This window comes from Mauremys mutica, chromosome 13 (genome assembly GCF_020497125.1).
Source record: "Mauremys mutica isolate MM-2020 ecotype Southern chromosome 13, ASM2049712v1, whole genome shotgun sequence".
Lineage (NCBI taxonomy): Eukaryota > Metazoa > Chordata > Testudines > Geoemydidae > Mauremys > Mauremys mutica.
The window spans coordinates 56,469,649-56,539,231 of record NC_059084.1 but is presented as its reverse complement, the minus strand read 5'-3'; the positions used below and the strand labels follow the sequence as shown (position 1 = coordinate 56,539,231).

The following is a 69,583-nucleotide window of genomic DNA, read 5'->3' as shown; positions in this document are numbered from 1 at the left end:
CCTGCAGTCAGGCCAAGAAGTAATGAGCTTAATGTGCAGCAAGGGAGATTTAGGTTGGATATTAGGAAAGTCTTTCTAACTCTCAGGGTAGTTAAGCTCTGGAACAGGCTCCCAAGGGAGGTTGCAGAATCCCCATCATTGGAGGTTTTTAAGAACAAATTGGACAAAGACCTGTCTGGGATGATGTAGGTTTGCTTTGTCCTGCCTCAGTGCAGGGGTGGACTTCATGACTTCTCGAGGTCCCTTCCAGCCCTGTTTCTATGCCCCACTGAACATGCTGGGGAGAAAGCCACTCCTGGGGCAAAGCATGGCCCACAGCTGGTGCTACGGTATGCACAGCTGGGGGCCATGCACACCTGCCGCCAGGCCTGTCTAGAGCCGAGCTCAGGAGCTCTGCAGCCCATGGGAGTCTCCCTCCCCCGCGCTGGCTTGCTGCTGAATGTGCCTAAAACCTCCAGCTCACGTGAGTCATCAGCCCCTTGGCTCACTGACAAGAGGGGAAGGGGGTGGGGGCTGGAGATGCAGACGGGGGTTTACGGAGAGCGACTGAGCACAGGTTGTGGGCACATGGATTCCAGGTAGGGTGACCAGACAGCAAATATGAAAAATCGGGACGGGGTGGGAGGTAATAGGAACCTATATAAGAAGAAGACTCCAAAATCAGGACTGTCCCTATAAAATTGGTACATCTGGTCACCCTAATTCCAGGCCTCAGCTGAGATGCTGCAGCATAAACTGAGCTTTTGTTCCCATGGTCTGATCTCTCTGAGCCAGCAGCCCCCTGCCCTGGGGCGGATTGGAGCTGATGCTTCCTAGAGGGGAAAGCCCTGTACCCCATCCCCAGACCCCTGAGCCAGCCAGCCGCCCAGTCTGGGGCCAGATCAGGGCCTGCACCCACCAAAGGGGAAAGGCCCTGTGCCCCATTCCCCAACCCCGCTGCCGGCAAAGGCAGGTGAATATGGAGCAGCTGGGTCCCTGTGACTTATTTTCCCCCCTGCCTGAGCCAGGGGCAGCTGGGATGGCAATGTTTAGCCTCTGAGCGGCTGGGGCTCCCCTGTCTGGGTGACAAGGCCCAGGAGAGAATTAAAGACGTCTGGGGATGATATTTCATGGAGTTGGTCTTGATCCCACAGGACACCAGCCGGCAGGTGACAGTAACAGGGGAAGAAAGCGGTGGGTGGGAAGAGGCACATCCACCTGGACCTGAGATCCTCTTCAAGCCCTCAGACCACAGAACTCAGCTGTTACACTGAGGAGCTTGAGCCAGCGAGAGCAGACGGATGGATGATCTCTCCAGCAGCTGGATGGCATAGGTGTGTCCCCGCTGCCCATACCGCAGGTGGGGGATCTGCCCCGCTGCTGGGTGCCCTCCTGCTGGCTGCTGTTGGGGCAAATTCTGTGTTTTCAGAGGATACTGTGCCAGGCGTCCAGCGTATAAGGACACTGGGGTCCGTTCTGTCACAGCGGCTCTGGGGATGGACAATGCTGGGTCATATCAACCATGCTTTGAAGTCCCCGCAGATGTGGATGTTGTCTCCTTGGACATATTCAACCATCATTAAAGCCATCGAGCCAACTTCTACCAGGTACCAGAGGATGAAAGGCATGAAGGTGATGGGGCCAAAGTCAGCTGGGGTGTAAACACCATCAGGGTTAGTGCAGGGTTTTGGCCCCTGTGCTGCCTCCATCCCCTGGGTCTGAGATGAGTCATCCATAGCCACATTCCTACCTAGACGGGTGAGATGCCAAGGCAGAGGAGATGCCCCATTGCACTCACGGACTGGCAAGATTCAGAGCATGGCTTGCTCCAAGTCAGCTCCAGGCATGCACGGCTCCAGATGTGCACAGCTCCAGGGGTGCATGGTTTGCATATAATGTAGCCATGCATATATAACTAGGACCATAATGATCAGCAAATTATGAGTTTACAAATGATACCTCGCCAGGCATACTTTGTATGAATCTTATAGTCCTGTAAAAAGGGGTGAACCCAGGGGTACAGATTGTCACAAGCCCTGACTGAGCCTGATTCTCCACTGCCTGGGGAACCCCACAGTAACCGGGTCTGATCAGAAACCTGCACATCATACAGCTTCCTTTTGGGAACTGTGGTTTTGTCAAAGTTGCTATTTTCAATAAGCTAATGTCGATTTTGACAAGTTTTTTTATATTAAGTCAAAATGTTGCTTTGAAACCGAGCCCTCTGAGATATCCCTGACAGCTTGTCACAAACGGTTTGAAATTTCTGACTCAGAGAAGCCCAGGCAAGTACGTTACCCCTGTGTCTGATCATCTCTTCAATATTTCAGCAAAGCGGGGGTAGGTGAGTGCTGTTTTTCTGAAAACGCCAGCTCCTGAAGTCACAAGATCAGGTGTTAATTTTTAGCACTGAGGGTAATTAACAACTTAGCAAGGGTCCTGGCGGATTCTTCATCGACAAGTTTTAAATCAAGACTGAATATTTTCCTATTTTTTCCTAATTTTCCTCTATTTAAATGAGGAACTAGCACTCTCATGATCTATGTTATATAGAAGATCAGATAAGATGATCACAGGGGCCCCTTCACACCTTTGTATCAATAAATAATGTGTGAATTTCACCTTTTTTGTTGAGGAAGGTTTAGTTCTTGTGATTGCAGAGCAGAGGTGGAAACATTAACGATTACAAACCCTGAAGTCAAGTCTAAAGTCCCCCATGTTCAGTATTTTTAACAATCTCTGGATTTTTGAGCCAGTCTGTGACTTTGGGGGGCCCGGCTCAGGACTTTTGACCATTCAATGCCAATGGACTCGTCCACTCCAGGTGTCGACCAGTGAATTATTTCAGATCACCTGCCTCCCGGCTCCCGTCTGGGTCAGTTCCAGGCTGGTTCATCCCCACTTGTTCTTGGGCCAACGCCGGCCTTCAGCTTCAATAGCTTTCTAGAGCTTCCCTTCCTGTTCCCCTTGGATGTGTGTAGAGCTTCCCAGATCCTCTCCCAACCTGCCTGTTAGGCCAAACAAGCCCAGCTCCCTCTGTGCCCTCTTCTAGGGGCTTTACAGAGAGCAACTCAGTGCAGGGCTGGGCATACGGACTCCAGGCCTAGCTGAGATGCTGCAGCATAAACTGAGCTTTTGCTTCTGTCAAGGCTGATTCCCAACTCTGGCACTTCGAGTGCAGAAGTTGGGGGACCACAAGGATTCTAAAATTTAATTCTGGCCACTCCAGGCTTGTATTAAACTCCCCAGGTTACAGCTTCCCTCTGACCTTGGATGGGTAGATGCTGCCTCCACCCAAGTTCAGAACCCCTTTTAGAGCCCAGGAAGGCGCACTTGGGAATTCCTTCCTGTGGGGTACCCTCAAACCCTTTCACCCCCTGTCTGGGGAAGAGCTGAAGGGGAAAAAAATAAAAAAGAAAAGAACATGTGCAATGTCTCAATCCTCTTGAGACACAAAAATCCAATCCTGTTCTTAAAAAAGGTCAACGTTATTAATAAAAAAAACCCTACAAGGATTAAGCATCAAGAATAGCTTTCTTGAGCTCCAGCTTCAAGGTTACAAGCAAAACAAAAAGCACCTGGGGTTAGCACAGAGGAATTCACAAGCCATAAATAAATAAAAGAGATAAACCTAATCATGTCTTCCTAGACATTTTCTGATCTAGTTACATATCTGGGGTTTCAAATGAGTAGTTTCTAGGTATGATACTGATGGATTTTCATATCTGGCTCAAGCTTATTGCCCTGCTACAGACTAGGGACCAAATGGCTGGGCATCAGTTCTGCAGAAAAGGACCTAGGGGTTACGGTGGACGAAAAGCTGAATATGAGTCAACAGTGTGCCCTTGTTGCCAAGAAGGCTAATGGCATTTTGGGTTGTATAAGTAGGGGCATTTCCAGCAGATCGAGGGATGTGATCATTCCCCTCTACTCAGCACTGGTGAGGCCTCATTTGGAGTACTGTGTCCAGTTTTGGGCCCCACACTACAAGAAGGATGTGGATAAATTGGAGAGAGTCCAGCAGAGGGCAACAAAAATGATTAGGGGGCTGGAGCACATGACTTATGAGGAGAGGCTGAGGGAACCGGGATTGTTTAGTCTGCAGAAGAGAAGAATGAGGGGGGATTTGATAGCTGCTTCTAACTACCTGAAAGGGGGTTCCAAAGAAGATGGATCTAGACTGTTCTCAGTGGTAGAAGATGACAGAACAAGGAGTAATGGTCTCAAGTTGCAGAGGGGGAGATTTAGGCTGGATATTAGGAAAAACTTTTTCACTAGTAGGGTGGTGAAGAACTGAAATGGGTTACCTAGGGAGGTAGTGGAATCTCCTTCCTTAGAGGTTTTTAAGGTCAGGCTTGACAAAGCCCTGGCTGGGATGATTTAGTTGGGTTTGGTCCTGCTTTGAGCAGGGGGTTGGACTAGATGACCTCCTGAGGTCCCTTCCAACCCTGAGATTCTATGATTCTATGATTCTTACAACATAACTGCTCTGGTCCTTCTCTCCAGGAGAACAACCCCAGACAGACAAAAGGGGAGTCTTCTTTCAATTTTAAAAAGTTCTAGACTTCCCATTGGCTCTTTTGGCCAAGTGCCCACTCACTTCCTTTCACCTCTGCATCGCAGTGAGAGTTTTTAACCCTTTACAGGTAGAGCAATTAGAGAACAGCTACTAAGAGGGATTTTATAGCTACTGTCTGGCTCGGTGTCCATAAAAGGGAGCTACTTCCTAGAGGGGAAAAGACTCGTTTCCCATTCCCAATACCTTGAGCCAGGCAGCCCCCCACCCTGAGGCAAGATCAGGACCCGTGCCCACCAGAGAGTAAAAGCCCCATTCCCCAACCCCACTGCAAGCAAAGGCAGGAGCATACAGAGCAGCTAGATCAGTCATTGATTTTTTACCCCTGCCTGGGACTGCAGTATTTAACTTTGGAGTGGCTGGGGCATGGCATAGTCCCAGCTGTGCACTGCCCCATTGCTCCAGCTGTTCCCCAGATTTGGGACATAAGAAGATAAGAACGGCCCTACTGGGTCAGACCAAAGGTCCATCTAGCCCAGTATCCTCTCTTCTGACAGTGGCCAATGCCAGGTGCCCCAGAGGGAATGAAGTGAACAGGTGATCATAAAAAGGGACATGTCTTAGTAACCCCATACAGAGGAATCCTATAACTTTACATACAATATCGCCATGCATGTTTTACAAGGACCATAATGATCAGCAAAGTATGAGTTTTCAAATGAAACTTCACCAGGCATACTTTGTATGAATCTATCTTCGTCCTGTAAAAGGGGTGAACCCTGGGGTACAGACTGTCACAAGCCCTGACTGAGCCTGATTCTCTGTTGCCTGGGGAATCCCACAGTAACCAGGTCTGATCAGAAACCTTCACATCAAACAACTTCCTTTGGGGAACTGTGGCTTATTTTCTATGAGTTTGTGTCGAATTTGACAAAGTTTTTCGATTTTAAGACAAAATGTTGCTTTGAAATGCAGCCCTCTGAAACTTCCCCAAGAGCCTGTCACAAACAGTTTGACAAGGGTTGTGTTGAATTCTCCATCCCTGCCAAGTTTTAAATCAAGACTAGATATTTTCCTAAAAGCTCTGCTCTCGTTCAAGGCACTCTCATGACCTGTGTTATGCAGGAGATCAGACAAGATGATCACTTGCCTTGGAATCTATAAATACTATGAGAATCTCACCTTTCTTTCCTTTTCTTTTTCTTTTCTTTTCTTTTTTTTTTTTTTTGAAAGAGAAAGGTTTAGGCCTTGTGGTTGCAGAGAAGAGGTTGAAAGATTAATGATTACAAACTCCTGAAGTCAGGTCAAAAGAACCCTGTGTTTATAATTTTTAATAATCTCTGGATTTTTAAACCAGTCTGTGATTCTGACCTCAGGGTGGGGGGCTGGCTGGCTCAGGGGAGTGGTAATGGGATACATGGGTCTTTTCCCCTAGAGGAAGTGTCAGCTCCGATCCACTCCAGGGCAGGGGGCTTGCCGGTTCAGCGAGATCACACTATGGGAAGAAAAGCTCGGTTTATGCTGCAGCATCTGAGCTGAGGCCTGGAATCCGTGCGCCCTGCCCTGTGCTCAGTCGTTCTCCATAACCCCCACCCCACCCCCTGTCTGCATCTCCAGCTGCCCCCCTCTTCTCCTCACCTCCGGGTGTCAAGGGGCTGATGTCTCATGTGGGCTGGAGGTGTTGGCCGCACTCAGCAGCAAGCCAGTGTGGGGGTGGGAGAGTCCCATGAGCTGCAGCGCTCGGCTCTAGACAGGCCTGGCTGACAGTGTGCATCGCCCAGTTGTGCATGCCGTAGCTCCAGCTGTGCCTTGCCCCAGGCTGTGCATGGCATGGCACCAGCCAGTGTTTTCCTCAGGTATTGAAATTAAGGGGGGTGTTCGAATTTACAGGGGTGGGTGTCAGGGCCAATGAGGGGTGAGACCGTGAGGGTGAAGGTGGGCTCTGTGGCACCATAGTAAAAACAGAAAAATGTTTCATGACCATTTTATTAGATGTAACTCATGTTTTAAAATCATCACACAAATTAAAGTTGGCTACTCAAGCCTTCTATGAAGCACTACGTCTACATCCTTCTTGGTTTCTTGTTATAATTTTGCACAACTCTGTTAATGATCTTCTTGAATGCAATGCGTTCATCTTTGATGGTTTCTCCTGTGTCCGGTACTTCCGTTCCTTCAACTGATATGCTCATTAGTTCACTCACATGATCAGGCGGAAGGCGACTTCTTTCAGAACACAAAATTATATTCAATGATGAAAAACAACACTCAACTGTAGCTGTTGTGACTGGGAGTAGCAAGAGATGAATCTCTACTTCTTTCATCCCAGGAAACATAGCATAAAGATTGTGTTGAGCCACTAGTGATGATAAAAAAGAAGTTGAAGTCAAATCTTCATTCATTCATCGTGTGATAGTCTACTCTGTGTTCAAATTCTCTAGTCTGTCCTGAGCACATGGCAGCCCCATTGCGTGTAGTGCACCCCACAGGGTGAAGGGGTAGCTCAGTGGTTTGAGTAGCAGCCTGCTTAAACCCCAGCCTATGAGTTCCATCCTTAAGGGGGCCACTTAAGGATCTGGGGCAAAAATCAGTACTTGGTCCTGCCAGTGAAGGAAGGGGGTTGGACTCAAGGTCCTTTCCAGTTCTAGGAGCTAGGTATATCTCCTGTTATTAACTTTCAGTGTTTTATAGGACAGGCATCTGTAAAAGCTACATAGAGATTGAGTAGAATCTGGAAGTTGCTGTTGTAGATTTTTAAGAATCAAGTCTGTGTACTTTTTCAGTTGTCTTAACAAACACTTCTTGTCTTCTTCACTTAAGGATTCAGTATAAATGCCTTCATTGGTCAACTTCCGGACTGAAGTCTTTGCTTCTTCCAGTACTTTTTCAATTGAGAGCTCTCTGATTGATCCAAATGTAGCTTCTATTGCTGGACAAAGATCTACTACTGTTGTAGCAGATGCCTGGATGGCATTGTTTAATGACCCAAGTGGTTTCAACAGTACACTTACAAGAGAGAGAATGGCAATAGCCTTCTCTGAACGTAGTAGCAAAACTAATCCACCAGCCTCACTACTTAGATACATCCCATCTTGGTAGATACTTTCCAAAGCCAGTAATAGCCACTGGAGTAATTTTAACACAACAGCCAAGGATCACTCATGAGAAAGCCAGAGGGTTTTCCCAGGTTGGACTAATTTGAACTTCAGTCGCAGTGTATCTTCTATATTTTCCAAGATATTCAGTCTTTTTGGACTTTGCTGGAAAAAGAACATAATGAAGACATTAAATTTATAGCTTTTTAAATGTCTTTTGAAGAGTCTGCAGCTTGTACTAGCGCTAGTTGGAGTAGATGGCCTCTGCAGTGTGTATAGGAGAGACTAGGGTTACACTTTTCTCTGGGCACAGCTTGTGCTCCACCATGTCTTCCAGAGACGTTTGCAGTTCTATCAAATGCACAAGCAGCCGTCTGTTTGGGGGCCAATTGACAAGCATTTAACTCTTCTAAGATGTGGATTGTCACAGATGCAGCCAATGTGTCTTCTATAACTTGAACATCTAGAAATGCATCTACTGGCCTACCACTGACATCAAGATAACGTACACAGTGACTTAATACTTGATGCCTATTTGTATCGGTGCATTCATCAGCCATGGATGCGATTTTTTTGAATGTGGTGAGACAGTTCTTCACTTTTTCAACTGTTGAGTTTTTCACTGTTGCACCGCATGCTTCTTGCCAGTCAGTTGAGTTTCTTGCAGAAAGATAGTGAGCATTTGCTGGTCTTGTTCGTAACCAGTGTTCAACTTCAGGATGAACAGGTGACAATGCACTTAACATTGGCCTCCAGTTTGTAGTGTGTCGTATCCCTTGCTTAAATAGAAAGTATGATGCCACAGCCATGTTTGTTCACATGAAGTGTGTTGTGTCTCCAGCATTCTTAACAGCCTCATTAACACTCACCGGTGTTGTCCTTGGTCAGTGGAGACTCAGAGTTCAGAGGTGCTTTCAAATGAGTTCACCTCCAAGGTGTGGAGTAAGAAGACACCTTGCTCGTTCCTCCAGCTGCTCACTCCTCGCTCTGGCCATGGCTGTTCATTGTGCCACCTTTCACTCCATCGCTCTATTGCCAATGGCCCTGTGCAGTCACCTTCAGCTGCCACCTGCCACAGTGACTGCTGCGAGTTGGTCTCCACCCAGTTCTCAGTGATTTCAGCTGAGCTCTCAGCGGGGGAACCTCGCTGCTAGTGCAGTCTGAGCCGTCTCTTCCATAGAAACATTGTCCCACAGCAGGTCTAAGCACTTAGACCTGATTATCAGTGATTTCAGCTGTAGTGGTCACTTAACAAAACAAAAGACTCTCTATGGAGCCTAATCAGCTCTGTCTTTAAACAGTAGAGAGGGGCAGGTACAAATAGTACTTGGGACTCAGGCAGACCATCAAGCAAAACATCTGTCCCCACCCTCTCTCAATGCCCTCAATCAGCACAGGCTAAGTACAGTTCTACTGCCTGTTACTCATACAATAAAAATAACAACATTTATTCCCCGCCCCACTGCCCCCCATGCATTCAAGTGATTTGTAACCCAACCCCAGCCAAAGTCTATCACTTGGGCAACACAGCTCTGTTTGCTGGATACCTAGGTAGATTAGGTGTGAATGTAAATACAATCTGGTCCTGAAACCTTTTCCCCCAGCCCTCAGCTCATCACTAGCTGTCAGGGCGAGCTCATTTAGACTTTGCTTACAAATCATAATTTGAAATTATTAGGTTTATAGATTCATAGACTTAAGGTCAGAAGGGACCATTATGGTCATCTAGTCTGACCTGCTGCACAACGCAGGCCACAGAATCTCACCCACCCACTCCTGTAACAAACCCCTAACCTATGTCTGAGTTATTGAAGTCCTCAAATCGTGGTTTAAAGACCTCAAGGTGCAGAGAATCCTCCAGCAAGTGACCCGTGTCCCATGCTGCAGAGGAAGGCGAAAAACCTCCAGGGCCTCTGCCAATCTGCCCTGGAGGAAAATTCCTTCCCGACCCCAAATATGGTGATCAGCTAAACCCTGAGCATGTGGGCAAGACTCACCCGCCAGACACCCAGGAAAGAATTCTCTGTTTTAACTCAGATCCCAACCCATCTAACATCCCATCACAGACCATTGGGCATATTTACCTGCTAATAATCAAAGATCAATTAATTGCCAAAATTAGGCTATCCCATCATACCACCCCCTCCATAACCAACATCACCAAAATGAATGCACTGACATTGTTATAAAAAACAACAACTGTATAAGGAAGCTAGTCTATGTTCATACTTTTCAAATCTATTATATATTTTCAGATACACATATTTTATCATACACTGTATATGCTTTTAAAGTGTGTATTAATGTTTCAATTTCTATTCACATGCCCAAACAATCACTAAATTGGCAACACTGCATGTAAATAGTTCACAAAATTGGGGGGGAGAGGAGGTGTTGGGGAAATTCAGGGGGGATGTACACCCCCATGGGGGGTGTAGGGAAATCCCTGGGGCCCCAGCTGAGCATCGCCACAGCTGTGTGTCGCTCCAGCTGTGCAGAATTCCAGCTGTGCAGCATTCCAGCTGTGCATGTTGTCACCCCAGCTGTGGGCCAGGCCTCGCCCCATGGGCAGCCTTCTCCCCACATGCTGCAGGTGAGACACAAGCAGCCCCTATTCACCCGTCTCAGAAGTGTCTGAGGGTCCTGGCCGGACACCACATCCCCTCCCAGGCCTCTATGTGCTCCCCTGGGCTATCTGCAGGGCTCAGTCTCTCCATTTGCTACCACCAGGCAGGGTCTGTGCAGGCGGTGGCCCCGGCCCAGTTCCACTGGACCCAGCCTCACTGGCAGGCACCAGGATGTCTCACGCACACCCAAAGGCCGGGCCTCACGTGCTTCTGAGTCAGCCGGGTGGGGGCCAAGCCCAGCCACTGACCCTTAGCTTTGGGGCTCCCACACACTCCTGGGGCCAGGCCTCCTGGGGACATGGGACACCGCCCTCCGCCTGCCCAGCCTGTGAGACCAGGGCTGAGACCTCGGCAAGCTCCTCCCATCCCTCTTTGGGAGCTGCCTTCCCCAGCTTCCAGCAAGGGCCTCACCCCATGTGCCAGACAGAGAGATTCAGACTGGAGTGGGGCAGGGAAGGGAATGGCTGGTAGGACGCAGGGCAGAGAGCCCACCCTGGAGGAGGGAACGAAGGGAGCTGGGCTTGTTCGGCCTAACACGTATCCTAGGAGGGGATCTGGAAGGCTCTAGACACATTGGGGTAGGGGGATGGGGAAGACTCCAGAAAGCTATTGAAGCTGAGGATGGCGTTGGCCCAAGAACAAGTGGGGATGGACTTGCCAGGAACTGACCCAGGCTGGAGCCGAGAGGCGGGTGGTCTGAAATCATTCACTGTTTGACACTTGGGGTGGACGAGTCCATCGGCCTCAAATGGTCAAAAATCCTGAGCCAGGCCCCCCCAAAGTCACAGACTGGCTCAAAAATCCAGAGATTGTTAAAAATACTGAACATGGGGGACTTTTGACCTGACTTCCGCGGTTTGTTATCGTTAATGTTTCCACCTCTGCTCTGCAACCACAAGAACTGAACCTTCCTCTTTAAAAAACAAAAAAGGTGAAATTCACACATTATTTATTGATACGAAGGTGTGAAGGGGCCCCGTGATCATCTCCACTGATCTCCTGTATAACCCAGGTCATAAGAGTGCCCTGAATTCACTCCTGGCTGAACCAGAGCAGAGGTTTTAGGAAAATATCCAGTCGTAAGTTAAAACTTGGCAGGGACAGTGACTCCACCAGGACCCTTGGTAAGTTGTCCCAGTGGTAAATTACCCTCAGTGCTAAAAATTTACACCTGATCATGTGACTTCAGGAGCTGGTGTTTTCAGGGGGAAAAAAGTACCTACACCGCCCCTCCTTTGCTGAAATATTGACGAGAGGGTCGGACACAGGGGTAAAATACCTGCCTGGGCATCTCACCATCACAGAAATGTCAAACTGTCTGTGACAAGTTGTCAGGGGCTGGGTTTCAAAGCAACATTTTGACTTCAAATCGAAACACTTTCTCAAAATCAACATTAGCACATTGAAAATTGTAGTTTAGTCAAAGTCACTGTTTCCAAAAGGAAGTTGTTCTATGTGAACCTTTCTGATTAGACCAGTTACTGTGGAGTCCCTGGACAGTTCTTGTCTGGGCTTGTGACAGTCTGTACCCCTATATTCACCCCTTTTACAGGTCTATGATAAATTATGTACAAAGTATGTCTTGTGAGGTATCATTTGAAAAAAAATAATTTGCTGATCATTATGGTCCTGGTAAAATAAGGGTGGCAATGTTGTATGTAACGTTATAAGATTCACCTGTATGGTGTTATTAAGGCCTTGTGTACACAGTTTTGTCAACAAAAGGCAGCTTTTCCCAATGAAACAGTGGAGGTGTACACACTCTAATGCTACTTTTGCAGACAAAAATTTCCTGTTTTGGTGACAAAATAAAACCACCTTGACAAGAGCTGTAGAGATTTTTGAGCCAAAGTTTTATCGACAAAGGGTCAGTGTAGACACCATGCTTGGTTTTGTCACTGTAAATAGCCTCCAGGAGTTATCCAACAATGGCCATCCTCATAGGCGGCGAGTTCTATGGGCCTGTGGTGCCTGGGCACCAGGAATATTCCTGGCCCGGGGCCCGGCTCCCCCTGTGCATCCCCCATGCAATTTAAAATGGCCTGGGGTGCCCACCTACCACCAGCAGTGCAGCGGAGGTGAGCAGCTTCTTGCCTGCTCGGTCCACGTAGCTGCTGGCTCCTCCCTGTGGCCCTGGGCGGGGTGAGTCTGTGTCCCATCCCAAGCACTCATGCAGCCAATAGGAAGCTGCGGGGGCGGTGCCAGGGGGTAGCGCATATGGAGGCCCCCCCGGCCCATCCGGCCTAGGAGCCCTAGGTAAGCGCCGTACCCTCCTGCCCCCTCCCAGAGCCTGCACCCCCATCCCTTTCCCATGCACGCCCTACTGCCCCCAAACTCACTCCCAGAACCTGGACCCCCTCCCTCCGCACCCCCTCCTGTCTCCAAACTCCGTCCCAAAGCATGCATCCCCACCCCAGCCCAGAGCCTACACCCCTCACCCCCTCCTGAACCCCCACCCCCTACCCCAGCCTGCACCCAGCACCCAAACTCCCTCCCAGAGCCTGCACCCCTCCTGCATCCCAATACCCTGCCCCAGCCCAGGGCCTGCACCCCAGACTTTCTCCCCCCACCCAAACTCCCTCCCAGAGCCTTAGGCAGGTGGGGCGTGGAGTTTGGGGGGCAGAGTTGGGGGGGGGCGGGTTCTGAGCATCACCAAAATTTCTATAAACCTGCTGCTCCTGCCCATCCTGACTGCTCTGGTCAGCAGTTCGGACTCTGCTGTCTTGCCGCCAGGTAAGCAAGCATCCACCCCCTTCCCTCTTTAAAGCCCCAGGCATTTTTGAAATTCCACTTCCTGTTTCCTCGGTGTAGAAAGCTCACATGACACTTTCCCAGCTCACCGTGGTGGTTCTATGTGGCAAATGCTCTCTCACTTGGACCACTGTGGAGCTGTTGGATTTGCTGAGTATATGGGGAGAGGAGGTTGTGCAGTCCCAGCTGTGCTCCAGCTGTAGGAACTTCGATACCTACGAGCAGATTTCTCATGGCTTGTGTGATAAGGGCTACGAACGGGACATGGTGCAGTGCCGAGCGAAGATAAAGGAGCTGAGGCAGGCACAGCAGAAGGCAAGGGAGCAAATTGTCACTCAGGTGCTGCACCAAAGACCTGTGACCATTCTTGGTGGCGATCCCACCTCCACTGCTAAGAGACTTGTGGATACTTTGGTGGGGCTGGAGGTGGCGGACAATGGACCTAACCCCAAGGACAAAGTCGTGGAGAAGGAGGTGGAGTTGGATGATGACATGGAGCCCCCGGCAGGGTCATCTGGTGTGGCAGTGAGTCAGAAACTGTTGTCCAGTCCAGAGCTGTCTAGTCAGTCCCAGCAGCCCCTCTCCAGCGAGCAAGAATCAGGAGAGGAGACCCCTGGTAAGTGATCTTGTTGAGCTGATCCTGCCCAGTTATATGACGTCCAGCTTTCCTTTCCTCTCTATAGTGTAGAAGGGATAGAAATGTACAAGACTGGCTGTGTTTACGCGTGCTCCAAATTACCCTGTGCAGCTAAGCAGTGTGACAGCACAGTGTGCTGCTGCACACCAAGAGTTCATGGGAATCCTCCAGAGAGATTTCTAGGAAACTTTCCTGCAGGTACTCAGCAATTCCCTGTTGAAGGTTCCTTGGCAGGGCTGCTTTGTGCCTTCCCCCAATGTAGGAAACTTTCCCTCACCCGTCGGCAATCAGTTGTGCAGGGACCAAAGGGGCACACAGGTGAGCAGCATAGGTCCTGGGTCTGAAGCCTCACACATGCAGTAGATGCACCCTTGCAACCTTGCTCACCCTCAGTAATGAGATATTGGCTTCCATAACGCCCGCCTGTGGAAAATAATGGCAGAATTTACAATATTGTCTCTAGTTCCCTGCACTGACCCCCTTGAAACATCACCTATGCTCTGCCCCAGCTTGAATGCCCTGTTTAGGGAGTTCTCCGAGATGTGTGCTGTATTTTACTTTAATGATTCAATGTTGTTCATGTATGCTTCTGTGAATTGTTTCTTGTGTTTTGGCAGATGTGGCCTTCAGGGGAAACCCCTACACACTGGCAGAGCACCTCCGCCAGATGAGGAAGAATAGCAAGGAGGACATGTTCTGAGAGGTGCTTGAATCCTCTGAGGCAGAAAAAAAAGACAATGCAGGGAGTGGAGAGAAATGGAAAGGTGGGAGAAAAAGGATTCAGGAGTGAGTTCAAATGACCCATGAGCAGATGATGAAAGTCATGGAGGAGCAAAGAGATGCTGAAGTCTATAATCACATAACAGTCGGAACAGATGCGTGCCTGTCCACTTTCCCCCTGCAGCTGATACAGAACTGCTTTCCCTGCCCTCCCCAAACTGCCCTCTTCCACACATTCCTTTTAACTTTCTGGAAAATGTCGGTATCCCATTCACTCCGCCTCTTCAGACAGCTTCCAAAATGATAGCTGGACTTAGGCGCACCTGTGATAGCCTCCAGTGCTCAGCACTGCTACCTCTGTTCCCACCAAGACTTTTGTGTATGTTAATTGGTGTGTAATAAAAATAAACTCTCTGAAAGTTAATCAATCTTTATTTGTGTCCTACACATAAGATTGCAGCTGGTAGTAAAACATATACATGTAGTTTAATCATTTGCATACTGCTAATCCCACTCAGGAATCACCACAAGTGTTAGGAAAACAAACAAAATTCAGATCAATGAAGCATGGCAGATTGCTGCTTAGAAATACACATTGCAGGTTCTCATTCTCAAAATGTTGCCTCAAAGCCTCCCAGTTTCAAATTGTCCCCCATAATAGTCCTGGTATCTGGCTGCTCAAAATCAGCAGCCAGGCAATCTGCCTCAGCACTCTACCCTGGGCAAACTTTTCACCCTTAGTCTCACAAAGATTATGGAGAGTGCAGCAGGCAGCTTTGACCATTGGAATGTTTTCCTCATTTAACTCAACCTGCCATAAAGGCAGCGCCAGTGCACTTCCCAAACACACATTCAACAGTAATTCTGCACCTACTCAGCCTGTTGTTGAAGTGCTCCTTACTTCTATCCAGGTTCCCCATGTAAGGCTTCATGAGCCATGGGAGTAAGGGGTACACTGGGCCTCCAAGGATCACTGTGGGCATTTCAGTATCCCCCACTGGAATCTTCTGGTCTAGAAAGAAAGTCCCTGCTTGCAGCTTTTTGTACAGGCCAATGTTCCTGAAGACGTGTGTGTCATGCACCTTCCTGGACCACCCCACGTTGATGTCAGTACAATGACCCGGGTGATCCAAAAGCTGCCTGCAATACCATAGAGAAGTACCCCTTTTTATTGATATACTCCATCGCAAGATGGTCCAGGGCCAAAACTGCGGTATGTGTGCCATCTATTGCCCCGCCGCAGTTAGGGAATCCCATTTCTTCAAGGTCATCCACTATTTCACGCACACTGCCAAAAGTCACAGTCCTTCGTAGCAGGATGTGATTAATGGTCCCGCACACTTGCATCAACACTGCCCCTATGGTCAACTTCCCAACTGCAAACTAATTAACGACTGAGTGGTAGTAGTCTGGAGTCACCAGCTTCCACATTGCGATCGCTACACGCTTCTCCACCAAGAGTACAGCTCTCGTTTTGATGTCCTTGTGCCACAGGGTTGGGGTGATCTCCGCACACAGTTCCAGGAAAGTGACTTTCTGCATCCAAAAGTTCTACAGCCACTGCTCATCATCCCAGACCTGCATAACGATGTGATCCCACCACACAGAGCTTGTTTCCTAAGCTCAAAAATGAGTTCACTGTGTGCAGCTGCTCCATGAATGCCAAAAGTCAACTGGTGTTGTTTCTTTCCATGGCACACAGCAGGTCAGGAAACACTGATTCCTGTTCATATTGGGCACTCATGATATACTTCATGACCATCCACCATGTGTTAATGACAGTGACCACAAGAGTAGAGAGCAGTGTGGGATCCATCCATCCACAGATGGCAGGTGCATAGTAAACTGGGGCTGTTAAAAAATGCCACAAAAAGCATCTGGAAAACCATGGAATGCTGGGACAGAAAATAATGCATCATGGGATGTTGAGCACACAACCATGATGCACTGTGATCCACTCCACCTTCCTACAAATCCTACCTGCAGAAGATGGCCAGTAACACAGTGGGATAGCTACCCACAGTGAACTGCTCTCACTGCTGATGCTAGAGCACCAAGTGTGGATGCGCTCTGCCGACAGATGGAGTGTAGCGTGAAGATGCAATAGTGATGTAATTATAGTGCTTTTTCATTGTCGACATGAGTTTTGTCGACAAAAGTCTGTAGTGTAGAAAAGGCCTAAGACATGTTCCAAGTCTGGGGAACAGCTACAAACCAGTTCCTCTGAGAAAAAGGAAAGCCGACAGCTCAGCCAAGTGCCATCAAAGTCAAGTGGACCATCACCTGGTTAAGTGGCCATTTTTGGTGGGAAAGAGGGTGTGGGGGGGAAATCTACAACTTGACAAAGAAACAGCTTAGAGTTCCCATCCACACAGACTTTCTGTCTCCTGAATCTCAGCTGCAGATGATTCTCAAAGATGAGAATAAACCATAAGAAGGGATAGCAGATACTCAGATTATCTCTCGATTGTTCTTTACCTACAGCATTGACAAAACCTGAAGAACAAAGAAAGTAGAAATGGACTGGGGAGAGATCTTGACTGAAACAAATTCAGCCAGTAAGACAGCAGTAATGTGTGGTGAGAGAGACCTTTGCTTTCAATTCACTTAGCTTGTTAAGTTAGGCGTTAGTTGTGTTTTGCTTTTATTTTCTTGTAACCAATTCTGACTTTTATGCATCATCACAGAATCATAGGATTGGAAGGGACCTCAAGAGTTCATTTAGTCCAGTCCCCTGCACTCATGGCAGGACTAAATATTATATAGACCATCCCTGATGGGTGTTTCTTTAACCTGCTCTTAAAAATCTCCAATTATGGAGTTTCCACAACCTCCCTAGGTAATTTATTCCAGTGCTTAACCACCCTGACTGTTAGGAAGTTCTCCCCTAATATCCAACCTACTCCTCCCTTGCTGCAGTTTAAGCCCATTGCTTCTTGTCCTATCTTCAGAGTTTAATGCGAATCAATTATCATAGAATATCAGGGTTGGAAGGGACCTCAGGAGGTCATCTAGTCCCACCCCCTGCTCAAAGCAGGACCAATCTCCAGACAGATTTTTACCCCACTTCCCTAAGTGGCCCCCTCAAGGATTGAACTCATAACCCTAAGTTTAGCAAGCCAATGCTCAAACAACTGAGTTATCCCTCCCCAATTTTTCTGTCCCCTCCTTATAATAACCATTTATGTACTTGAAAACTGTTATGTTCCCCCCACCATCAATCTTCTCCTCTCCAGACTAAACAAACCCAATTATTTCAATTTTCCCTCATAGGTCATGTTTTATAGACCTTTAATCATTTTTGTTACTCTTCTCTGGACTTTCTCCAATTTGTCCACATCTTTCCTGAAATGTGGCAACCAGAACTGGACAGCATTTTCCAGTTGAGGCCTAATCAGCACAGAGTAGAGCAGAAGAATTACTTTTCGTGTCTTGCTTACAACACTCCTGCTAACACAATCCAGAATAACGTTTGCTTTTTTCCCCAAACAGTGTTACATTATTGATTCATATTTACCTTGTGATCCACTATGACTCCCAGATCCCTTTCTGCAGTACTCCTTCCTAGGCAGTCATTTCCCATTTTGTATGTGTGCAACTGATTGTTCTGTCCTAAGTGGAGTGGTTTGCATTTGTCCTTATTGAATTTCATCCTATTTACTTCAGACTATTTCTCCAGTTTGTCCAGATCATTTTGAATTTTAATGCTACCCTCCAAAGTACTTGCAACCCCTCCCAGATTGGTATTGTCCACAAACTTTATAAGTGTACTCTTTAGGCAATTATCTATATCGTTTATGAAGATATTGAACAGAACCAGATCCAGGACCGATCCCTGCGGGACCCTGCTCGATATGCCTTTCCAACTTGGCTGTGAACCACGGATAACTACTCTCTGGGAAGAGTTTTCCAACCAGTTATGCACCCACCTTATAGTAGTTCCATCTAGGTTGTATTTCCCTACTTTGTTTATGAGAAGGCCAAGCAAGGGAGTATCAAAAGCCTTACTAAAGTCAAGATATACCACATCTACCATTTCCCTCCATCCACAAGGCTTGTTATCCTGTGAAAAAAAGCTATCGGGTTGGTTTGACACAATTTGTTCTTGACAAATCCATGTTGACTGTTATTTATCACCTTATTATCTTCTAGCTATTTGCAAATTGCTTAACTATTTTATTTCCTGGTACAGAAGTTAAGCTGACTGGTCTGTAATTCCCTGGGTTGTCCTTATTTCCCTTTTTATAGATGGGCACTATATTTGCCCTTTTCCAGTCTTCTGGAATCTCTCTTATCTTCCATGACTTTGCAGAGATAATTGCATATGGCTCAGATAACTCCTCATTCAGCTCCTTGAGTATTCTAGGTTGTATTTCATCAGGCCCTGGTGATTTGAAGACATCTAACTTGTCTAAGTAATTTTTAACTTGTTCTTTCCCTAAAAATCTTTCCCCACTTACAATCTATGTTTTTATGGTAAATACATTTTGTTTTATTGTTTTAACTAAACCAGTGTATTTGTATTGAAGTGTTTGGAGAACTCCATTTGGAGTAACAGGGTTTATTCATATCATTTTCTATTACTAAAATGACGACTTGCTCTGAGCTTGTACTGTCCAGTGGGTGCTGGGCAGTAGAAGACACACATTTCTGGGGGAAAGTCTGGGACTGAGAGTTTCCTGGTGTTTCCCTGCAGTGTAATTCATGGCTGGCTGGCTATAGCACTCACAGTATAGCTGGGAGTGATTTACATGCTGTGTGTAGGCACACCAGGAATAGTTGCTCTCACAGCAAAGCAGTTTAAAAGGCACCCCAGGCTGGAGAATTGAGCGGGGCAATGTCACAGGGCTCTGCTGAGCCAGGAGTTAGTTTGTGTCCTAAGGAATTACCCAAATGCCCCCTGCTCAGATCCTTGTTCCTTGCTAACCCCTCCTTCCTACCCCTGCTGGTTAATTTCACTCCCTGCTTTGTAACCCTGCAATGAATAAAACCAAAGGTACAAAAATCTAAAGCGTCCCCTTGCTGGGAATCGACTGATGGCCGCCCTCTGACTGAGGTCACAGCAGGACCCAGTCCCCTTCTCTACAACAACAGCCAGGTGAGAGGAGGAGGAGGAGAGCAGAGTGGCCAAAGAGCCGGGTCTGTGAAGACTCAGTGTTAGCCACACTCGCCCCCACCCATGCTGATGGAGAGGAGGAGGGGTCTGTGCAAGCTCCCGCCAGAGCTCAGCTCCGCTTCAGGTGTGCTGGCCCAAGGAGGGGGCAGCTCCCAGCTGTTCTGCAGCCCCAGCTGTGCACAGCTGCAGAGGGGACACCTTGCCTCACAGGGATCTTGTCCACTGTATGTTGGTCGGAGGAGTTGGGGGAGGGGATTGGTCTGCAGACACCAGAGCCTCTCACCATAGGTCCAGGACACCCAAGGGCCCCTAATTGACACCGGCTCCCCACAGGAAGGTTCCGACGCTGAGGTTTCCTACCCACCAGACAGGTCTATAAATACCCCGAGGCTCTATCAGAAGCACCGTCCCTGTCCCTCGACAGGTGCTAAGGATGCTTCTGCTGCTCCTGCTCCCCCTGGCCATTCTCCTGCCCCCTGGGGCTACTGCTGGTGAGTCGGGGGGGGGGGGGCATCAGCACGCCAGGGAGCAGTTTTAACCCACCGAGCCAGGCCGGGCAGCTCAGTCACGCTGGTGGGGGCCTTTCCTAAGGGTAGGAGGCTCGGATAAGGCACCAGCGGCTCCCCAGGGCCAGGAAAGTCTGGGGGCAGCTGGTCCCAGGAGAAATCCCCTAGGACAGATACAGCGAGGGATGGTTCCCTGTTAGCCACAGGCCAGTGGGTCCCACCACAGCCCGGAGCCATCGCTGGGGGCCCTGGGGTTACAGAGGCTGCAGCTGGTATCACCGGGGGAAGCTAACCTTGCCCTCTGCTAGACCCCTAACTCTCTTGGGAGGGGGGTGTCTGCCAGAGAAGACCATCGGGGGATGGGAAGCTCAGCCCCACACCAACCCCTGTGTGACCCTTCCAGAGACACAGGATGGAATGGACGGGGGGGTCCTGATCCCAGAGGACTTTGTGCTGCCAGCCGCCCACTCTGACTCTGGGTAAGTCCCTCCCTCTGGAGCCCTGCGGCGGTGGTGGTGGTGGTGGGAATATATGCCCAAGGAAGGGAAAGGGGGCTCCCAGCTCGAAAACTTCTTCAGGACTTCCAACATTTCCCCCTTCTGCAACAAGGTGAAACCACGTGTGTGGGGTAGAGACCCCCCCCCATTATCCCAAGGATTGTAGCAGTCCTCTGGCAGGTGGGAGACCTGTTTTAACCCTCCCATCCCATATAGGGAACAAGGACTGGAACCTACAACTGGTATCTCCTAAGTGAGGGCCAGATCCACTGAGCTATGGTGGGAGGGGGATTCAGTCTCCCTCCCCTGTTGAAGCTGCTCCACTGTGTACAAATAATTAGCTTGTCACTGGGCCACAGCGAGAGCGAATGACTCTGCAGCCCAGTGGTTAGCGCACCCACCTGGGAGGGGGAGACCCACGGTCCAGTCCCCTGCTCCAGTGACCTGTGACTTTATCAACAATGGAACAGCTTCAGCAGGAGAGATTCAGCGAGACCACCGCAGGCTGTCCCCTGGCTCCGTGATTGGGTGGAGGGAGCCCAGCTCTGAATAACCAGGAACTAGGGTCTCCCAAACACACTAGGGGACAGATGTGGAGTCAGGTCCCTTAACGCCTGGACAGAAGGCATCAGACACCACGGGGATGGGCACAGCGCAGGAACAGACCAGGGTGCGGTGTGACGCCCGGAGACAGAGAGAGGATGGGCATGGAGGGGAGGGAGGAGTGGGAAAGTGAGGCCAACACACCAATTCACACAGAGCGTCATGCAGCTGAGTGTGCGCCCGCCTGGATCAGTGCAGAGCCCTGGGCCAGCTGCCGAGAATGGGGCAGGTAGGGGGCAGGTGGGGGGCAGGCAGCTGGGTGAGGAGAGGGTCTGGAATGGGGGCTGTACTCCCCCCTCCATGTCACCTCAATCAGCCTCTGCCCTTCAGCCACATTGCCCCCCTGCTCAGCGCCTGCAAGGCCGATCGACGGGACCAGAGCCGCCCATGGATCCAAGTGCGTCCGAAGAGTCACCATCAGGTCTGTACCAATGGGCTATGTGCCAAGGCCCAGGACCTGCTGCTGCAGGTAATGGGGGGTAGCAGGGAAGCTGCATTCATAGCAGATGGGAGCCAGAACCGGCCTCGACTCCACTGCAGTCACAGGTGACTCCGGATTGATCCCGGGGAGCTGGGAGCAGAATCTCAGCAAAAGAGTGAAAGGAAGTTTAGGCGAGATCTGCATGCTGGAGTCCCACGTTCTATCCCTAGCTCTGGGAGGGGAGTGGCGTCTAGTGGCTAGAGCAGGGGGGCTGGGATCCAGGACACCTGGATTCTGTCCCAGCTCTGGGTGAGCAGTGGTTAGAGCAGGTGGGCTTGGAGCCAGGCCATAATTGCCAAACAAGTCAAATTGACATTATGTGCAGACTGGGGTTGTGGCCAAGGCTCTCCACAGGGGTGTAGGGGACCTGGGTTTCATTCTCTGTCTCATAGGATGGGATTTTCAATCCCCTACGAGAGCCTTGAGGTCAAACCCTGGTGGATTCCCATGGGACTCGAGCATCTCAGTGGGAGTTGAAAAGCTGAGGGTGAATCTCTGTGCCTCGGTTTCCCCATCTGTAACATGGGGATAAGAACCCTTTCTCGGTCTGCTTTGGCCATTTCAAGTGTAAGGGTTCCCCTCTGGATCTGTGCAGCGCCCCGCACAATGGGGCCCTGATCTCAGTGGGGGTAATGAGAGCGGCAGGGCTTTAGGGGTAGAATGGGCTGGCAGGGAGAGGGGTTCAGTCCCAGGAGGTTCCATGGAGGAGGCAGATCCCCACCCTGCGCTGTCTCCATCCATCTCCCCCCTCTCCGCACTGCAGGTCGATCCAGTGACAGACACAGCCATGGCCCTGAGGGGACCCCGCCCTGCGCTCCTGCTGCCCCACATCCTGCTGTCTGGTTCCTTGGGCCTGATTGGGGAACGTAACAAGTATGAGCAGTTCAAGAGGAAGCACGTTGATTTCCCTAAGACCAGTAACACCCACGGCAAGACCTATTGCAACTACATGATGAAGGAACGCAACATGACCAACGATACCTACTGCAAACCCGTCAACACCTTCATCCACGACACTGAACAAGCCATCAAAGCCATCTGCAAAGAGAAAGGGATACTCGTCAAAGACAACATCTACAAGAGTAATACAACCTTCAAACTCACCATATGTAAGCTGAAGTCTCAAAATGGCCAGTCCTGTACATATGAGGAAGAAGAAGAGACTTCCATGATCTGCGTGGGTTGTAACGAAAAGCACCTGCCTGTGCACTTCGAAAACATGACACTAGCAGCATCTATGTCTCTAGAGAAGATCCAAACCCAACTGGGTCGCACCTCGACTGGGCTGCCCCGCACCCACATGGAGCGCAAGCAGGGAGCGGCTCTGAAACCTCAGCTGGGGCCAGAGAGCTGAGCACAAGAGGGGACAAACAACAGAATCAAACCTGTATGGCCCCCGCCAGCGCAAGCAACCTGCCCCAACGGGGAACCCCCTGCTACCCGTAGCGCCAATTACACAGTATAGCCGCCCCTTCCCCACCCCCACCCTCTGCTGTCCCCTAGTGCCCATTATACAGTATAGCCACCCCTCCCCCACCCCCACCCTCTGCTGCCCCCTAGTGCCCATTATACAGTATAGCTGCCCCTTCCCCACCCTCACCCTCTGCTGCCCCTAGTGCCCATTATACAGTATAGCCGCCCCTTCCCCACCCCCACCCTCTGCTGCCCCTAGTGCCCATTATACAGTATAGCCGCCCCTTCCCCACCCCCACCCTCTGCTGCCCCTAGTGCCCATTATACAGTATAGCCGCCCCTTCCCCGCCCCTCCCCTTCTGGTGCCCGTTATGTAACACTGTGATCCTCATTTATGAGCAGGGCCCTGAGATGCTACAGGGATGCCATCAATAAATAATCACTCCAGCACTGTCTGGGTTGGTAAGGGAGGGTGGGATAAAGATTGTACCAGGCTGAGTCCTGGATGCTGTTACTGGGCTGGTTTCTCTTGCTGCTTCCTGCAATAAAACGCATGATTGCAAATGCAGTATGGCTGGGTCGCTTTTGTGTTGAACTTAATGCAGAGAAGACAGATTTTCTTTCTCTCTCTCCCAGCTGCTTCCTACCATGATCATTGCTGACAGGAGCATGGCTAGGAGGTGTTGGGAAATGATTTCCAAGTGCCTTCTCCACTCCTCAGAGATGCCCTGCTTTGATGTGGCCCCCATGTATGGGACCCGGCTGGCTTAATTTGGCAGCACCTGAGTCTGTCCCCCGTCCGGGGTGCTGCTTCTGATCTGGCCCCACATTTGGGGGACTAGGGAACAAGTATTTATTAACGGGCTCTTCAATCCAGCAGAGGAAGATCTAACACCACCCAGTGTCTGGAAGTTGAAGCTAGACAATTTCAAACTGGAAGTAAGTCGTAAACTTTTACCAGAGAGAGTAATTACCCATTGACACGAGTTACCAAGGGTCCTGGTGGATTCTCTATCACTGGTTATTTTTACATGGAGGCTGGAAGTTTTTCTGAAAGCTCTGCTCTAGTGTAAGGGGACCACATTTCCTGAAGTAAAAACGGGACATCCCGGGATTCGCCTGAGCCCCCCGTGCAGGGCTCACCGCCTCTCCCCCTCCCTCGCCACCCAGACCTGAGCAGCCCAGCCCCGTGCCTTGGTATCGATCAGTGGATAGATGCTGCAGGTAGGGTAGATGTTGCCCTCTGGGGAAGGTATGCCAGCATTTCTGAAGCAGGCCCTGCTACATTGTGGGCAATTCTTATGCCCTAGTGCGAGGGCCGATGCCAGGGAATAGAAGGGGTTTCAAAGACCCTTAAAGTCCCTGGGCCATTCCCCAGATCCAGCCCCTTCTTCCAGCTGAACTCCACTCTGCTTTGGCAGGAGGAATCAGCGACAGGGAATCCAGGTGTTTTCTTGTGGAACTTCCTAATTTACACTGGACACTCAAGTCCTGGAGCAGAAGGGTCACAACAACAGGCAGGAAATGCCCCCGGGCCAGAAATCCCAGCTCTGCCCTAAGAACTGAGTCTGGTTAAACAGATTCAGGCAGACAGCAAACTCCCAGGGTGAGGGGTGGGAGGGTGGTCAAAGCGTCTCCATTCCAGCTTTTTTCAGTGCATTGAAAAAAAAGTGTCAGCTCATTAAAATTGCAGGGGGGGAGAATATGTCTGCTTTTCCTCCAATAAATTCACTTTTAATCAGAAAATAGAAAGTTTCCAGCTTGACCCACTGAGCTGGGGGGAGGGGGCGTAGGCTCAATCTCCTCTGTTGACACTGCTCCATTGTGTCTAAATAATTACACAGTAGCAGAGCCAAAGCGAGAGGGAATGACTGTAGCTCAGAGGTTAGTGCACCCACCTGGGAGGGGGGACCCAGAGTCCAGTGCCTTCTCCTCTAGTGTCCATTTTCCTGTTTGAAGCTGTTTCACTGTGGATAAGGAGAGATTCAGTGAGACCCATATAGGCTGTTCCCTGGCTCCGTGTTTGCAGGGTAGGGGAGAAGCTCTGCTCTGAATAACCAGGAACTTCTATCTCCCAAAAACACACCATGGGAGAAACGTGGAGTCAGGTCCTTTAATGCCCGGCCAGAAGGCATCAGACACCACGGGGATGGGCGTGGCGCAGGAACAGGCGAGGTTGCGGTATGATGCCCAGAGGCAGAGGAAGGTCATCAAGGGCAGTGGCGTAGCCATGTTCTAACATCAGGGGGAGCGAACACATAAAAAAAGGCACCACCCGACATATCAAATTACTAATTACATACCTTTAAATTCATTATACATATTTATTTAGAACTTAAAATAAAAACACAAGAATGATCCAGCCACAGAAGGGTTTGCACAGCCAGCATTTCGCAGAAGAACTTTAGATTGTACTTAGATATACTTTAGATTCTATAAAAGCAGCAAAGAGTCCTGTGGCACCTTATAGACTAGCAGACATATTGGAGCATGAGCTTTTGTGGGTGAATACCCACTTTGTTGGATGCATTCACCCACGAAAGCTCATGCTCCAATTCGTCTATTAGTCTATAAGGTGCCCCAGGATTCTTTGCTGCTTTTACAGATCCAGATTAACACGGCTACCCCTCTGATACATTAGATTCTAGAAAGTAAATGACAGAATACAGTAGTTTATAATTGTCACAGGTTTAAAAAAAATACTGGCCATTTTTTCCAGTTACTAATTTCATTTTAAAATCAATCAATTAAATGCACTTTCTTTACAATAGAGCGTAATACTAAAGCCACCAAAAACACATGACAAATACAAGTTTTATGAGAATTGGTGAGCAAAGATCTCGTAGCTCTTCAGGGTTGGACAAAGCAGTAATTTCCCTTAAAGTAGCTTTATTCATGGGGGGGGGTGTTAAACAAAAGACATCTCTACGACAGAGGTTGGCAGTCTAATATTTTTGAAACACTGAGTACTGAAAGTTAGGGTTTTTAACCAATTTAAGCTGCACGCACACACACACACACTGCTTAATTTGTGCAAGGGTTTGCCAAGGCTGAGTCCAAGCACCTGTAGGCTTGGCAATTCATAGCCCTGGTACCTTTGGGCTTGCTGCATCAGTTATGAAAGTAAAAAAATTGCTTGAGCCCTGGCACCTTTCATTATGAATTAAGCACTGATTTAGCAACATTTATTATTCTTTTTAGAGCCTCACCTAGTAGAGGCCTGTGAGTGAGAATCTCAGCTATCATTAACAACAACAAATACAAGATACTAGCCCTCATGGGAGAGGGGCAAAGCTGAAAAACAGGAATCCTAAAAGCTCAAAAACCAGAAGGCAAATACAAAGAACCCCACTTGTATTATATTTTAAAATCTCATGGTTTTTTAGCCAGTCTCGGGATATTTGGGGGCTTGCCTCATGATTTTTTGAGTGTTTGGCATTAGCACTAGTAAGGGAATCACTTGCTTTTCAAGGCCATCCAGGATATATCCCTATGAAAAATCGAGGACTAAAGGTTGTTGTTGGGAGACCTGGCACCATAAGATGTTGTGTGGTAAGCCACAGGTACTGCTCGGAAACCAGGAAAGGTGAAATCCTGCCCCTTCCCCTATTGAAGTCAAGGGCAAACCCCACATTGATCAGCACAGACAGAGACAGGCTCCCCACAAGCACTGGAGCTGGTCAAACGTTTGATGGGCAGCAGTGTCCTAACACATCGCTTCGGTGCAGGACTTTGGGCCCCAAAGGGCGCCCCTTAGTACAGGCCAGGTGGCCTGGGGAGGGAGTCAGCCCAGCTCCTCTCCCCGCTGACCCTTCCTGCGGCCTCGCTAGCTCCGTGCGGATCAGAACCAAGCGCTGCTGGAGCTGTTTCCAGTGGGGACAGGCCGGGGGAACGTGCTCGGGCGGTGGCAGAAAGGAGGCTGCGGCGCTGGGTGAGGAGTGCAGTGTGTGCGGGGGCTGCAGGGACCTGAGCCGCTCCAGTCCCGGCTGAGCGTCCGAGGCCCCGCCAGGCAGAGGCTGCCGGGTGAGCAGGGGAGCAGATGGCGCAGAGGCTGCAGGGCGACGAGGAGCAGGGCAGGCAGGCAGGCAGTGACCGTGCAGACGCTGCAGGGTGAGACCCTCAACAACCTGCAGCGGCGGCGAGCTGCCTCCAAGAACCTGCTGCTCCTCAGCCCCCCTCGTCCCCCTCCGTGCTGGGGGGCTGCACTGCCACCCCTTCCCCTCCCGGCAGAGCCCACCTGCTGCCAGGGCTCGGTTTAGCAGGCCGGGCAGCTGCAGGCAGCAGGGAACCTCCTCCTCGCCGGGGAGCCAGTCGACCAGCCACCGCCGCCTGCAGCCCCGGAGTGAGCGAGCGAGCGGGCTGGGGATTGGGGTGCGGGCGGTGCGGAGCTGAGAGCCAGCCTGCGGCTGCACGCAAAACCCGGCTCCGGACTCTGAGTCCGGAGCCCAGTGGTGGCTGCGCAGAAAGGCGCCGCTTTTGGGAAATGTCACGGGGAGCCGCTACTCCCCCTGCTCTCCCCCTAGCTACGCTAGTGGCGGGTGGGAGCAGTGGGCGAGGCCGGGCAGACACACGATTTTGTACAGGCAATCGGCTGTGCACAGACTGTGACAGGTTTCACTTGCATGAATTCTGTGGGGAAAGTAAATAAGGAAGTGTTATTTACTTCTCATGACACAAGAACTAGGGGTCACCAAATGAAACTAACAGGCAACAGGTATAAAACAAATGTAAGCAGAGTCAGGATGAGCCCCACCCTGACATCTGGTGGTAAATTATGGGGAGTGCGGAAAGTGTTGCATTGGTATTTTGGTTATTTGCATGGGCACTCCCACCCCACTTAGCATACCGCAAAGCAGCATGGGATGGTTACTTTCACAGCTGTGGGAGCCCCCAATTTCGTTGTTATTGGGGCAGGAGGAATGAAATGTTGTCACCCTGTTTGGGTAAATGGGGAACTACAAAATTGTCTTGTGATGGGGGGTTTCATTGTCAGCTGGATAGCGCTTGCTAGATGGGGCACATGGGTTCCAAAACCCATTGAGAGAGAGAGAGGCTGGGAGCCAGTATATGTACTTGGTGGTGCAGGCTCCTTGTGTAAGCCAGAAGCACCAGTTCCACCTGTGCCTCTCTCCACTGTGGAATGTCAGAGTTAACTTTTGATTCCCTTAAGAATCTAGATGCAGGTTACTGAGCTGAATTCACTGATACTGGGGCTCCCCTACTATGAGCTGAAATCACTGAAGAGCTGGACTTGCTGAGCTGGACTTGCTGAGCTGAGAGCACTGTGCTAATGAGTGGAGCTGAAATCACTGAAGAGCTGGACTTGCTGAGCTGAGAGCACTGTGCTGATGAGTGGGGGAGCCTGAAGCAATACTGGCAGAGCAGAGTGGAGCAGTTTGTGCAGCCACTGGGTGAGTGGAGCTGAGCAGCTCGTGAGGATGGCTGGAGCGGATCACAGGACAGCTGGTGGACCAGAGCAGCTGGCAGAGTGGAGCAGCCCACAGAGTAAGCGGAGCTGAGCTGTTTGCGGGGACGACTAGTGGAAGCAGAACCCCACGAAGAGGCAGGGCAGCTGGCCCCAAACCACGTAAGGTGCCCCTTTCTACCTAGGCTGGGGAGGGGGACCTCTGCAAAGAGACTCTTGAACTCTGGGCTGCCTGACCCGGGACAGAGACTTTTGAATTGTGGGACTTTTGGGACTGTGGGTGATTTGGGGGGTTGCTGGACTCAAGGGCCCAGAGAGAAGGACACGGCCCAAGTTGCTGGGGTGGGTCTTTGCTCACGGTTTGACCTATGAACTCCAGTTGAGGTATTTTCCAAATTTCATGCTTGTTGTTGTTTATCTTATGTAATTAAACCTTTTCTGCTACACCAAGAGTCTGTGCTTGCGAGAGGGGAAGTATTGCCTCCTTGAGGCGCCCAGGGGTGTGTGTAAGATTTTCCCAGGTCACTGGGTGGGGGCTCGAGCTGGTCTGCATTACGTTGTGGGGAAGGGACCCCTAGGTATTGAACCTGGCCCTTGCTGCTATCGTTTCAGCCTGGCAGAGGGGTTACATTTTTGGGGGCTCGTCCGGGATCCTGGGTCAGTACCCCTCGCAAGCACATCTTGAGTGATCCATTGAATTGGGAAAACTGCAAATTACCTTGTTGTTTTGACCTGTTGTATTTGGAACAGATTAGAGTTTGTATAATGGCCCTACTCTTGTTAGAGGACTGGTGCAAGGGGATGAATATTGACCCCAGGAACTGTCTTCTGGTAACGGGAGTGCTGGAGGCAGTTGATGAGGGCTCAATAGAACCTACCTTAAGGTCATCCACTGAGTACCTGCGTAAGTGCAAAATGCGTGGGCGCATGTTTGTGAGGGAGGAGGGGGCTTTTGCTGTACTGTGTGAGCTGCCCTCGGCTGTGGACCCTCTACAGGTTCCAGGCTCGATAGCAGTGGAAGATGGTGAGTGGAAGGTAATAACCACTGGGAGCCAGCCCTCACCAGCCCCTACCCCTGATGTAGAGTTTTTAAAGAAAATGTCAGCCTTTTTGGGGAAAGAGGGAAAAACTTTGGCTGATATGGCGGGTCTGTTGGGCCTTAAGCCGGAAGCCCCACAACAGGAGCCTGCCCCTTCACCTGATGAGTGGGTGAAGGCTTTGGGGCAAGCATTAGAGAAAGTTATGCCACCCCACCCTGAGTCAAGCCCCTATCGTAAGCTGAGGTTGTTTTCTGGGGGTCCCACCCCAATACCTGGGGAGGAAGCATTTGAGCCCTGGCTGGAGCACACCACTGAGATGCTGCAGGAGTGGGCGGTGCCTGATGCTGAAAAGAGAAGGCGACTAGTAGAGTGTCTCAGGGGGCCAGCCCTAGATGTGATTCGCACCCTAAAGCTCGGTAACCCAGGGGTCAAGGTGAAGGACTGCCTGGAGGCCCTGGATCACGCCTTTGGGAGAACTGAGGGTTCAGAGGATGCTTATTGCAAGTTCCTCAATGCAAGGCAACAAAAGGGAGAGAAGGGTTCTGCCTATATCCAGAGGTTGGAGAAGTTATTACAGAGAGCCATCATGAGGGGAGCAGTAGCAGTTGAGCAAATGGACCGGACTAGATTGGCTCAGGTTGTGAGAGGAATTCAGTATCAGAACCCAATCCTTCTCCACCTTCGATTAAGGGAACGGCAAGATAATCCACCAAGTTACTCTCGCCTGATAAAAGAGGTCCGAGAGGAAGAAGAGAGGCAGGCAGCTGGCGAGGTTTGGGAGGTGCAGCAACACCAGGCAACTGGCACAACATCCATGCGGACGCCCAAGGCACTAATGGTGAATCCTCAAGAGGAACTTATCCAGCAAGTGCAGGCCCTGACACAGAAAGTGACTGAACTAGAGAATACCTTTGATTCAGCAAAGACTTCGAGGTGCAAGGAACCCTCTGGTACCATGGTCCAGAGGACTACGTTTAGAACCTCTGCACCACCCCGTCAGCAAGGGAAAGGACAATCCTTCTTCTGCTACCGGTGTGGCCAGGGTGGGCACATTGCTGCAAGGTGTCAGAATGCAGAGAATCCCATGCTGGTATATCAAAAGCTGAGGACCACCTGGGGAAAGTCGGGAAACGGCCCCAGGGCCTGGGAAGGGAGCCGCCTAGGCCTGCAGGATGTGGAGGCTCCCCTGGAAGGAACCATGCGGCCCGAATCCCCCCAGGATTGATAGGACCCCGAGCAGAGGTCACTGTAAAGGTTGAAGGAACAGAATGTAGAGCAGTACTTGACACGGGATCCCAAGTGACCATCATATTCCAGTCTTTCTACCAGCAGATGCTTGGGCATCTGCCTATACAGCCCCTGACAGGACTTGGCCTGTGTGGCCTTAGCATGGATGAATACCCCTATCAGGGCTATGTCATAGTACGCCTGGAATTCCCAGAAGAGATTGCTGGGGTAAGACAGGAGGTGGACACTGCTGCTTTAATATGCCCCGACCCCAAAGGAGCCTCTGATGTGTCCGTGCTAATAGGGACCAACTCCAGCCTCTTTAGGATACTTGCCGATTACTGCAGACAGCAAGCAGGAGACCAATATCTGAACACCTTGGTGATACACACACACTGTGCCGCGGCCTACAGGAAAATTGAGGACACAAGAAAAGTGATGCCTGATTTGCCAGTAGGAGCACTGAGGTATGCGGGCCCGGTCCCTTTGGTGGTGCCTGCAATGTCAGAAAAGGAGGTGATTGTCAGGAGTACCTGCCTACAAGGTAGTAAGGGAACATTAGCTGTGGCAGAGCAGCCAACCGAGGGAGGGCTCCCAGAGGGAGTGCTGGTTCTCAGTGGAGTCATAACCCTACCTGCTGAAGCCCAGGAGGAGGTGACTATCCTGGTTGCTAATGAAACACGCCGTGATGTGTTTGTAAAACCAGGGCAGAAGATTGCAGACATCTTTGAGCCTGAAAGCATTGTGAGACCGCAGTGTGAAGCTGAAGTTCCAATGATAGATCCTGCAAAGTTTGACTTCGGGGACTCACCACTGTCCGAGGAGTGGAAAGATCGCCTGAGGAAAAAGCTTTGTGAGAGATCCAAGGTGTTCTCACTACATGAGTGGGACGTGGGATGTGCCAAAGGAGTGGAACACCACATCAGGCTACAAGATCCCCGACCCTTCAGGGAGAGGTCTAGGAGGATTGCCCTCTCTGAGATGGAAGACGTGCGCCATCATCTTCAAGAGCTGATCGCAGCTGGTATCATTACAGAGTCCCGAAGCCCCTATGCTTCACCCATTGTGGTCGTTCGTAAAAAGAGTGGAAAAATCCGGATGTGTATTGACTATCGCACCCTAAACAGGCGCACTACAGTTGATCAATACACCATGCCTCGAGTACAAGATGCCTTGGACTGTTTGCTAGGTAGCCAGTGGTTCTCTGTATTGGATCTTCGGAGTGGATACTACCAGATCCCTCTGGGAGAAGAGGATAAGGAGAAGACAGCCTTCATCTGCCCGTTAGGGTTCTACCAGTTTGAACGCATGCCCCAAGGGATTTCTGGGGCCCCTGCCACATTTCAACGACTTATGGAGAAAGTTGTGGGAGACATGAATTTACTGCAAGTGTTAGTTTACTTGGACGACCTGATTGTGTTTGGAAGAACCTTGGAGGAACATGAAGAAAGACTTCTTAAAGTGCTCAATAGGTTGGAGGCATATGGTTTGAAGCTTTCAATTGACAAATGCCAGTTCTGCCAAACCTCAGTAAAGTATGTCGGTCACATCGTGTCCCAAGAGGGCGTGAGTACTGATCCCGATAAAATAGAAGCACTCACTACCTGGCCACGTCCCACTAACTACAGGGAACTCAAGACCTTTCTTGGATTTAGTGGCTACTACCGCAGATTTGTGAAGAACTATGCCACAATTGTAAAACCTCTGAATGATCTTACCAGGGGATACCAGTGCAACAAGTACAAATCTAAGACCCGGAATAAGAGGAGGCCTCCAAAGCCTCCTGTGCAGAGACACTATGGCCCCTTCGAACCATTTGGGCCATGGTGGGATGAAAGATGTGAGAGGGCTTTTCGGGAAATCATTACTCGCCTAACTCATGCTCCCATCCTAGTCTTTGCTGATCCAAGCAAACCATTTATCCTGCATACTGATGCCAGTTTGGAGGGTCTGGGAGCAGTACTGTATCAGGAAGAGGAAGGCCACCACAAACCTGTAGCCTTTGCCAGCCGAGGACTGTCTGACAGTGAAACTCGCTATCCCATCCACAAGCTGGAGTTCTTGGCTTTGAAATGGGCCATCACTGAGAAATTTCGAGACTACTTGTATGGTGCTCAGTTCCAGGTGTGGACAGACAACAACCCCCTGACTTATGTGCTAACAAGTGCTAAGTTGGATGCTACAGGGCAGAGATGGGTGGCCGCCTTGGCTAGCTATGAGTTCAGCATTCAATACCGATCCGGGAGAAGCAATGTAGATGCAGATGCATTGTCCAGACGTCCGCAGACACCTGAAGTTGCTGTGATACCCACAGATGGAGTGAGAGCTATTTGCAGCGTGAGTCGCAGAGAGCCAGAGGCCCATGAGAGCCTTCATGGATGTGTTGCTGAAGCTTTGGGCCTTCCCCCTGAATGCGTGCCTTCTGCTTCAGTGAACTACATTGCATTGGACCAATCTCCCTTGCTTGTGCTCAATGCGGCTGACTGGCAGGAAGCCCAGCTGCAAGATACTGACATCCGTGATACACTACTTGCCAAAAGGGAGGGGCGAAGCCCAGCTGCGGTTGTCCCGCCCAACCCAGAAGGTAAGCTGCTATTGAGAGAATGGACCAAACTAAAACTGATTCAGGGAGTGCTACACCGCGTGACCACAGATCCTTTACAAAAACAAAGGACCCAACTAGTGCTGCCGAAAGAGTACAGAGGCCTGGCCATGAGGGCCCTGCATGATGACTTTGGACATTTAGGAATGGAGAGGACCCTGGAACTTATTCGCAGTAGGTTCTATTGGCCCCGGATGGCTGAAGATGTTCGCAGAAAATGTGAAACCTGCTCTCGATGTGTTCAAAGGAAAACTCTGCCCACAAGGGCTGCATATCTGAAAAACATCACCAGCAACAAACCTCTGGAGCTGGTTTGCATTGATTTCTTGTCCTTAGAAGTAGACAAGAGGAATATTGGGAACATTCTAGTCGTGACCGACCATTATACGCGATATGCGCAGGCATATCCCACACGTGATCAGAAGGCCACTACTGTCGCTCGAGTACTGTGGGAAAAATATTTCTCAGTTTATGGATTCCCAGCCCGGATACACTCAGATCAGGGGCGGGACTTTGAAAGTCACCTTCTAAAGGAGGTGCTAAGGATAGCAGGAATTAAAAAGTCGAGGACAACGCCTTATCACCCACAAGGTGATCCTCAGCCAGAGAGGTTCAACCGAACCCTATTAGATATGTTGGGGACTTTGCGGCCAGAACAGAAAGCAACCTGGAGCCAACATGTTGCATTTCTGGTGCACGCCTACAACGCCACAAAGAACGACGCTACGGGATTCACCCTGTATCTCTTGATGTTTGGGCGAGAACCAAGATTACCCATAGACCTGTGCTTTGGTGTATCCGAGGATGGAGATGGCTATGAAACTCATCAGCAATATGTATCCCGACTACGAGAAAAGCTGCGAGATGCTTATCACTTAGCGGCATCTGCAGCTCGGAAGAACGCAGACCGCAACAAACATCGATATGATGCTAGGGTACGTCTGCAAGAGCTCCAGCCAGGGGACAGAGTCTTGCTGCGAAATTTGGGTATTGCTGGCAAACACAAGATAGCTGACAGATGGAAGGCAATACCTTACTTGGTGATGGAAAAGCTAGGAGACCTGCCGGTCTACAAGATCAAACCTGAAGAGGGTCCAGGGCAGGCAAAGACTGTACATAGAAACCTTTTGCTCCCTGTGGGGGAATTGGTGGGCAGCCCTTATGAGATGGGCCACAACAGGGCAAGTGGGCAGAATGAAGGTGCTGTACCAAAGCCACCTTCCAACATGGACAGGCGTCCCCCTGCAGCTAACCTACCCCTACTCAGCACATCTGAGAGTGAGTCTGAGGAGGAAGACACCACCATGGTGTATCCTGGGATGAAGACAAGATTTCAGTGTCGATCAGCTGAATCAAATGAGAGCACCTCCTCTTCCACCCTAAACCCCATGGCAGAAGTATTTAGGCCTATTCCTGATACCCCTGAGCCACTGGTGGGACCCCCATGTGATGTCACGCCCGGGTTATTGGACAGCGGAGACATACAGGTGGAGGATGTCCTGAGCACCATCAACCCTCCACTGTTAGAACTGGAAATGCAGGGGCCTATGGCAATATCTGAGGGGGACTCACAGGAAACTTCCCCATCCGTTACTCAAGAGGATGTCCCCCCTGCCACAGCAACAGAGATTCTCAATAGGCGAGACAGGGTAATAAGACCAGTGAAACGGTTAACTTATGATGCACCTGGGGTGACTAGTGAGGAGCCAATACATTTATCACACAGGCTTGTGGAAGCTAAAGTGGGCTATCTGAGGCCGTTTGACGGGGGCCAGTAAGTTGGTACAGTAGGGAATGTGATTTATCGGGACGACAAATTCTCGGCTGGGGGGAGGATGTAAGCAGAGTCAGGATGAGCCCCACCCTGACATCTGGTGGTAAATTATGGGGAGTGCGGAAAGTGTTGCATTGGTATTTTGGTTATTTGCATGGGCACTCCCACCCCACTTAGCATACTGCAAAGCAGCATGGGATGGTTACTTTCACAGCTGTGGGAGCCCCCAATTTCGTTGTTATTGGGGCAGGAGGAATGAAATGTTGTCACCCTGTTTGGGTAAATGGGGAACTACAAAATTGTCTTGTGATGGGGGGTTTCATTGTCAGCTGGATAGCGCTTGCTAGATGGGGCACATGGGTTCCAAAACCCATTGAGAGAGAGAGGCTGGGAGCCAGTATCTGTACTTGGTGGTGCAGGCTCCTTGTGTGAGCCAGAAGCACCAGTTCCACCTGTGCCTCTCTCCACTGTGGAATGTCAGAGTTAACTTTTGATTCCCTTAAGAATCTAGATGCAGGTTACTGAGCTGAATTCACTGGTACTGGGGCTCCCCTACTATGAGCTGAAATCACTGAAGAGCTGGACTTGCTGAGCTGGACTTGCTGAGCTGAGAGCACTGTGCTAATGAGTGGAGCTGAAATCACTGAAGAGCTGGACTTGCTGAGCTGAGAGCACTGTGCTGATGAGTGGGGGAGCCTGAAGCAATACTGGCAGAGCAGAGTGGAGCAGTTTGTGCAGCCACTGGGTGAGTGGAGCTGAGCAGCTCGTGAGGATGGCTGGAGCGGATCACAGGACAGCTGGTGGACCAGAGCAGCTGGCAGAGTGGAGCAGCCCACAGAGTAAGCGGAGCTGAGCTGTTTGCGGGGACGACTAGTGGAAGCAGAACCCCACGAAGAGGCAGGGCAGCTGGCCCCGAACCACATAAGGTGCCCCTTTCTACCCAGGCTGGGGAGGGGGACCTCTGCAAAGAGACTCTTGAACTCTGGGCTGCCTGACCCGGAACAGAGACTTTTGAATTGTGGGACTTTTGGGACTGTGGGTGATTTAGGGGGGTTGCTGGACTCAAGGGCCCAGAGAGAAGGACACGGCCCAAGTTGCTGGGGTGGGTCTTTGCTCACGGTTTGACCTATGAACTCCAGTTGAGGTATTTTCCAAATTTCATGCTTGTTATTGTTTATCTTATGTAATTAAACCTTTTCTGCTACACCAAGAGTCTGTGCTTGCGAGAGGGGAAGTATTGCCTCCTTGAGGCACCCAGGGGTGTGTGTAAGATTTTCCCAGGTCACTGGGTGGGGGCTTGAGCTGGTCTGCATTACGTTGTGGGGAAGGGACCCCTAGGTATTGAACCTGGCCCTTGCTGCTATCGTTTCAGCCTGGCAGAGGGGTTACACAAACAAGAGGAAGTATTTCTTCACTCAACGCACATTCAACCTCTGGAACTCATTGCCAGTGGATGTTGTTAAGGTGAAAAGTATAACTGGGTTAAAAAAAATCAGCTAAGTTCCTGGAGGATGTGTCCATCAATGGCTATTAGCTAGAATGGGCAGGGATGGTGTCACTGGCCTCTGTTTGCCAGAAGCTGGAAATGGGCGACAGAAGATGGATCACTTGATGATGACCTGTTCTGTTCATTCTCTCTGAAGCATCTGGCACTGGCTGCTGTCAGCAACAGGATATTGCACTAGATGGACCTTTGGTCTGACCCAGTATGGCCCTTCTTATGTTCTATGGTAAAAGTGGATACAATAGTCTCTGTCACAGCTCTCATTTTGGAACTGTGAGGCTGGCATGGTTAAAGTGGAAAATCTTGCAGACAGGCTCTAAAACAGAGAGTGGGCTGTGTGTTGTGTGTCCTTTTTGTCTAGTGCTGTGTTCCTATGGTTAAATAAACCATAATGTGGCTTCAAGGAGGCTGTTTTGGGTCACTGAATTCCATTGGCTGCACAGAAGAACGGCAAGTTCTGAGATCAGGCTACAAATGGTTAATAGACCCGGGCCAGGTCTGAGAGCGGGAACATTGTGAAGTTACCATGGTACCAGGCCTCGCACCTCATCTGCTGTGCTCACAGAGAGAGCAGGGGTGCTACTGACCCTGGAACTGTGATGCCAACTAACAGCTTCAGGGCACCTTGATCTCCAAAGCCTCTCTGTGCTTCATCTGGCATCAGAACAGCAGATCTAGCTGTCAGGCACCATGGGGGCCCTGCTACGCACAGCCAGCATGGCCTGAGGGGAGCGGGTGGAAGGGGTGCTGTAGCTCCCATAGCCAGTGTGACGATGTATCCCATAAGGCTTTATGGAAATATGCTTATGAATATATATGACATAACTGGAATATGTTTTGTGCTACATATACCATGTAACATATCTCTGTAAAGGTTATGATCTACTGAATCTATTAATCCTATCATTTTTGTATTCAAAGTTATGAATATTGGCCGTGTACTGGCTTGATTTCAAAACAACCTTAGTAGAGTATTTGGTCAGTTCCTGGAGAAAAGAATTCGCAAAGTTAAGTGTCCAATAAGGAAGCACTTAAGGAACAATGCATCTTGGAATGCTCCAATCCACATAAGAAGTCTTCCTGGGGACATTCAAGATACCATGTGGGCAATGGCTTCTGCCTGTAAAAACTGTGAGTCATGAATGGACATATGACTTGCCCAGGTGACTCCAGAACTCCATCTTGCAGCTGGACTTTGCATAGGAGAGAGGAGGGGGTCTCCACCCACAAGAGAAAGTCTATTTAAGCCCATGGGAGACCCCTTTGTTTTGTCATTAGCTGGCTAAAGAGAAAGCATCTCCACCCTCAAAGATACCCGAAAGAAACTGGAACAAAGGACAGTGACTGCAAGGGGTGTGAGTGATTGCTGGACCTAGATTAAAAGGAGATTAGTCTGTAAAAGGGAGCATAAGAACATAAGAACATATAAGAAAGGCCGTACCGGGTCAGACCAAAGGTCCATCTAGCCCAGTATCTGTCTACCGACAGTGGCCAATGCCAGGTGCCCCAGAGGGAGTGAACCTAACAGGCAATGATCAAGTGATCTCTCTCCTGCCATCCATCTCCATCCTCTGACGAACAGAGGCTAGGGACACCATTCTTACCCATCCTGGCTAATAGCCATTTATGGACTTAGCCACCATGAATTTATCCAGTCCCCTTTTAAACATTGTTATAGTCCTAGCCTTCACAACCTCCTCAGGTAAGGAGCATTCTGGAACTGGTGAGGATTTTATCTGTATTCAGTTGGATTAGACATAGACTGGTGTGTTTTATTTTATTTTATTTGGTAATTCACTTTGTTCTGTCATTACTTGGAACCACTTAAATCCTACTTTCTGTACTTAATAAAATCACTTTTTACTTATTAATTAACTCAGAGTATGTATTAATACTTGTAGGGGGAAAACAGCTGTTCATATCTCTCTATCAGTGTTATAGAGGGCGAACAATTCATGAATTTAGCCTGTATAAGCTTTATACAGGGTAAAACTGATTTGTTTGGGTTTAGACCTCATTGGGAGTTGAGCATCTGAGTGTTAAAGACATGAATACGTCTGTAAGTTGCTTTCAGTTAAGTCTGCAGCTTGGGGCAAGAAATTCAGACCCTGGGTCTGTGTTGGAGCAGATGGGTGTGTCTGGCTCAGCAAGACAGGGTGCTGGGATTCCCGAGTTTCCGGGGCAGGAAAGCAGGGGCAGAAGTAGTCTTGGCACATCAGGTGGCAGCTCCCAAGGGGGGGTTCTGTGATCTAACCCATCACAGTGGTGTAGTCGGCAGGATCTGTGAACAGCTGATTGCTTTGAGATACTGGTAGTGATTTTAAGTTGAGAACAAACAAAGTGGTTACTGATTTGTTGTTTTCTGTTTGCTTATTTCAGGCAAGGGAAGTAGGGACAGAAAAGGAAGCAAAATAAATAATATTGAAAATCAGAAGAAGCTAGAACTATACAAGTTACAAATTGCCCAGAAAGGCTGAACACCGGGCACTGGGAAAGTCTCTCTTAACTAAGAAGCCCCTGAGCTTAGTGCATCTCAGTTTCAGTGAACTGCAGAGGGATGTGGCCCCACCTCTGTGTCTGTGCTGAAGCTGACTGGAGTGTCTAACTTAGTAAGACAGGAGGGTGGGGGGATGCCTGTTCTGTCAGGAGGAGGTTTTCTGTGGTATCCCAGCTCATCAAGTGACAGTTTCAATGGAAGACAATTGGAAAGTGATTTGCAATTTGCCCGGGAAAAGGCTGCCCACCAGCAAACCCTGGACTTAAAAGACAAAGCAACTAAAACCCAGAAGCAGGAACTGGCTGTAATGGAGTGGAAGAGGTGCACAGAGACATGTATCCTGGAGCTGGAAGTTGGTGGAAGAAGGTGACTGCTGTGGTGGGAACAAACCCCAAGAACTCTAGCTGGAAGCAAACCCTGTCTGAGTGAAGGGGAGGTGGGATTTTGCTGGCCAGTGAAAAGTCTTTCATAGCTGGTAGCTGTGAGCCTACAGCTGGATCAGGGTCTCTTTCCCTTTTGGGGGACACAGGAGTGTCTGCACCAGAGGGGAGCCCCAGAATGAATTTTAGGTATACTGCCTCCGCCATGGTCAGTGTCCAAGTCTCTTTATGTAAAAGGTCTCTTGTCAGGTATCATTACAAAGCTTATAATCTATTGAGTGTGGTCATCCTATTTGTATAAACGTACCACTCTTGTATCTGAAACTAGAAATATGAAATATAACTCTGAAGGCCTATTGTAATTATTCAAAGTGTGGGCCATTAATGGTGGTTTGGAATCTTGATGGCTCCCATCAACCAGGACAATTGTCTGCAGATGGCTCTGTTTTACCTGTAAGTCTTCCTGTATATGTGTGTGCTGGCAAGTGGGTAATGAAGTCTTGCAGTGACATGTGATCATCTTTAACCTGGTGTCTTTCCATGGAAAAGGAGGGGGCGGGAACCCAGAGGGACAAAGGATTCCCGCCTTATGCAAAAGATATATAAATGGGTGGAACAGAACAAAGAGGAGAGGAGCCATCATGAGGAATCCCCTAGCTACCACCTGAGCTGGAACAAGGGCTGTACCAGGGGAAAGGATTGTGCCCAGACTAGGAAGGCATCCAGTCTGTGAAAGAAACGTACTGAAACATCTTTCAGGGTGACGTATTATCTGTACTCAATTGTATTACTGTATTAGGCTTGTAAAAGCAGCAAAGAGTCTTGTGGCACCTTATAGACTAACAGATGTTTTGGAGCATGAGCTTTTGCGGGTGAATGCATGCATCCGACGAAGTGGGCATTCACCCATGAAAGCTCATGCTCCAAAACGTCTGTTAGTCTATAAGGTGCCACAAGACTCGTTGCTGCTTTTACAGATCCAGACTAACACGGCTACCCCTCTGATACCTGTATTAGGCTTAAATTTCCGTGTTTTACTTTATTTTGCTTGGTAACTCACTTTGTTCTGTCTGTTACTACTTAGAACCACTTTAATCCTACTTCCTGTATTTAATAAAATCACTTTTTACTTATTAATTAGCCCAGAGTAAGTGATTAATACCTGGGAAGTGGTGGGGGGGAGGGAACAGCTGTGCATATCTCTCCATCAGTGTTATAGAGGGTGAACAATTTATGAGTTTACCCTGTATAAGCTTTATACAGGGTAAAACGGATTTATTTGGATTAGACCCCACTGGGAGTTGGGCATCTGAGTGTTAAAGACAAGAACACTTCTGTGAGCTGCTTTCAGTCAAGTCTGCAGGGACTTTGGGGCAAGTATGTAAACTCCGAACAGGGGTGGGATTTGCAAACAATCTAGGGGATTTAGGTGCCCATTTCTCATGAACAGTAATTGTTCCAGTCCCATCAACAACACACACACACACACACACAGAGCCGGGCTTCTCCACTCCAGCATGGGGCAGCAGGGGGACACACCCTTTGGGGTTCCCATCACTGCATATAAAATGTTTGAATGCCGGCGTAAGCTGTATAATCTCCCCAATGCAGTTCCCAGGGCTGGTCTCTAGGAGGCGACCTGCCTGTTTGGGACATAGAGGCAGCGCTTTGCCAGAGCCTGCAGCGCGATCCCGAGATGTCTCAGCAGCTACAGAAACACAGCAAGGTGGACAAGGGGGCGCTAACACCCGCTGGCGCAGGCAGAAGGGCAGAGCGTGTGATCCAGAAGATTACAAACATTTCTGGGTCCGTGCCCCTCATGGTCCAGCACAAAAAAAAGTCACAAAAGTCAAGGATGGCCAAACTGAGATGTTCGGAGACCATCACGTGTAAATATCCTGCTTCTAAAAATAGCCATTTCCTGGCTCGGGTGTGGGGGGCCCATAACATTCAACACCCCCCTTGAAATAGCAGACAAATAAGAGCCAAATAAACACCTGGTGTAAAGAGACAGCCACACCCACTGGGGGAGCTGACCCAGTGACATTAATGGAGCAGCACTGATTGACACCAGCTGGGATCTGGCCCTTTTTGTCTGTTATGGCCACTTGTCTGCCTTATAAATCAGCTCTAAATCTCTGTCTGTGTGTGGATAATCTGTGTTGTTCCTTCAATGTCGCGCCTCATTTATTGTAACCCCGAAGGCTGTTCAGTGACTGGGATTAGATCTAATCCAACAGCACAGGGACCGTGGCCCCACAGGTATGGGAACTATAATGTTCTGTGTTTGTTTCCCTTTTACATGATTGTCGCCCTCCACTTATGGGACGAATTGCATGGCAGGGGAAGGAGAACAAATATCGAAGGTATAAACCATTGGAAAAGCACTGAAGAGTTAGGACCCCGGGGCTCTGTTCCTGGCTGGGTGACCTAGGATCAGTCACTTCCCCTGTCTCTGCCTCAGTTTCCCCATCTGTAAATTGGTTATGACGATGCTTCCTTTATAAAGCTTTTTGTGATCCACTGATGTGAAGTGCTAGCGAAGAGCTGGGGATTGTTAATCTATTAATGTGACTAGCTTTGAAATAGTAAAAGAAAGTGCTTGAAAGGAAGAATCTTAATCAGTACCCTGGGTCAACAGAGAAATAAAGTCACTGAATGACTACAACAAACTAAGCCCACTAAGGAAAGGTTAAAACGCAACGTGTCCTGCACCATCGTCATCTCCTGGCTATCGGTGGAAGTAGCAGGAAAGCGGAGGGAGCAGGTATCTGAGAGTCCATTGGCAAGTCTCGAGTAGGGTAATCGGTGGGGTTCCCCGTCCACCAGCTCCTGCATACAGGGGTGTAGGTCTGAGGCTGCCGTGTGGCCCCTCCCAGTTTACTGAGTCCATCTAATAAGCTGCAGAACTGGCAAAGTGCATCCGGGCCTTTGGCCCAGCCTTTCCCTCCTCAGGCCTTCCAAGTAGTGGGGAGGCTTCATAGCAGAGTGTGCGTGTCCCTTTGGTTTGATTCGATCTGAGCGGTCCCTTGCTGAGTCTGCAGGCTTCCTAGGGAGACCTGGGGGGACCAGACCGAGCAATGCAGGGTGCAAGTGTCTCTTCCGTCAGCCCAAGTGCACTGGCCTGAGAGAACTTCAGCAAATAACTTTTAAGCAATTTCTTCTGATGCGTTAAACTAGTGGCTTTCAAAGCAAACACCAGCATATCAGGGGTTGCCTTGTGAGAGGCCCTTGGACACAGCGCAGCGTCACTGCTTGGGGAGCGGCCTGGCGCATGAGAACGGGGTTAGGGACACAGGACTGGTGACCAATGATTGTAATAAACAGAATGAGAAATTGTGGGGATCGGTTGCTCTGAGGTGTAACTGCTTGGTGTAAGTTGATTGCTGGCCATTGTCTGTGCCCAATTCATGCCTAGAATCTTTGGTGCCCACAAACTTGATCTGCAAATCTCTTGATCCTCACGTGTTGTGACTCTTGATGAATGAATAAACCGTATGGATCGGATCAAAATCACTCCGTGTCCCAGCTTGAGCTGTGGTGAAAGGGCCCAGACTGACCCACCCTCAACTCTATCCCGGCCAGGGCTGCCTCTTGCACCTCCAAACCCATCTCCTGAGGTCTCTGCTGCACCAGGAGCCCTTTCCACATTCCCCCACCTGTGACACCTCCTTCTTCTCTCCTGTACCCTCACCACCTCCCATCACCCTCTTCTGCCTTCCCTCAATCCCCCCTTTCTTTGGCACCATCCAACTGGCCTCCTGAGCCCCAAGTGTGTTCCCAACTCCCCTAGGAGACAGGGAAGGTGACTAGAGGGTGGGGGGAGCCCTGAGGGGCTGACAGGGGAGGGGGTTTCCTTGCTGAAGTTCAATTTAGTACAAACTGATGAGAGATTTCTCTGCAAATTCCCACAGTCCAATTTTTTTCTTTGTCCACCCAACCCGCCTTCTACAAAGTACATTTTACCCACTCCTGCCATTATGGCAATGGGTCCTGGGGAGCACATGGGGTCCCAGTCCCACTGCAGGGCTCTCCATTGGGCTCCCACTTCCAGCTCTCAAGGCCCCAGCTCCCCTGAGTTAGGCTGTTATAGGGGGCTTAGGAGGCTGCAAGGATTGGAAGGGGCCGGCTGGTGCTTGCAGTGGGGCTGGGCTAGAGGGGAAAGCAGGAGAGGGGAGCCGGCAGGCTCTGAGATGGTGGGGGGATTTGGGGCATAGCAGAGAACAGAGACAAAGAACTGAGGAGACTGAGAGTCCCCCGGACTGTGTGAGGATGGGGCTGAGCTCTAGGCTCCCCAATCTATTTGGAAAACAAGGGGTTGCCCCAGTCAACCCAGGAGAAATGATGCCGGCAGCGAGGCAGGCTGGGAAGTAGCTCCATAGGATTAGCAGTGAACTGGTCCCTGGCGGAGCACTCGGAGGAGGTGATTGGCTAGCTCAGCAGCTGACCCACTGGCCTGACATGCCATTCAGGGCTGGAAGCTCACTAGAACCTTGTGATTGTTAACGGTGAGGAGAGAGCCAGCTAACTCTTCTGCCCACCACCTCCCCAAACACACCCAGCCGGCTGCATGGGCAGGAAGTGATTTATTGCAAGAAACAGCAAGAGAATCCAGCCCGGTAACAGCACCCAGGGCTTAGCCTGAGACACACTTCTCCCAACATCAATCTCACCACCGCATGGGTAAGGAATGGGATGGAGCAGCTACACCATATAATGGGCACTAGGGGCAGCAGAGGGTGAGAGGCAGGGATGGGGCGGCTATACTGTATAATGGGCACTAGGGGGCATCAGAGGGTGGGGGTGGGGAAGGGGCGGCTGTACTGTATAATGGGCACTAGGGGGCAGCAGAGGGTGGGGGTGGGGTGACAACTCTGAGCAGCTGCAGAAGGATCAATGGGGATTACAATAAATCGTGGGGCACTAGATATCCAGAAGGCTGTTTTTTTCCACGCTGCAGACTCAGTGGAAGCTGCGTTAGCCGAGTGCTCGCCATGGTCAGTCACTCTGATGTCGGGGTCCTCACCATGGACTCGGACGCCTGGCTTGAGCCCCCCCAGTTCCTGGATCTCATACCGGGTGCCTTGAGCCGAGGGTGGATCCAGGAGGGGTCAGGGACGGAGCTGGGGAGCCCCCAGCCATGGAAGTGTCCGTGGAGAGCGAAAGCAGCAGGATGCCCTGGCTCCCGCCCCAGGCCTGGCCGCCCGGCTCTAGAGGTTCCTGTCGTAGTGCACGGGCAGGCCCCCGATGCACGCCACGCGGATTCGCCGGGTGCTGCTGCCCCCGCGGTAGTTGCAGGGCGGGCGGGTCGACCCCCCAGACAGCCGGCAGATGGTGATGCGGTAGCGGTTGTTGCTGTCGTACAGGTTGCGAGTGACGTGCCGGCCTGCCCGGCCGCAGATGTCTTGGAGCTGGCTGGCGGGAGCGTGGACGAAGGTGTTGGTGTGTTTGCAGGGGCGGGCCATGCCCCGGCGCTGCATCATCATGTTGCAGTACCTCCGGTCATCCCGGGCCCTGGTCTTGGGGTTGTCGACATGCTGCCTCAAGAACTGCGGGTGGCTGGCTCCTTGGCCGAGCCGGGCCAGCCAGCCAGCCAGCAGAACCAGGCCCAGCAGCAGCACGGGGTGGGGTCCCTTCGGCGTCATCGCTGCACCTGGCCAGGCGTCTACCTGCGGGGTGAGGGAGGGGACATAGGAAGGTGGTACTGGAAGGGATAGCCGGGGCCTCTGTCACAGGCCACCTACTGTATCAATCCAAGTTGTAAGGGTACCAAGAGCCATCTCCAAGCTGGTTAGGTCATCCCCCCCTCCCCCTGGCTGTTCCCTAACCTCCTTCCTCTGCTGCTTAGAACCCGTCTCATTTCCAGCCCAGTGGTGCTTCATGGCCAGTTTCTACCCATTTGATCTTGTGCCAGCATTGTCCTTTAGCTGCAATAGCTCCTCTCCCTGCCTGGTATCCCCCCACCTCCACCCATGTACTCTAGTTTCCTCTCAGAAGATCGACCCTCTGCTCCCCTGACCATCCTAGCAGCCCTGCGCCTGCTCCAGTCTGAAGTCATCTCTCTTGAACAAGGGTGACCAGAATTGCTCGCAGGATTCCAGACAAGGTCTCACCAGGGCCGTGTACAATGGCATTAATACTTCCCTACCTCTCCTGGAAATGCCTCACCGGATACGTCCTGGGATTGCGTTTGCCTTGCTCGCAGCTGCATCACACTGGTGGCTCATAGTCCTGTTGTGATCAACCTCTGCACCCGGGTCTTTCTCCTCCTCTCTCATTTCCAACTGATCAGCCCCCAGCTTATGGCAGAAATTCTTGTTAGTCCCTACATGCATGACTGTGCACTCTGTACCATTGAACTTCATCCCCTATCCGTCATTGCATTCCTCCGGGTCATCCAGGTCTTCCCGTAGGATATTCCAGTCTCCTCTTCACTGACTTTGTGTCATCAGCCAATTTCAGTAGCATACCCCTGCTTTTTTGTGCCAATGAAAATATTAATTAAGACTGGTCCCAAGGCCAATCCTTGAGGAGCTCCTCCAACCCAATCATTCCCCTTTCAGCACAGCCCTTGTCATCTCCCCTGCAGCCTGTTCCTTACCCACCCTACGTTTTTTTTACTAAGCCCCAACTTTGCTAGTTTAGATAATTTCTCAGGTGACACCATGTCAAATGCTTTACTGACATCCAGAAGATTGGATCTGCCACTTTTCCCTGGTCTAGTGAATCAGTTTTCTTCTCAAAGAAAGACATCAGGTTAGTCTGGCCCGAGCTACATTTGGTAAACCCATGTTGCGTTACATCTCCTTTTCCTTTGAGTGCCGTGTCTTTAATGATTGTTTCCTTCAAAACTTGTTCTAAAGCCTTCCATACTCCTGAGGTCAGACTAATAGGCCAGGAGCTGCCTGGATCACTTTTCTCCCTTTCTTAAATATGGGTGGCACATTTACTGATCTCCAGTCATATGGCATCACCCCAGATTTGGTAGATTTATTAAAAATCATTGCTACTGGACTTGCAGTCTCATGTGCCAGTGTTCTGGGATGGAGATTACCCAGTTCCTCAAACCTGAGTGTATTAAACGCTATGAGTTTTGCTTCCACAGGATATACACTCATTCTCATCAGCCATCCTGGCTGCGTCCCCATCATCATCCTTATTGAAAACTGAGGCAAAGTATTCTTTTGGTTTGGGGCCATCCGTGGATTGTTCCTAACCTTGACATCCTCATCTTCATCCACCCTCCCTGCAAAGCAGTCCCATATCTTCTCTTCTCGTTCTCTTTTTATGGATGTGGCTCAAGAACCAGCTACTAGCTGTTTTCATTGCAAGCATAACTCATCCAGTCTTTTGGCGATTCTCTCTATCCCTGCACTTTCTGACCTCCAAGAGGAGTTTTCTTTATCAATCAATCCCTTCTTCCATTCCTTGCCGACTCTCTTCTTACTCCCAATATCCTTCTTGAGCTGGCTAGTCATCCAGTTAGGGCTGGAGCTTTTCCCTACAAGTTTTTTCCCCTTGCTTGGGATGCAAATTACAGATACTTTTTGCACCTTTGAGATTCCAACTCTCCTCCACAATGAAGTTCCTGAGCTCTTCAGTCCAACTGACTTCGCTAACTAGCTCCCTGCATCTAGCAAAGTCTGCCCCTTTGCAACAGAAGCCCATAGTTGCCCGTCTTTTATGATTATCCCTCCACTTAATTTAAACGGAACCAACTTGTGCTCACTTGACACACAATTATTTCCAGCTCTTCTATGATACCCTCACTACTTACCAGAACCAAGTCTAACCCAGCATCTCCTCTGCTTGGTTTGGTGGCTAGTTGATGAAGAAATCGGTCATCGATCCTGTCCAGGAATATGAGTCAATAACCATTATCAGTAGCAGATGTTCTGCAATCTATACCCCGCAAGTTCAAGTCTCCCAGAATGACACTGTTCTCTGTAGAATTTCTCTCTCTATTAATATTATAGATCTATCACTCCTTATCCAAATCCAGCCTGGGGTCTATATCTGCCCCCAACATCCCCCCAGTAAAACCTCTGTTACTCCTTCCCCAAAGCGATTTGGTCCCAAGCAGATTCTATTTTGCTGTTGCTTCTTATTGGTCTACCTCACCAGTGTACAATGATACCTACCCCTTTACCTTTATTTCCCTTTCTCCTGACCTCACATCCCCTTACATACCAGCATTTCAGCTATTCCACTGTGGTTCTGTTACCCCTAGAATATCCGGTCTCACTTCCTGCACCACTCGGTCCTGTGTTCCCCCCAGGCCCCTCCCCTTCACGTACAAATATTGCGTCTGTTTCTCTCTGCCCTCGCCCGGTGTTCTAGCTGGATTGGGCACTGTCTTTGGTTGCCTGTGTTCCTGCCCTCTGGGGTTCTTTAATAGTGCCTCGTCTGCCTGATTTTCCTCTCCCTGTGTAATAAAACCGGGAGACACATGTCTCTATTTCCTAGTTTAGAACTTGCTATCAATCAAGGTGAGAGCAGATGGAGACAATGTGAGCTGGGAACCTGCTTCCACCATTCATGGTACCAAAGCCGCTCCAGTTTTCATCACCCCTCACACACCCCTGTGTCCCTCTTTGGCCCCATCCCCATCCCCAGTCCACCCCACATGGTTCCATCCCCATCTCCCTGTCGCTCTGACCTTCTCACCAACTCTGCTCTCACAGTGCCTTTGCCCCCAGCTGGAGAGATGGACCCAGCCACCGACAGAGTGGAAAGTCCCCTGAATCTCCTGCTGCTCCAGACTCTGTTATATGGTCCCCAGCAGGGCAGGGCAGAGTGGGGTGGAGGGCGGGCAGCTGACCGGGCAGCACCTGTGTCTACATGGCAGCAAGGAGCAATCAGGAGGGGCAGGAGGGGTGTTAAACAATTCCCCGCCTTCACTGACTGGTCTCATTGTCCTGGCCCAGGAGCCAGAACGGGCTGCAAGGTCTCCAAAGTCTTATGACCTGCCTCGAACACCTGGGTTCTCTCTGCGCAGCTTGGCAGCTCCAGGTGGGACTGGAGCCAGCTCGATGCATGCTGCCGGGCCCGGGACCAGAGGCTCAGGGTATATGGGCAGCAGGACTGGGTGAATTGAATGGAACAGGGAAGGCCTGGCTGGCTCAGAGGGGCCTTCGATGGGGAACATGAAAGCAACGGGGCTGGGGCGTTTATGGGGGCAGAGAGGGCTAGGCTGATGGCTGAGCACCTGATAGGCGCGGGGACATCCTGGACACTTGAAACCCAGCTCCTGAGGATGGGCCATCCAGCCTCCCCAGACAGGGAACATTGGCAGTGTGGCTAATGTTAGCCCAGCTACAGTCAGCCTTGAAAGAGAGACCGTTGCCTAGCAGTGAGGGGAGTTCAATGCTGAGACAGCGTCCCCGGGGGCACACCAGCTGGGGGAGTCTTTACCACACAGGACGATGTCTTTCAAACAGATCCAGCTGCAGGGAGAAATTTGCCAGGGCTCAGGCTGGGTGGTTGTGGGGTCCCTTCTGGCTTTTAAATCTGAGAACCTCAGTCTCTCTGGTCAGCCCCTTCTGTCATGGGCCATGGGGAGAACAGCACCTCTCCATTGCCTGCAACATCCTCATAACACTCACACCGCTGCTGTAGGATCGCGACTATCATCCAATCTCAGGCTTCAGGGCTTCAGCTTGCAAGGGTCAGGAAGGCTTGGTGTATTCTGGGAATCAGGGATCAGGCCACAGCTGGAGAAGAGACATTGGATGGGGTGGTCTAGAGACTCTTGGCTGGCTGGTTGGTCTTGGCCACATGCACAGGGTCCAACGGATGGCCAGCTTTGGGCTAGGGAAGGAATCTCCCCCCTGGGGGGATGACATCTGGGCATGTCTCAGTTAATCAGTTCCCTGCTATGAGGGGTCCCCTTGATCTCTGCCTGGTTCACAACACTTCAGTCTCCCAAGGACTGTAATGTTTTGCTCTCAGTAAGGTCTTTAGCTTCAATGCAGTGGTACCTGGCCGACGTTTAACAGCCTGTGCTGTACGGGAGGTCAGGCAAGGTGAGCTCATGGGCAATCCTGGATTTAAAGCCTGCAGAACTGAGAATCTCTGCCGGTCTAACTCCCAGTGTGGGCAATCGTGTTCCTGAATGAGTCTGGCTTCTCAGGCCCCGTCTGGGCTTGGACAAGCACAGAGGTGGTGGAAACGCACAGGGGCTTGAAGCAAAACAGCACGATACCGGGCGTGAGCTACCAATGTGGCCTTTAGTTAGCCACGAGAAAACACAATTTTTATTTGTCTGTAATGTTGACAGATAATCTCAATGTTTCTTTGCAAGCAAATTTTCTGTATTTATTTAAATGTTCACAGTTGCGTTAAATTATGGATTTTATTTTTATCCAGTTCCATTTCCCCAGTTGTGGGAAATTAGGTGGGGTCAGGCAATCAGTTCGGGGGAGGGGAGGAGGTCAGACAATAATTGTTTAATGCCAGGAGTCACTGTGATTCAAAAGCTCAAATGTATCACCATTAAAACACAAATTGGCAGAATCACATGTGGAAATGTTCAGAGTAAATCGCCTTAAATCAAATGCCAACAAGGTCTCAAGCGGCATTTTTCTGACTTTTACCAGTCGGTACCTGTCAATTGTTGTCGATGGCTGGAAGTTGAAGCTAGATAAATTCAGCGTGGAACTCAGGGCTACATTTTTAGCGGGGAGGGTAATTAATCAATGGAACCATTTACCCAGGGCCATGGTGGATTCTCCATTGCTGATGATTTTTAAATCAAGACGGGATGTTTTTCTCAAAACTCTGCTGTAGGGATTATGGTGGGGCAGGTCTCTGGCCTGGGCTATAGAGGGGGTCAGACTGGGAGATCACAATGGCCCCTTCTGACCTTGGGATCTACACCTGCCCCCAGCCTCTGTTCCATGGGGAAAGAGCCACTTTGCTCCTTGAGATGTTCTGTCTCCAGTCCGTAGGGGTGGGATTAGATGCCTCCCCCGAGAGATGGGTGTGTTAAATTACTGCCTTAGCCCACTCCACCAACTGCAGTAGGTTCTCAGGGCTAGCTCCTGGTGGTCTCTCCTTCCCCAGCTGCAGCACCGACCCCGGAGGAGTTTGCTACCGGTGGAGCCCAGCTCCCGCTCTCCATTTCCCAGTGGCTCCCTGAGACAGCAGGGGGTGTAATGAGGGGATCAGCAGAAAGTCTGGCCGTGGTTATAAGGGGAACGGCAGGAGCTAAGTGAGGTGCTTGCAACCCCTCCCAGCTTGCAGTACTGGGTTTACAATGGTGCCAAGGGGTCTGTGGCACCGGGCCCACACTCAAAAGGGGCCCCAGTGCCTGGACCATGGCCCCACCCTCCTGCTCCACCCCAAGGCCCCGCTTCCTCTCGGCTTCTTCCCCTGAGACCACACCCACTGCTTGCTCCTCTCTGCACTGGGGGCAGCAGCGGAGCAGGGGCTGGGGCTGGGGCGGGGTCTGACCGTGCTGTGCAACGGGCCCAGGCTATATTGATTTCTCGTAGTGCACAAGGAGCCCCCCTACACAGGCGATGCGGATGCGTTGGGTGCAGGTGCCCCCGTTGTAGTTGCAGGGCGGTGTCTGTGATCCCCCCCCTGCAGCCGGCAGGTGGTGAGGGCGAAGGAGGCTTTGCTGTCTCGCAGGTTCCCACTCACTAGGGTCCTCCCAGAGCCGCAGATGCTGGTGATGCTGGTGGCGCTGACATGGATGAAGGTGTTGGTGAACTTGCAGACTGGCAAGGTGATGCCCCAGTGCTACTGGTTGCAGTAGGTCCTGGCGTCCGGGGCGGCAGTCCTTGGGTAATCGACGTGCTGCCTCGGGAACTTCTCGTAGCGCGTCTCCCCCCTGGCCAGAGCCAGCCACGTGGCCAGCAAGACTAGCAGCAGTGTCGGGTGGGGTCCCCTCTGGCCCATGATACCTCTGCTGCTGGCTCGCCCTGCGGTGGGGAGGGAATGGAGGGATAGACAAGGGGGAGGGGACCTGTTTGCACCATGGGACCTGCACCCACTCATCCCCTCCAGGCCCTCCACCCCCCGGGGAGCTCCTTGCAGATTGCAGGCTAAGGCTGCCAGGCAGGCAGTTGCTTCATGCCAGACTCCAAAACTTCATTGGCAGAGCGTTAAAGTTACCTGGAATTGCCTCAGCCTCTGCCAGAACGTCAAGTGTGCCTGAAACCACTAGTTAAAGAATTAAGGGGAGCACACCAGCTCCCCCCAACAACCATCACTCAAAGAGGGCAGAGTTAAGGGTACAGGGCTGGGCTGCACTTACTAGGTTCTTTCTTTTCTTTCTTTCCCCATATCTATCTATCTATCTATCTATCTATCTATCTATCTATCTATCTATCTATCTATCTATCTATCTATCTAATCTAAATACACCCCTCGTGTGATATTGCCCTTCTCCCTGGATTAAGGCAGCTCTCTCTTTTTGCCACGTGGATTCTGTTTGGTTAGTGGCCAGTGGAGGATAAGAGAAGAGGGATTCCCACATTAGACCAACCTGAGGGTCCAGCTAGCTCGATATCTACTCCCAACCTGTGGCCAGTACCACCTGCTTCAGGGCGGGGAAGACCTCTGCCCTCTCCTCTCTCTTCTCCCCCACCTCTCATAGACTTTACGGCCAGAAGGGACCATCATGATCACCTAGTGGGACCTCCTGCACTTTGCAGGCCACAAAACCTCACCCACACACCCCTGTGATAGATCCCGAACCTCTGAGTTACTGATGTCCTCAAATCATGGTTTAAAAACTTCAGGTTCCAGAGAAGCCCCCGTTTAAACTAGTTTAAATCCTCAAGTGACCCATGCCCAAAACCCCTGTGGTTCTGATCTTGTCACAGACTCTCCGACCTTCCCAGCTCCTGGCGTCTTTGCCTGAGTCTGAGAAATGGACCCATTCGCCTGTGGAGCTGAGATTTCCCTGAGCCTGCAGCCACTCCAGGTTCTGTTATACGGCCCCACCCAAGTGGGTTTGGAGGGGCAGCACCTCTGGCTACGTGGCGGCATGGATCCCAAGGCAGACGGGAGCAGCAGGAGGAACCAGCTGGGTTTCAAACAATCCCATTCTTCCCGGCTTGGTCTCCCTGCCCTGACCCATGAGCTGGAACCAGTTATAACCTCTACAAGGTCCATGTGTGGATAGGGTTGTGGTCACAATGGACTCCCGGCTCCTCTGATCAACCCGACACCTGGGTTCGTTCCATCCAGCCTGGCAGCGCCAGGTGCGATTGGAGCCAGCTCAGGCCTTGCTATGCAGGGAGGAATGATTTGAGTATAAAAATATTTATATTAAACAGGGAATTAATTAAGTTATCTGGCAGCTCTCAAGCCACTTCCTTAACAAATTCAGAAAGCTAGGAGCGACCTCTCCAAAGATTGTTGAGAAAACTCCAGACATTTACAGCCTGTCCAAGTATCATTTAAGTTTTAAATGTCTTTAAAAAAAAAGCTGAAATACTTTTAAATGGAAAAGAAAAGTATTCAGATACATTGGAAACCGAGTTTCAACTCCTATCAACCCCTGGTAGAAATAACACGGTAGCTCAGATGATGAAATGAATACAAGACACAGTTACAACTTTCACTTGAAAGAAGTTCTGAAAATTTCCTGCTACAGAGACAAAAGCCATATAGCCGTGAAATTGGAGATGATGTACTGTTGCTAATACATTAGCAGGTTTAATAGATTCATAGATTCCCATGCCAGAAGGGACCATTGTGATCATCTAGTCTGTGACGGGGTGTGCATGCCCCACACTAGGCAGGAGAGGGTTAATCCCACACTATGGGTGGACAAAGTCCCACCCCTCCGACCATGCTGGGCATGCTCCAACTTCTGTGCTAGTATAAAGGAGAGCAGCCCAGCTCAGTTTGGGCAGACCACCAAGGAGGAAGGATGCTTGGTAGAGGCTTCAGCCCAGAGGCCATTACAGCCCTTACGTGTGGGAGATGAAGCTTCTGAGGTCTAGACCAGAGACCTGTTGCCTACAGATGATTGGTGGGTGTCGGAATCCCAGGGAGTAACCTGCGCTGAGGAGCCCTGAGACCCTGACGCCATTCGGACTACAGCTACAGGAAGCATAGCAGGAAGTAGCCCAGGGAAGTGGAGTGAGTAATATCGCCTACCCATGGAAAGTCAGCCTCTTGCAGTTGAATTCCCCATTGACCCAGTGGTGGACCACTCTGCCACTATTAGGGCCCTGGGTCATGACCTGGTGGAGTCAGGTTGGCCCGGGTCCCCCTACCCCGGCTGCCACACCCACTTTGATGGAAGCCCCCAGGATCTGGCTACTAGGCCACACAACCCTGCACACAAGGACCGTTGTATTGACTCTAGCCACTAGGCCATGCTGCCCTGCACTCGAGGGCCACTGTATTGACTCCAGCCACTAGACCACGCTGCCCTGCACTCGGGGGCAACTGTATTGACTCCAGCCACTAGACCACGCTGCCTGCACTCAAGGGACGCTGTATTGACTCCAGCCACTAGGCAGTGCTGCCCTGCACTTGACGGCCACTATATTGTCTCTGGCCACTGAGCCACACTGTTGTGAGGCCCAGGATAGTTTGGCAGACTGTTACCATGGTGTCACCGCACCCACGATACACCCCACAGGGAGTCGGGGTGTGCCTACACAGCCACATAGTCTGACCTCTTGTAGAACATAGGCCAGAGAACTTCCCCAAATAATTCGCAGAGCAGATCTTATACAAAAACATCCAGGCTTGATTTAATAATTGTCAGTGATGAAGAATCCACTACCTCCCTTGGTGAAGTGTTCCAATGATTAAATACACCCCCTTTGCCCCTGCATCACCATCTCAGAACTGCCCCTGGGGATTCACAGGTCTGTAAGGGAAACACTCAAATCTGGCCCCTGGATTCCCAGCCCTGAAGAGAGTGGAACCGAAATCCACGCTCCCAGCTGCTGCAAAGTCTCTTTGAATCCCCGCTCCTCAGCCCCTCTCCCACAATAGCAACACCAGCCCAGACACCGGCGGAGTTCTCCACTGGCTCAACCTCCCTGGCTCACAGTCCAGTTTTTTATCCCAGGTGGAAGGATCTGGGTGCAGCAGGGTGTGGGAGCACCACATCCAGGACTAGGGGAGAGAGCCCGGCTCCCTGAGTCAATGCGTCTCCCAAGGGCTTGCTCTCTGCTGATTCCTGAGAAGACCGAACGGATCCCGCTGCTCTTGGCACAGGCAATTTTTCCCCACATGCCAGGAGATGATAGCAAACAGCTGGCCCTGTAGCTTGGAGCCTAGATTGCTAAACAGAGGGTTGTGGGTTGAAATCTCACCGCAGGATTTTCCGAAGGCATTTCACACTGAGTGCTCTTGTTACACTTCCTGGCTGACTTTCCCCAGGACACACACACATCCCCACAAACACAGACCACCGCCCTTTCTAGCAAAGCGCTTTATTGAAGGAAGCAGCAAGAGACTGCGACTCAGGAAAAGAGATTCCAGGATTCAGCTCAATACATCTTTGATTATTTATTAACTGTACCGGGTTAGTGCCTAGGAGACCCAGCCACTGACCTTGGCCCAGGTGCTGAACAAACACAGAACAAAAAGATGCGCCCGCCCCCAAACAACAGATACGATTTGACTGATAGTGCCACTTAGAGACCTCAGCTGAAACGGAGGCATGTTTCTGTTCTAGCTACTGTACAGACACGAGATGAGAGCCAATCCGTGCCACAAGGAGCTTCCATGCTAAAGAGACTCGATGGACAACATATGGGGAAACCGAGGCACGGAAACTTCAAGTGATTTCTGCAGGGTCACAGAAGTGGGTCAGAGGAAGAATAAAAAATAGGACTCAGGTATCCTGACTGCCAGGCCTGTCCTTGAGCCACTGTACCAGCAGCATATAAAGGATGGGGAAGGGGCAACTCTACGCTATAATGGGCACTAGGGGCAGCAGAGTGTGGGGGTGGGGAAGGGGCGGCTCTACTGTATAATGGGCACTAGGGGGCAGCAGAGGGTGGGGGTGGGGAAGGGGCGGCTATACTGTATAATGGGCACTAGGGGCAGCAGAGGGTGGGGGCGGGGAAGGGGTGGCTATGCTGTATAATGGGCACTAGGGGCAGCAGAGGGTGGGGGCGGGGAAGGGGTGGCTATACTGTATAGTGGGCAGTGGGGCAGCAGAGGGCAGGGGGTGGGGTAGGGATCTAAGGGGTTTAGGCTGCTGAACTCCCAATCATGCCAGTGAAGGACCAGGCCCCATTGGCTCCTAATTTCTTTAAGCTCGGATGAAATCACCAACCTCGCTGCCCCTCACCCTGCTCGCCTCCTTGCCCCTAGAGCTGTGTTTTATAATGCACAGGCAGCCCTCCCACGCATGCCACCCGGATCCGCTGGGTGCTGGTTCTCCCACGGTAGTTGCAGGGGGGTCTCTGAGCGCCCCCTGACAGCCGGCAGGTGGTGAGCTCAAAGGGGACGTTGCTGTCGTAGTAATTCTCGGTGCTGGGGGTGCCCCCCGAGTGGCAGACGCCGTCCACCTCGGCAGGCCCCGCGTGGATGAAGGTGTTGGTGGGTTTGCAGGCGTCAGCTGTCAGGTTCCTCCGCGGCATCAGGAGGTTGCAGTAGCGCCGGGCGTCCGGGGCGCTGGTCTTCGGGAAGTCCACGTGCTGCCGGTGGAATTTCTCATGGCGCGTCTCCCTCTGGCCCAGAGCCAGACAGGCGGGCAGCAAGGCCAGCAGCAGCAGCAGCAGCAACGCTGGGCGGGGTCCCTTCAGGGCCATGGCTATCTGCGGGGGAAGCACGGGCAGAGGTGGAGATCTAACGGGTGAGAGCAGGGCAGGCTGGGAGCCAGGACTCCTGGGTTCTCTCCCTAGCTCAGGGAAGGGAGTGAGATCTAGTCGGATTGAAGGGCAAAGCAGGGAGTCAGAGCCCTGGATGTGGGGTGGCTGCTCTCTTTCACCCCTAGCTTCCTCAGGTGTAAAATGGAGCTAAACCCATTGACCCTGGCTGGGGATCTGCCCCCACCAGTTTTAAACTCCAACTCATGCAGCTATTTCTTCTCCACACAGTGAATATTACGTGACGGGCCTTTTGGATCCATTTCACTCTTTATATCTGTGTAAGGGGACTGTTGCCCCCTTACTAACATTCAGTGGGGGTGTTTTGGTTGCTAGCTCCCAGCACTAAAAGGGGAGGGATCGATGGCAAATCAGGACCCTGAGACTGACAGTCCCCAGGAACAATGGCAAGAGGCTAATGCTCCAGGTCAGCCTGATTGACAGGGCGGGCCGGCTAATCAAGGAGACAGAAGGCCAGGGTGGGCCCCGTCCTCCGTGTGAGCAGGAATGTGCCTGGAGTCAGATGGAGTGGGGCCGAGCTAAGGAGAGAGCGGGGCCCCAAGCTAAGCTGATGGGAGCGGAGCTGCAGCCCAAAAAGCCAGAGCACGGCCCAGAGAGAGCAGCCCTGCCCTGGGAGCAGAGCTGTAGCAACCAGAGCCAGAGGGGCCAGACAAGCAGCCCAGGAAGCAGATGAGAGCTCAGAGCAGAGTCACAGAAGCAGCCTGCAGAGCAGCCCTGCCCTGGGAGCAGAGTGGTAGTAACTGGAGCCAGAGAGGCCAGAGAAGCAGTCCAGGGAGCTGAAGTCAGAGCAGCAGCAGCCGCCGTGCTGAGGCAGAGTGGAGCTGGAGCTGGAGCAGGGGCAGTCTGGAGCTGAGTGCGGTGAGCAGCTGGGCAGAGCGAGGGGGACCCCGGGCAGTGGGCCCAGCGCAGGGAGATACCTCAGCCAAGAGGCCCTGCAGGCCAGACTGGGAGGGGGATTGTAACCCTGACAGGGCGGGGGTGACGCTGGAGAGAAGGGTCCTGCCACCCAGAGCCTGAGAGTGTGTGGCCACCGCCGGAACAAGTGTCCGACCTGCAGCGTCCCTGCAGCACAGCCAGGGCCTGAGAAGGAGGCCTGGGACCTACAAGGAGCAGGCTGTGAACTGCCCTGACCTTTCAGAGACACTGTTTGTGATGTTCCCTGCCACAGAGCAGGGTGATGTGTTTCCTGTAACCTTTCCCATTTTTCCTTATTCTTTTTTTAAAATTAAGTGTTAATTAAATAACTTGTATTTGCTTTAAATTGTATGATGTGATCAGTGGGTCAGGGATGTGCGCAGTGCAGAGAGAGTACCCCGGAGTGGGGACACCCTAGCCCCTGTCCTAGGTGACCACAGCAGGGTTGGGGGTCGAGCCCCCTAGGAATCCTGGGCCCAGCCTTGTTGGGGTTACGAGGACTCTGCCAGACAGGAGAGTGGAAGGGGAGTCCTCAAGGGCAGGGAGGCCTCTGGGTAAAGGAAGTGGGAGCGAGGACTCAGATCCTTTCGCTAGCCCACTTCACCGGGGTAGTGCAGAAGCCAGGAAAGTTCCCCACAATAGCGGGACCATTCCCCCGCTTACATAATTGGCGTCACGAACAGGATCCTATCCACAGGGTCCACCCCATTGGTTTACTGGTTGAGTTCTAGTAGCACTGTCCAGGCCTGTTTGAGCACTCTACCATGGCTGGAATTGAAGAACTACGAACCCAGTTTGCTGAACTTCAGCGCAAATTATCAGACCAAGCGGAGGCATTACAACAAGCTAGAACTGAACAGAGAGAAGCCTTATCGCTGGCCAAGGCAGTAATAGACCAACAGACAGCAGAAGCTAAGAAACCCCCTACTATTTATGTCCCACGGGAGCGGAAGGTCACGGAGTTTGGTGGCTTCCCAACTAGACCAGGAGACATTACGGTAGAGGAGTGGGTCAAGTCTGTGAAGGCAGCTCTGCGTGTGCTAAGAGTACCTGAAGAAGATCATGTGGACTTCATAGAGGAGCACCTCAAGGGCCAGGCCAAGGCCACAGTAAAGTTCATGGCAGTGGCAGACAAGAAAGATGTGGAAAAGGTATTTGAACTCCTTCTAGAAGTGTATGGAGACAAGGTACCTGTTGGAACCCGACTAAAGGAGTTCTTTGAGAGAAAGCAGGAGCCTGGTGAAACTGTCCGGGCATACGCATACGACCTCCAGGAGAGAATGAGTAAAGTGGAGCGGCGAGACCCTCAACGAGTTCCAGACCCAGATACAGTTCTGAAAGAGCAGTTGGTGTTGGGGCTTCGTGATGCCTCCCTCCGACGTGAAATGAAAAGGAGGTTTAAAGAAGAGCCCAGTAAGAAGTTCCATCAACTCATGCAGGCTGCCATTATGTGGTCAGAAAAAGAGGAAGTTCCTGTGGCAGAGACAGCCAAGCCTAACCCCCGTACACGAAGTGAGGGCCTAGTGAATGCAGCTGCTGGGGAAAAGGCCCTGTCCCAAACAGAGCTAACATTGGATAGCTTAAGTGAAGCTGTCCAAAAACTGATAGTCCAACAGGGGGAAATGCTGAAAGTGATGACCGAGTTGATGAAAGAAAAAAATCCCATTAGTATGCCAAAGTATCCAAGGGCACCGGGATCCCGAAGAGCCCCACTGAAGGATGAGCTGGGAAGATACATTTGTTACACTTGTGACAGGCCAGGACATACTAGCCGAGAATGTTCACTGAGAAGGAGAACAGAGTCCCAGGCACTCGAAACCAATGGGGCACCAGGAGCGAGTGGTCCATCTAGAGTAGAAGGCCAAGCAGTAGCAGAAGGATTCCTAGGCCTGTCCTTGGTGGAAAATCCCTCTGCATACAGTGAGAGGAACGTGGTCAGTACCAGCATATCTAGCGACTTCTGTAAGCGAGCATTTGGAGACTGTCTAACTGCTGAAGTATGTATAGCAGGGGTGAAGACCAGATGTTTGTTAGATACTGGCTCAGAAGTCACCACCATTACAGAGTCGCATTTTAAAAAATATTTGAAGGACAAGGACCTGACCATGCACAGCACACGGTTTGTACGTCTAACAGCTGTTAATGGACTGGCAATCCCAGTGGTGGGGTGCCTTGAAGCAGACATAGAGTATATGGGCCAAACGCTGCCAGGAAAATGCATCTTCATCCTGAAAGACAAAGCCTCGAAAGGGAGCCATATGGGAGAAGTCGTCCCAGGGATTCTAGGAATGAACATCATTAGTGAGCTGAAGGAGCTACTCTTACCAGGAGAAGGAACCAGGAGGATGAACTGTCACGAGAACTCTACGAAGAATGCTGTGCTGAGTAGAGTACTGGCTCGAGCGGAGAGGCAGAGTCATTCCCTGGGCCCCACAAGGCATACTGGAAATGTTAAAGTGGGCAGAAAACGGAAGACCATTATTCCTCCGTGGAAAGGGAAGATCCTTGATGAACACCGCTGTGTACCAGAAAATGAGCTGCAGGTGATGAGCGAGAAGGGAGGACGAGTTACCTTTCTTCAAGAAAGATGTGATGGGAGACTGCCAGTTCCTGTTCAAGTGGCACGCCAAGGGCTGGTTCCTGCACATGTGGCTAACATAAGGGCGTTGCCAGAGAAGCATCAAGAAGTCTTTTCTAAGGATGAGGTGACCAATTATGATGACCAAGTCAAAGGTCACCATGACAGGCTGAAGATAGCCTGGAAAGTTGCTCTCAGTACAACTAAAGACACAGCCCAAAGTAGGAAAAGGACTTATGATCGCAAGTCCAGTGGGGCTCTCATCCGATCTGGTGACTGTGCACCAGTTCGTAGCAGTAGACGCCGGAGATGTAATAAAATACAGGACAAATGGAAGCCAAATCCCCACACTGTGGTCACCCACAACAATCCCGAACTGCCAGTGTACGCTAACCAGCCTGAACAAGGAGGTGCAGAGCGAGTAGTACATAGGGACCAGCTAAAGCGTTGGACTATTAATCTGACCAGGGCTCGTAGGAGGCATAGTGCAGAATTTCCCGAGGAGACTGAAACCAATGGGGTAAACCCAAACCCTAATGAGAATGGGAAGATCCCTCAAACTGACCCAGTATTACCCGAGGATAGGGAAACAGAAAATATGGGTAACGAACCACCAGTCTTAAGAAGGTCCCAGAGGGCTAATAAAGGTGTACTTCCTGTTAGACTTAGAGATAATTATGTTATTGGTTCTATGTAGTGTGTTGATTAATATTGTTATGTATAGTATTAAGAAGTAGATGTGGAGTGTTAACGATGTTGAATGTTCTTTTCGTAATTGTTAATGGGTTTTTAATATAATATGATGTGGATATATGTTGTTTTTATTGGGCCCGGATGTACGGGTGTGAATATTGTGGCTGTGGCAGAATTTTAGCAGGGGGGAATGTAAGGGGACTGTTGCCCCCTTACTAACATTCAGTGGGGGTGTTTTGGTTGCTAGCTCCCAGCACTAAAAGGGGAGGGATCGATGGCAAATCAGGACCCTGAGACTGACAGTCCCCAGGAACAATGGCAAGAGGCTAATGCTCCAGGTCAGCCTGATTGACAGGGCGGGCCGGCTAATCAAGGAGACAGAAGGCCAGGGTGGGCCCCGTCCTCCGTGTGAGCAGGAATGTGCCTGGAGTCAGATGGAGTGGGGCCGAGCTAAGGAGAGAGCGGGGCCCCAAGCTAAGCTGATGGGAGCGGAGCTGCAGCCCAAAAAGCCAGAGCACGGCCCAGAGAGAGCAGCCCTGCCCTGGGAGCAGAGCTGTAGCAACCAGAGCCAGAGGGGCCAGACAAGCAGCCCAGGAAGCAGATGAGAGCTCAGAGCAGAGTCACAGAAGCAGCCTGCAGAGCAGCCCTGCCCTGGGAGCAGAGTGGTAGCAACTGGAGCCAGAGAGGCCAGAGAAGCAGTCCAGGGAGCTGAAGTCAGAGCAGCAGCAGCCGCCGTGCTGAGGCAGAGTGGAGCTGGAGCTGGAGCAGGGGCAGTCTGGAGCTGAGTGCGGTGAGCAGCTGGGCAGAGCGAGGGGGACCCCGGGCAGTGGGCCCAGCGCAGGGAGATACCTCAGCCAAGAGGCCCTGCAGGCCAGACTGGGAGGGGGATTGTAACCCTGACAGGGCGGGGGTGACGCTGGAGAGAAGGGTCCTGCCACCCAGAGCCTGAGAGTGTGTGGCCACCGCCGGAACAAGTGTCCGACCTGCAGCGTCCCTGCAGCACAGCCAGGGCCTGAGAAGGAGGCCTGGGACCTACAAGGAGCAGGCTGTGAACTGCCCTGACCTTTCAGAGACACTGTTTGTGATGTTCCCTGCCACAGAGCAGGGTGATGTGTTTCCTGTAACCTTTCCCATTTTTCCTTATTCTTTTTTTAAAATTAAGTGTTAATTAAATAACTTGTATTTGCTTTAAATTGTATGATGTGATCAGTGGGTCAGGGATGTGCGCAGTGCAGAGAGAGTACCCCGGAGTGGGGACACCCTAGCCCCTGTCCTAGGTGACCACAGCAGGGTTGGGGGTCGAGCCCCCTAGGAATCCTGGGCCCAGCCTTGTTGGGGTTACGAGGACTCTGCCAGACAGGAGAGTGGAAGGGGAGTCCTCAAGGGCAGGGAGGCCTCTGGGTAAAGGAAGTGGGAGCGAGGACTCAGATCCTTTCGCTAGCCCACTTCACCGGGGTAGTGCAGAAGCCAGGAAAGTTCCCCACAATAGCGGGACCATTCCCCCGCTTACATCTGCTCTGTGTTATTATATTTAGTGCATTCCCTACAGATCATCTACAATATCCTGCTCCCTCAGCCTTCTTGCCTAAATACACCGGACATCTCAGGCCCCGATCTTCAACTCACCCCAGTCCTGGTGCCTCGGTTTCCCTCGGAGTATGGATCCAGCCGCCTGCAAAGTGTTTGAGGCTCTGTACTTTCTGTGTGGGTGTTATATACTGAGCCAGGCTGGAGACAAAGACACAGCAGGGGTGGCTGCACTCAGAGAAATATCCTACTGGCCAGCGTTGCACAATTCGTGACCCTGGGAAACACATAGGCACCAGTCCAGGGGGAAGCTGAATAAACAACTGCTAATGAGGGTCAAATTCTTCTCTCTGTTATGCTAGAATCCTACTGCAGCCACCTCTGGGGTGGAGCCTGGAAAATGGGGAACAGCTGTCCCCCCAGCTGTCAGGGCTGGAGGTAAAGGGATCCTCTTGGCAACATGGCAGGAATTTGGGGAGGGGTAATATACTGCCCTGAGATGGGAGCTAGCCAGGACACCGGGGTTTATCTTTTGGTGTACGAGATTTAGGCTGAGCTTTGCCTAGGGGATTTGAGAACCCAGATCTCATTCATTTTCATGGGAATTGGGGCTCCGAATCCCTGTAGAAGCTTTGGAAATATCCTGAATCGCCGTTCCTCAGTTTTCTCACTGGCCAAATCCCATGGCTAGGAGACACTCAGCTTGAATGGCTGCAAGCAGAGATGAAGCACAGCACATCACTCCTAGCATCTCGCGGGGGCACTGCAGTCAGCGCCGATTGTGGGGGAGAGCGCCCCCTACTGAGTCATTTGCACCATATCGTCCAATATTTGGGAGTCCCATCCCAACACTGACCCAGCCTGCACCTGACCTGTCGTAAAAAACGACCCAGCAGAAGAGACATCATCAGCCCACTCTGAGCCCCTGGGAAAAGCTTGCAGGGAAGAAATGTTTGGAAACATTGCTATTTGCGAGGCCTCTGGCAACATGGTTCGGCCTCTGGCCAAGTGAGGCCCCACGGGGAAATCAGTGTCCTGAGAAAGCGGAGATCATTAATTCCAAACTTCCCGGAGCTGGGACCCGACTTCTGCAGAGAATCCTGGGAAACAGGCTTTGCATGTCTCCAAGAAACACAGTCCAGCCGCCGGTGGGGCGATCAATGGTGAGGGCATAGCAGGTCTCCGAGTCCCTCCTAAGACTCTGGCGGGTCTGGCGGGTCTGGTCAGTGTGGGGGCGTGGGTCCCATGGGGGAAGTGAAGGGATCTGGGGTGGGGCCGGCCTGGCAGACCAGAACAGCTGTGCCTAGAGAATGGAGGGGGACAACGGGTCTCGCTGGCCACGTGGCAGAGCTGTGCCCAACTAGGGCTTTGTCTGGTTGCTTATAACAGGGCTACACACTTCTCTGAGTCCCTGAGCCAGCCGCGGGCAGAGGAGTGACGAAGGGGGGAGTCGGTGCCAGAGAGAAGGGCAGGGGTTCACTCCAGTGCCATGAGGCTGTATTGGCATAGTTGTGTAGTTAATGCTGCTCAGGGGTCTGTCCGAGATGGGTACGAGGCCCCAAGGGAGGGATCAGGGCAGTACCAGGATGGTGGGACAGCTTCCGAAAAAAGGGCCAGGCTGAGGGCCCCGAGTGTCCTGGCACCGCATGAGCACTGGTAGGGATACATGCTGTGTTTGGGGGGCACTGATAGTAGGGAGCTCTCTCCCTGGCAGTCAGTGCTGACCCCAATACCCCAGCATGGCATTCAGGGGCGCTGTGCTGTAGGGATTGGGGCAGGGGGCACTCTCCCCTGCCAGTCAGTGCTGATCCCAGCACAGTTTTAGGGGCCTGTGTTGCAGGGAGTGGGGAGAGGGGGATCATTTGGGGGCACTCTCCCTTGGCAGTCAGTGCTGGCTCCAATGCCTCAGCGTGGCACTAGGGGGTGCTGTGCTGAAGGGAGCAGAGACGGGGGATCATTAGCGGGTGCTCTCCTCTGGCAGTCAGTGCTGGCCCAATGCCCCAGCGTGGCACTAGGGGGTGCTGTGCTGCAGGAAATGGGGTGGGGTCTCAGTAGGGGGCACTCTCCCCTGACAGTCAGTGCTGGCTCCAATGCACTAGGGGGCGCGGTCCTGCAGGAAGTGGGGCAGGGACTCAGTAGGGGGCACTGTGCTGCAGGCAGTGGGGTGGGGTCTCTGTAGGGGGCACTCTCCCCTGGCAGTCAGTGCTGGCCCCAATGCACTAGGGGGCAAGGTCCTGCAGGGAGCGAGGTGGTGGGCTCAGTAGGGGGCGCTTCCCGCTCACGTTCACTGCTGGTGCTACTGACCAGGTCCACTTGCCATCCCTGTCCACACTAACCGGGCAGCATGTCCCTCCGTGGCACATGCCAGCTCCCAGGGGCGTGTCCCCATCTTTTGTCTCCCACTTCACTGTGACTTGGCTATTGCGAGGGGGGGGGTTCTCCTCTGCCTGGCTCGTCGGGCTGGGGGTACCAGGCTCATGTGCGTCCGCAGTGCAGAACTGCTTTGGGGTGTGATGGTATTCGGCATGGGAGGTGATGGGGGGGCAGTGGGTGCAGAAGGGGACTCGCAGAGCAGGAGGGTGTTGAAATGGGGGGAATGTGGCAGAGAACCACAGGAGAAGGACTTGGGGAGTGGGTGAGGGACTCCAAGGAGGGGGGGCGGGAACGGAGCCTGGTGTCTCAGCAACTTCGTATCTTCAATGATATCCATGAAATCTCCAAGGGTTTCCTCTGCCCGTGGCCCAGAGTGGAGTGCGCACAGCAGGGCAGTGCCCGGAAGGAGAGGGGTGAATGACCTAGGAGCCCTGGCTCTGTAGCTCAGGGATTAACGCCCAGGGCTGGAAACCAGGGGTTGGAAATTCAGCTCTCCTTGGAGTCCTGTGTCACCCTTCAGTGAATTTGTCTAGTCCACGTTGCCCCCCACCCAGAACTGGCGCCATCACAGCCATGCCCCTGCTCTTGGCAACTGCGGGGCACCGTGCTTTGCAGATTCAGAGCGTGGGACATTGCAGATCACGCTTCCAGGGTCTCCCTCTGTAGCCGGCCTCCCCCCTGGGAGAGGGAAATATGGGCTGAGCTGGGGAGGGGGGAGAAGCAGCTCCCCAGCCTTCAAAGGGTGATCTCAAGCCAACCCCCCGCTGTGGGGCTGGATTGTAGCTGGTGTTCCCTGAAGGGGAAAGGCCTGTGCACCATTCCCTGCCCCCCTGAGCCAGTCACTGCCCCCCTCCCCCGGGGCCAGATTGGAGCCAACCCTCCCTAGAGGGGAAAGGCCCCGGGCGCCATTCCCAGCCCCCCTGAGCCAGCTGGTGCCCCCTGATCTGGGGCTGGATTGGAGCCAGCGCCCCCTAGAGGGGAAAGTCCCTGTGTCCCATTCCCAGCCAGCCCATCCCCTGGCCTGTGGCCAGATCAGAGGTTGGGCCTCCTAGATAACCCCACGACAATCCAGCCGTGCTCTCTGAAGGCCATTGGGGCAGCTGTTCACCCCACTCCAAATACCCCACAAACATGCACCTGGCCATTCTGTGTTGGCAGCATTGTATTAAAGGTGGCAGCCAGAGAATTGAACTCTCCAACAGCATCACCCCACCCCACTGCAACCCCCAACCCCGCTTCAGCTTCCCCTTCAGCTCAGGTCACAGCCTCACCTTATACTCACACAAGAGACGTCAGAGCCAGGGACGAGACCCCAAGCGCCTCCTAGTTCTACCCTAGTTCTGGTCTAGCAAATCTCACTGCCTGGGGAGCTCTAGGAGACGGGGGGGACGACAGGAACAAGTGTTAACCTCTCCCACCGGGCCCTCAGAGCCCCTCATTTCTACCCGGACCAGCAGCCCTCCTCCCATCTTAGCCCTGTGGCGTCTGGCCATGCGAGCCTCAGCTGGTTTCCACATCCCCCAGTGACGGGGCCAGAGCCAATCATGCAGGTTTAGACAAATCCAAGGGGTTTGTGGGAATTTTGGTCAGTTTCGGGGGGCTAAAACTGGGCCCCCAATGAAATGGGTCTGAGATTTCAGAGCCGCTCAACCTCTCCCGCTCCTGGTGGGTTCAGGGAAGCCCCAGCCCAAGTCCAGGCCAGTTGTGTTTGGATCCTGCCCAGCGAGGCAGGCGCTGGGCTCAGGCTGAGGGTCTCAGTGCCAGATGGGGAGGGCTGGGAAACCGGATTTTCACTCGTGTGGATGGGAACTGGGCATCCAGCATGGAAAATCCCCCTGCAGGCCCCAAGCTGCTGGCCTGTGGGATAAGGGGAGATGCTGAAAGTCCCTGTGGAGACTCATGGCGGGCGTTGCCCAGGAGAGGCAAGTAGGGGGACAGGGAGCCCCCAGCAACAGAGGGCTGCCCAGGATCAAAACGGGGGTGGGGAGCAGAAGGGGGATCCCCTGCTCATGGCAGGTACGTTGGCTCTAAGTGCACAGGCAGCCCCTTGACACAGGCCACGCGGATCTTGGTGTTGCCGATTGCAGCCCTGTATCTACAGTTCCCCGGGCGGGAGCGGGGCAGCACCCGGCACGTGGTGACGTTGAAGGACTCCAGGCTATCGTAGAGGTTGAGGCTCACGTGTGTCCCTCCATGGGCACAGATGGCCTGGAGCTGGCCGGCGGGGGCATGGATGAAGGTGTTGCGGCGTTTGCAGAAGAAGCGGGTCAGGCCACGGCGCTGCATCAGGAGGTTGCAGTAGAGCCGGTCGTTGGCAGCACTGGTCTTGGGGTTGTCAAAGTGTTGGGTCACGAACTGCCGGTAGCTGGCGCCTTCGCTGAGCTGGGCCAGGCCGGCGGCCAGCAGGATGAGGGTCAGGAAGAGCAAGGGGCGGGGTCCTCTCAGGGCCATGGCCGCGTCTGTCACTGGATCGACCTGCAGTGGGGCGAGGGGGGAGATGGATGGAGACAACGCAGGGTGGGGATCTGCCTCCTCCATGGAACTTCCTGGGCCCAAACCTCTCCCCCTGCCAGGCCATTCTACCCCTAAAGCCTCATTAACCCGACCGATATCAGTGTCCCATTGTGCCAGGCGCAGCACAGACCGCGACCAAGATCAGGGCCCCATTGTGCCAGGTGCTGAACAGACCCCAACTGAGATCAGGGCCCCATTGTGTCAGGCGCTGCACATATCCGGAGAGAAACTCTTACAGTCTAAATGGACAAAACAGACCAAGAAAGGGTTGTTCTTCCCATATTACAGATGGGGAAACCGAGGTTAAGGCTCAGCTTTCAGCTCCCATTTGGTGGCTTGGGTTCAGCCTCCAGACCCCTGTAGGGGTTTGAAAATCCCATCCTAAGACACAGAGAGGGGAGCCTTGACCACAGTCCCAGCCTGCCACTAACTCTCTGCTTTACCCGTTTGTCCACAATGCATCCGTCCACACTCCCAGCTCTCCCCCTTCTGCAGCCCTAGACCCTGCTCCTCTCCCAGAGTGGGGAGAGAACCCCTCAGGAGTCCTGGCTCTCAGCTCCCCTGCTCTAATCCACTAGACCCCACTGCCCCCGCTGAGCCAGGAGAGAACCCAGGAGTCCTGACTCCCAGCCCCCCTGCTCTAACCCACTAGACCCCACTGCCCCCGCAGAGCCAGGAGAGAACCCAGAAGTCCTGGCTCCCAGCCCCCCTGCTCTAACCCACTAGACCCTACTGCCGCCGCAGAGCCAGGAGAAAACCCAGGAGTGCTGACCCCAGATCTCACCTGCGATTCCTTTTACCCTCTTGCCAAGATTGTGATCTCAGCTGCCTGAGGGTCAATCCAGAGTCACTCCCTGAGTGCAGTGGGGCCAGGGCCAGATTCTGCTCCCAGCCCCCTGGGATCAACCCTCAGTGCCCCTACCTCTGCATTTCCCCACGGCTGTGTCTGTTCTCAGCTCACCCAACTCCTGGGGCTCCCGTCAGAGATGGATCCAGCTGCCAGCAGAGCTGAGAGTCCCTGAGCCTCCTTCCCCTTTGGGTGTCATTATATAGAGCCCGGCCAGGCAGCTAGGGTTGGGGTGGGGCAGCTCCTCCCACCAAGGGCCCCAGAGTTGTGGGTGGGGCAGGGAGTTAGGGGGGGAAGCAGGCACAGGGCAGGGTCCTGAGACACTGTGAACCCCACAGCCCCAGTGCCTGGTGTATCTGCCCCTGTTATCCTCAGCCCAACGCTATCCCCAAGCTGCAAGAAGAACCCAGGAGTCCTGACTCCCAACCCCCCTGTTCTAACCCACTATCCTCCACTCTGCTCCCCGAGCCAAGTTAGAACCCCGGGTTCCTGGCTCCCAGCCTCTCTAACCACACAGTCCTGGTGCCCTGTTGCAGGTTTATCCCCTTATTGGGTGCCCTGGATACCCCATAACCCAACCCCCAGCCTCAGCCAGTCCGTCCGTGGGTTCCCTGCCCAGGTCCCTGGGTAAGGTTGCCAACTTTCTAATTGCACAAAACCAAACACCCTCCCCCGGCCCTTCCCTAAGGCCCTGCCCCCTTCTCCAAGCCCCCCCCTCCCTCCATCGCTCACTGTCCTCCACCCTCACTCACTTTCACCAGGCTGGGGTAGGGGTTTGGGGTGCAGGGGAGCATGAGGGCTCTGGCTGTGGGTGCGGGCTCTGGGTGGGGCCAGAAATGAGGGGTTCAGGGTGCGGGAGAGGGCTCCAGGCTGGAGCAGGGGGTTGGGATGCAGGGGGGGTGATGGCTCCGGCTGGGGGTGCGGACTCTGGAGTGGGACTGGGGATGAGGGGTTCAGGGAGCAGGAAGGTGCTCTGGGCTTGGGCAGGGGGTTGGAGTGCAGGAGGGGGTGAGGGGTCCACCTGCAGGCGCTGCCCCCTCAGCTCCCATTGGTCACAGTTCCTGGCCAATGGGAGCTGCAGAGCCGGCACTCAGGGTGGGGTCAGCACGTGGAACCTCCCTGCCCCTAGGGGCTGTAGGGATTTGGCAGCTGCTTCCTGGAGCTGCGTGGAGCCAGGGCATGCAGGGAGCCTGCCTTAGGCCCGGGCCCCCGGGCCCAATATAAGGTTGGATATTAGGGAAAAGTTTCAAACGCTCATGTTAGGATGTAGATATTCAGGCCTGTTTGCAAAGGCCTATACTGTAAGAATGTAGGTAGATGTTTATCATTTAGGTAGTTATAGAGGTATAAAAGAAAATCGAAATCACTGTCTGCCTGTGTACTTTTAACGGCCCAGTCTGCCAGGGTCCCTTTCAACCAGGTGTTCCAGTCGAAAACAGGACACCTGGCAATCCTAGCCCTGGGCATTGCAAGGGGCAGTGACCCAGCCAGGGGAGGGGCAGGCCTGGCTGCTGGAAATGCCCAGCAGAGCCAGTGGGAGCTGAGACCTGCCTCCCCCAGTGCCACCTGAGCCCTAAGGGTCTGGGGGAAGGGTGAGGGCTGGATGGGACATGGGGGAGGCAGGGACTGGCTGCCGGCACCAGCCTGGCCTTGGGGCTTGGAGTCGTCTCTCCTGGAGCTGTATCCTGCCCACCACGGATGGGGGTTGGGAGTCAGGATTCCTGGATTCTATCCTGGCCCTGGGAAGGGAGTGGGGTCTAACGGTTAGAGGGGGGCTGGGCACCAGGACTCCTGGGTTCTATCCCAGCTCTGGATGGGCAGTGGGGTCTAGTGTGTGTTTGGGAGGTTATAAGACAATGTCCCTTTGGGGTCACCTGCTCATCGCCCTCTGTGCTGGCACAGCGGCTGCCAGCCCTGCTACAGTGA

The 69,583-nt window shown here is 51.9% G+C and overlaps 5 protein-coding genes and 1 pseudogene across 6 annotated transcripts; 2 read left to right on the top strand and 4 right to left on the bottom strand.

Annotated features, from left to right (window-relative positions):
* The first annotated feature begins 21,860 nt into the window (after positions 1 to 21,860).
* On the top strand, positions 21,861 to 23,000 carry LOC123348873 (ribonuclease-like). Its single transcript, XM_044986561.1, has one exon. The coding sequence runs from the start codon at positions 22,229 to 22,231 to the stop codon at positions 22,880 to 22,882; it is 654 nt and encodes a 217-aa protein (XP_044842496.1). The 5' UTR covers positions 21,861 to 22,228; the 3' UTR covers positions 22,883 to 23,000.
* A 6,506-nt stretch (positions 23,001 to 29,506) lies between these two features.
* Positions 29,507 to 30,631, top strand: LOC123347793 (paraneoplastic antigen Ma1 homolog). Its single transcript, XM_044984987.1, has one exon. It carries the CDS (start codon positions 29,507 to 29,509, stop codon positions 30,629 to 30,631), a length of 1,125 nt encoding a protein of 374 aa, XP_044840922.1.
* A 13,401-nt stretch (positions 30,632 to 44,032) lies between these two features.
* LOC123348777 (ribonuclease-like) lies at positions 44,033 to 45,692 on the bottom strand. 2 transcript variants are annotated; one of them, XM_044986415.1, is made up of 2 exons: positions 45,559 to 45,692; positions 44,033 to 45,059 (listed from the first exon to the last, which is right to left on the bottom strand). In XM_044986415.1, exon 2 carries the CDS (start codon positions 45,033 to 45,035, stop codon positions 44,601 to 44,603), a length of 435 nt encoding a protein of 144 aa, XP_044842350.1. In that variant the 5' UTR covers positions 45,036 to 45,059; positions 45,559 to 45,692; the 3' UTR covers positions 44,033 to 44,600. The 2 variants fall into 2 exon arrangements, with proteins under 2 accessions (XP_044842350.1, XP_044842349.1); XM_044986414.1 differs by having other exon boundaries at positions 45,539 to 45,678.
* Positions 45,693 to 50,866: 5,174 nt separating this feature from the next.
* LOC123347911 lies at positions 50,867 to 51,294 on the bottom strand (annotated as a pseudogene).
* A 4,139-nt stretch (positions 51,295 to 55,433) lies between these two features.
* Positions 55,434 to 62,177, bottom strand: LOC123348778 (ribonuclease-like). Its single transcript, XM_044986416.1, has 2 exons — positions 62,023 to 62,177; positions 55,434 to 56,138 (listed from the first exon to the last, which is right to left on the bottom strand). The coding sequence occupies exon 2, from the start codon at positions 56,130 to 56,132 to the stop codon at positions 55,689 to 55,691; it is 444 nt and encodes a 147-aa protein (XP_044842351.1). The 5' UTR covers positions 56,133 to 56,138; positions 62,023 to 62,177; the 3' UTR covers positions 55,434 to 55,688.
* Positions 62,178 to 66,303: 4,126 nt separating this feature from the next.
* On the bottom strand, positions 66,304 to 66,747 carry LOC123347958 (ribonuclease-like). The gene has a single exon (XM_044985155.1). It carries the CDS (start codon positions 66,745 to 66,747, stop codon positions 66,304 to 66,306), a length of 444 nt encoding a protein of 147 aa, XP_044841090.1.
* Positions 66,748 to 69,583: the final 2,836 nt, after the last annotated feature.

Bases quoted from the DNA above. Each gene is read 5' to 3' on its own strand.
- LOC123348873 (XM_044986561.1), top strand. From the start codon at position 22,229: ATGGAGGAGGCAGATCCCCACCCTGCGCTGTCTCCATCCATCTCCCCC.
- LOC123347793 (XM_044984987.1), top strand. From the start codon at position 29,507: ATGGCGGGTCTGTTGGGCCTTAAGCCGGAAGCCCCACAACAGGAGCCT.
- LOC123348777 (XM_044986414.1), bottom strand. From the start codon at position 45,601: ATGCAGCTGCGAGCAAGGCAAACGCAATCCCAGGACGTATCCGGTGAG. The intron at 45,060-45,538 runs GTAGGGAAGTAT...CTCACCCCGCAG, and splicing joins GTGAGGCATTTCCAGGAGAG to GTAGACGCCTGGCCAGGTGC.
- LOC123348778 (XM_044986416.1), bottom strand. From the start codon at position 56,132: ATGGCCCTGAAGGGACCCCGCCCAGCGTTGCTGCTGCTGCTGCTGCTG.
- LOC123347958 (XM_044985155.1), bottom strand. From the start codon at position 66,747: ATGGCCCTGAGAGGACCCCGCCCCTTGCTCTTCCTGACCCTCATCCTG.